We start from the raw sequence: 70786 nt of genomic DNA, 5'->3' as shown, positions 1-70786 counted from the left end.
TATTGCAAAAATGTGGGTGTTACCTACCAACATATCTTTCACAAGCTCAAAGCCAAAACAAAACAGCTCTGTGCTTGCCGCAACAACTGCAGTAAATATCTAAACAAAGATAAATACCCTTTACACCACTATTATTTACTGCATATTTAATATATGATATACATGCAAATATAGTGTTGTTGAGGCAACACTGCCCTGAACACTGCTGTCCTGATTGTTTGCAACTTTTCTCAGGTCACTCTCCTTCTCCCCCCTTTACTGGATGTCAATAGCTGCCTCCTGCATCCATGTCTAATCTCTGACACCGCTTGTACTGAAACTTCCATAATCACCACAGAAACACTCTCAGACCTGCAGCAAGAGCAGTTTACTTGAGGTCTGCTGTAGGGTTACCTTACAAGGAAGCTGCATTGGCAAGATCACGCGATCACTGCCAGGCTTCAAGTTGTTCGCCTTAGGCCCACAGTGGTTCAGACCAATCAGCGTCTTGTAAAGAACTACTGGCAGCTACAGCCGTGGTTTAGGTGTGACGACGTGGAGAAGTGAAGCTATTGTTCAAAAACAACAATGGTGGTGCCTAAGGAGGTTAGTTTGCCTTTTGTATTGTATGTGCCTGGTCTTTTCCAAATAGTTTCCAAGGACAACTTCTCAGATGGTTCTGTGTAACAAACCATCTGGCGCATCAGGTTAGCTGTGAGGTAATGATGCAGAAATTTTTGTTTTGAAAGAGCAAGGTGTGTGAGATTTTACTCTTCCTGAGTATATCTTGCTTATTTTCTCATTAAATGTGGGAAAATCATAATGTTTAAATTGGGATTACTCTTACTGTATATATGTAAAACCCATGAAATTTTAAGGCATATATTCATACACACCATTGACAGAATACCTGGGGTTGATGCTCCACTCACAAACCTCCGTTTATCGATTTATTTTTCTCCAACAGTCTGTGAAAAGCTCCTTTGTCTGATTATTTGGTGTCTTTGTGTCTTGTAGAGGACAGGGGTACCATTCTTCTTTAGTAATTAACGCTGGTCTGTCTACGCTTGTTGTCTTTGGCAGGCGGGGCTGTCCTCGTGAGCTTGTGCGTCAAGCTACCATCCAGGAGGTCAAGTAACAGCCCTCCTCAAACAAACAATTTCAGTGATGAGTGCCTTACAGATCTCTCACTCACACAGACTCACACGTGTTTTTCTCACTGATCAAAAGGATTTGTTGTTTGAATTCCCGTATAAATTATATTTTTCAGTGACAACAGTTTAAGATGTTCCAACATTTATGTGTTTTATAGGTTCAGTATAATGCGGATGTGGAAATACACAATATCTCCTGAGAGGCCGTGATTTACTTTATAGATAATAAATTATGGTAATCAACTGATCCTTTGGATGCTTTTGCACAGCAGAAGCTTAGAATAACGTACACTAAAAACATAATTAACTCAACATGATCTGCTAACTGAGTAGTGACAGCAGTTATGTTATTTTTAACAAGGCAAATGTTATATTCTTACATTGCAGGCTGCAAACAAAGCTTTATGTTACTGGTTTATCTGGTTTTAGCCGGCACCACAAGTTAGAAAAGACTGAACCGTTAGGCAACAGCACGGATAGTGGCAATGATAGCAAACAGAAATCCAAGAGTATATGATGTTAATAGTAGCCAACAGAGCCAGCCAGGTATATTTGTAATATATCTGTTGTCCACTAATGTCGCCCAAAACCAAGTCACTAAGCTGTTATTAGCAAAGTGTTTAAGCTTCGTTGTTATACGTGTAGTGCTCCGCAGTCAGGTTAGCAAGAATAAATATGTAACGTCAGGTTAGACTTTCAAGATAAAACTAGTGGTTAACGTTGTGAAACGTTGCAGTTTGGTTAGGTTTACGTACCTTACATAACATCATTAAAAGGGATCAATGTTGACTTTTTGTTTTACACGGGAAACAAACACCAGTCTCCTGGGTGAAAGTCTTTTTTTTCACCCCAACCACTTCCTTACTCTGACTTTTCTGTTATTTCGATGAATACTTTTAGCATTGAACACCGGCGCTAAAGGGCTTCCCCCAGTGCGTTGAGCTATGATACAAAAGGGCATCACAAAGCGTAGCTATTTGACTCTCTGGGAATGAAAGCAGGTTGGCCTCTTTGGTGAAAACGTTTAACCCTCGATGGTCTTCAGCAGTCTTTCCCAAACTTAGGGTTGTGACCCTACATGCCTCGCTGACTCATTTTTATTGGGTCACCAATAGACAGAGTACAATAACAATGCGTGTTTAACTCACATTCTGATCCAATTGGACATTGAAGTTGTTTCAGCTGAAGGCGTTCAGAGTGCTTCTGCAAACAAACAAGGAGCTCCAGGCTTTGAGGCGCCAAACAAAAGACTTATGTTAGCCTGTTACAAGTAGTGTTGGTCAAGTTATTTCCAACATGTAATGCATTATAGATTACTATTTACTCATTTGAGAGTAAGTAGTTATATTACAAATTGCTGTCTCAGAATTGTAATGCTTTACACAACTTTTGCATTACTTTTGTGTTACTCTCACTGCTATCTAATGAGTGCATTATTCAGATAGGAAGATGTACCTGCATAGGTGTGTTCTAGTGATGTGCAGATCGCAGTTATATCCGCCGATCGAGTGGATCTTTGTCATAAAAATTAACATTCTGATTAATAGCGAGTGGGTTGCAGATGGGTGAAATGGGATGAATCGTCTTCTGATCGTCTCCCCATTTACGATAGACGCTGTGCGCATTTACGCACAAGGTATAGCAGCTTAACTTCAGTACTTATTTAAATCAAATTATTGAATTATAGAATTATTAAATTGTTGAAATCTCCTAACACTCAAGATCAGTCAGGATGCAATGATGGCAGCCTCTCTAATCATGAAAGTAAATTGTTAAAGAAAACACATTTAGAAATCTATTTATGCATGATCCATGATGATAAAGATGCAGAAAAATAGAAATGCATGGCAAAAATGGAGAGTGGGACCCCCAAAGTTTCACAAATCATGGTTTCAGGGGAGCTACGGTCTTATGAAGTGGAGCCAAGCTCCCCTGGCTCTCCCGCATCCCACCTTCAATCTTAACAATTGAAATCCAGCAACAGGAAATAACGTTACTCTTTTCCTCACAGATTTCTTTTTCTGGTGCAGAAATTTTTCACTTTGTTGGTGAAAACACTACTTTATTTCAGGTCAAAATCCGTTGTAACGTGCACAACAGAGATTGTGACGGGTATAATATTACAGATTTTTTTTTTCAGTAATGGCAATACATTAACACGCGTTACTTCCAACACTGGTTACAAGTGTTAAGTACGATAACAGCTGGCTTGCTAGCACTGGCTACAGCAGGCTAGCTTTTCCCTGGTTTGTTGAAACATAAACCTATGTCAGGCAGGCTGAAACCATTTAAGTTTATACCTGTACCAAACTAAAACGGTTTCAGCATACCTGCTCTCAAACCCTGTAGTGCAACTGCAGCAACTTAACATTAGCTTGATAATGGCGGTATTAATGAATCGCTGTTGAATTGACTTCATGATGACTCAACCGAAACGAACAAACTCTTTCTACACTGTCAAATATTATTGTTAATAAGCAGCAGAAACTAACTTGAAAATCACAATTGAAGTTTGTCCATGCGGAACAAAGCATAACATTTATCATGGATTTTCTTATAAACACGACTTAGTTGGTGGATTATTTGCCAAATTTACTTCAACACTTTACAGTTTGATGAGAAGTATCCGGCTTCATGTTCCCAATTGATTTCAGTAACATGAGAGGCAAAAACAAAACTACCTAATATGAGGGAGAACTTGGCTGCTTACAGAGGTTGCTTTCATCCAAAAAGGGGTGGGGGCATGGCACAAGGGCAAAGTACCCGGATGTGCTGCATCCTCTATTAGATGAACGGTTGTAAGTGGCCTAACCCGGGCCAGGTCGGCTGAAAATTTGTCTGAGCGGAATGGGGACGCATCTGCCAGAGCAAATAAAACATACTTTCACAGATTCGTCTGGTTCCCAGGGTAGGGAAATAAAAATGACTCTCAAATTACACTCAAATTACAATCGAATTACTGCTGGACTCAATGCTTTTTTCCCCACTTGGCTGTTTATAATTATGTTCTGAACAATGTGACATGAAAGCTGCATTATCATCTGTAAATTGTGGGGGGGTTTTGGCTTAAAAGTAAACAGGTCACATAAACTCGAGACACAGGGAAACGTGAAAAGGGCTTCATATACAACACCTTTTAATAGCCCTGATACCTGGTGGCTTTAAAAAACACGTTTTTATGATCTCCTTTCATAACAGTAAACAAAAGGCTTTTCTGCTAAAGAATGCACAGTGTATTGTGCTATCAGCAGAGCCGCTGATACAATAATCCTGTGGTGTCAGTTAACTCAACATGTAAATACCCAACCACTGCCTGTATCTGCACACCATGCTACACAGAGCCTTTATGAATGCCTGTGTGCGCAAAAACCCCTCTGGAGACGGAGACATGTGCGTCATACCACGGATCAGCCTATTATCCAGGCCTGTGGGTGGCAGGGGTAGCGGATGTGGGGTACCCAGAAAGGTGATAGTAAGCTTGACAAGAGGAATGAAATGAAAAGTAGATAAAGCACAATGACAGATAGACTCAATGAGTGGATAAAATTTAGAAGATAAAAGACAAGGAATCAACAAAATCGCAAGAGCACAAGAGCATTAAACAAATGGGAGATGGCATGGAAAGGAGAGGCTAGAAAAACAGAGAGAGCAGCGAGGAAGACATTAGAAAGAGGTCAGTTTTGAGTGGGACAGGATAATGCACCTCTCATAGTGATTTAGTGATGTAATGCTCTTATTCGACTGCTCCAAAAACATGGAGATTGAATTAAACATTTTTTTAAAGTTCAGGTCACTTTTATTTGTCTGTCTTTCTCCAGTACACAGACACACACACACACAATCAGAGAGATCAGTGTGTCGCAAAAACACACAATCTGAACTAACAGGGGATTTACAGAATTGAGCTGCTCATGATGAAATGGATTTTAGATATGGGACAGTGGGAAATCAGTAGAAAGGCAGGACCTGTTTAAAATCACTTATAAAACAAATAAAGCCATCACAGCTCCACCAGACTGCAGGATGTAGGGGGATAAGGGGGTGGAACTATGAGAGTATTGGGGATTGCAAACAACTTCATGTGAACTCATGTGACTAAGGGCTAACATGCTGGTGTTTAGCAGCTATAATGTTTACCATAAATATATTCCAAACTTAATTACAGCTATCTGCATTAGGTTATGACTAGGCAAAATGACATTGCAGATAACTGTAGTTACATCAGAAGCTACAGCAAGTTGTGGGAGGCGGGAGCTACACTGTTTTTTTCTGGAGCTGATGATGGAAGTAGCTAACGAGTGAGCCATCTGGCCTCCTTCTCATTTCTGTTGAGAGATGTAAATTTCTGTTACAACTCTCTAGTGAGCAAAGCTCTTGTTCACTTCAAATTCCTTCAAGATAAGTTCTTTCTATTCCATGGCTTTCTATTCTAACTATCCTATCCACAACAGCAACCGCCATTGCTTCTGCTAATGTTCAAATGCTTTGCTGGACCAGTATCCAATGGGAAGCCCTAATATGAACAACGTCGTTCACAACAATTTGGACTAGTCAGAATGACATTAAAGATGAAGAAAAATTCTGACAAGTCACAATGTAATTACGACGAGTCTAAATGACGTTGTTGATATCTGTAATGTTAATTCCAGATGGTCAAAATTAGCTAATAATCTATGATGGCCTGCAGTGTGGCTATTCAACAACTATAGACAGTTTAGATTTACGATATTGTCGTACAGACTAGTTCTTATCTAGCATAACCCAACCCTAACATTTGCTAATTAGCACGAAACAGCTGAGGCTGAAGGGAATGTCATTCATTTTGCTTGTATTTGGTCAGAAAGAAAAGTCATGGTAAATGCAAAATGATTAAAAAATCATCCAGAGGGGAACATAAATGTCAAATTAATAAATTAATTAATTACATGCCACTACATCCACTAGTTGTTGATGTGTTGATTCACTTAAGCAAATGTCAACCTCATGGTGCTGCTAGACTGGGCTTTCAAGTATATTATAGGGCCACATTAATAGAAAGCTATGGCTTGGGGGCCGGACATTTCCCTGAGCTATTATTCTCATTATGTATGTTGACACACCACCACGTTTTTAAAACTTTTATTTTGCTACATAAACGTAAAGTTGCATAATTTTAAAATAAAAAAGATTTTAAAAAACAGATTTATTTAAGTAATAAGTCCGAGTGCTTAATATTCTTTGCAACACAAGCTGTGATAAATAATAAAAATAAACACATATTTGAAACAATCATGTCAGCCATTTGGTATATGATTTGGTCAAGTCTGATGTCACTTACTTATAACTACATCACGGCATTTCTTTCAGGTTTTCTGTCTATTTCTCCATCTTCAACAATTTCACTTATTTTATCAGCACACCTGCACCACATCCATTTAATATTCTCCAGTTGTCTTTAACTCTCACAAATCAGAAAACAGACAAGCCTAGCCTACACGCCTATGGGCTACTAATGAGATGTAAGAGAAGGCCAGTTCATATGAAGTGAGGGCAATCCCCAAACACTGATGCAAATATTTGTTTGTAAAGGAGGCAGGAGCATTAATTTTTATACCGTTCATGTGGTTTTGCTGGCGAAAACAGCAGCATGCATTCGACATCAGTAATGCATGTTTTGGATTGGCTGTTACTGACAGCACAGGAGAGCTCTGCTGGTCTGAAGGATTTATTGTGGTTCCAGATGAATAGGCCTGTGCTAGAGGAATAGTCAGGGCATCATCTTCTTCTGTTTGTACTTAAGTGGTGGACCACCTACCCAACATTGCCATGCTACTATCATGGTTAAAATAGATATACCACAAGCTGTCTCCAACATAATTTATTTACCCAGGAGATGAATAACAAGTATAACCTGAAAGTGGCATTGCAAGAGTCCAGATGGAAAGAAAGTTGCATGTTTTATCCCTCCAGGTGTTGCTGCATCTTGTGCTCTGATCTTGCTGCTCAATGTCCATATGGTCTCTAAGCTGGCCCCCTAAAGCCGGATAACAGTCCTTAACTCACCAGAGGAAGGAGAGGAAGGAAGTGTATAGACAGCTGGAAACACACATATGTATGTAAAGGGGGCTTCAGGTCACAGTTAGCAGATGATGGGTGTTAAAGGAAGCAACCATTTAGTGCTGATTAGTTCGAGAAAGAACAGGCCACAGTGTGCATATATAGGAGAAAATATTTTTTAATTACTTGTCCTTCCACATATTATTCCACCAAATCGACTTATCATTCCTTTGTTTACCCCTGTTTACTTGTCGCATCTTAACTCACTTTCCTCATTTCCTCATTTTCTTTGCATGATTTCTTCAGCCTGACCTCTAACTGCACAGCTGTCGCTTCAGAGCAGATTGGCAACAGGTTGAGTGAAACGTAATGTGTTTTTGATTTGGTGGTACAGAGTTTGAGAGAAGTCTGCTGGAGAAAAGAACAGCTAAGCATGGATTAAGAGACCTAAGCTGGGTGAAGGAGGGTGTTTGAGAGGCTGAAATCACACTCAGTCAGGACATCTGTGTGTTTGCCTGCTCCAGCCATGTGAGCGCTGGACTAGACGTAAGGAGGGGAGGGGATACTCTTCTGCATCAAAGCCAAAAAAGAGCAGGATAAGCAGGAGCTGGGGTCATGAGATCAGCCCTCACGATTTGTAGGATGAGTCTTAATATGACCTGTTCCTGAAAGTGTAGGTGGTGCAACAAAACAAGTTCTTCTAACTTAACTTTAAGTAACTTAAGTCTTTCGATTGTATGTTTAGGTTAATTTATTCTGTAGCACTTTTCGATAGATGAGACAGGTTGACAAAAAGTCATGTAAACATCACAAACCTTTCATCTTCAGCTTCTCCCTTATCTTGTGCAGAAAAGCACTTATGCACACACACACACACACACACACACACACACACACACACACACACACACACACACACACACACACGCGCGCGCGCAACCACAGCAAGTGCAGAACATATTGTTTATTTATTTTGTTCCTTCGTATGCCAGTGATTCTGTTGTGCCAGAACAATAAATCCAGAAAATGTGTTCCAGCTTCCTGCAGAGCCACAGGACTGTGGGATCATTCAGTCTCTGGTACAGTTTTTTTAAATCTCATTTTGCTGTGCTGAGTATGAAACTGCTACAGAGAACAAATAGGGAAGAACACAATGTACTAAAAACATCACCTTCACCCTTGATTGTGTGGAGTGTTTACACAGTTTACACTGTCACATTGTGACTACCTCCCTTTTGGGGACAAAAATCCCCAAAGTAACCAAAGTAAATCATTAAATTATAGTTAAGACGATTGGAAGTTAGCCATGGAGTTGATATGGTTAGGGTAAGGATGTTTCCAGGATATTAATGTAACTGTTTGTGTTCAGAGAGAGCACGAAGCAATTTATATTCCCAGCATGATTGCTTACACAGTTAATGGATAGCCACAATTTGACACGAATTTTTTATGAGGTGGTACAAACTGAAAAAATATTTGTTTAAAATCTTTCAACTTGAGCAAAAACATGTGCGCAAATCTCAGACTTTATGACTCAGCTTCATAAATGCACAAAGAGGAGAGAGACTGGAGGGAAATAACAGAAAGAAAGTGAGCTCATGGTGAGTTCTGAGTTCAGTCAGAGGCTGAACTGCTGCACAAACAGTACATTGTTAGCTAGCTTAAAGCCAACATCTGTACATTGACAGTTTGAGGTGAATAATTAGAGACTGCGTAAGCAGTGCAGCAGTCAAATTTGCAGAAAAGATTAAAAGGCAAATTTTGCTTTTCTTTTTGTCCAAACACACTGTGGCCCTCTGGAGTCTCAGCTGCTAGATACTCTCCTCTCCCTCTGGCCTGTTCAATTGTGCCTTGTTTGCTGCTATCTTGCAGGTCCGTGTAATCGTGAGGTGGGGCCATCCATGGGCTGACTGGTAGCACCTGGGCACAGTGCTCCCAGTTATAGACCACTGACTTTGCTGTCATCCACATCTCATCACTTTAGTAATTTAATTTATGTTTTTGTAAATAAATAGTTAGCTTAAATACATTCTTGGTGTCTCCCTTATTTTCCACGGCCCTTCAAGCCTGTCATGACAACACCTTAAGGCAATGCAATGTCCCCTTAAAATGAAAATGTGCCACCTTTTATGTTGATGTCCACTCAATTTCAATGGTAAATGTAGTCAATTGAAGCAAAAAATTCCTCAGCGCATGCTATATTGATGGAGATAGGAGAATTCTCCTGCTCGAGGAGCCATGCCGGCAGTGCCTACATATACCAGGTTGCGTTGCGTACAAGCTCCTGACGACCACGCTCACCCAGCGGGCCACTACAGCTCTGAGCAAGCTAGCTGTGGGGTGCTAATCAAAATGAAAGTTGATATGTCTGTCAAATCCACTCTTATTTTGGTTTGGAATATTTGGTGTTGGAAACGTATCTAGTTTGCAATAGAAGCAAAGAAAATAAGTTTGTTTTGTTTTTCAAAGGCATATAGAGCTATAACCTATCAACGTAGAGGTGGAAGCTAGAAACACAAAATTCAACTGCGTCACTGTCACGTCAAATGCTGGCGCTGGATGCAGGAAGAACTATTTAGTGTACTCAGCTTTCTTGACCAATATCACGCACTGAGGAATTTATTGCTTCAAACTACATTTACACTCTAAAAACGAATTCAGGGGACCTTTAGTCATTACTTACATATATATATTGTTGTTCTTAGATACTGTTAGGCTTTTTACTTGTAGTTGTTATTTTATTGAGCTTGGATGACACACAAATTATGCCTATTGAATCAATAGGCATAATTTGTGTGTCATCCATGACTTGTCAGAGTTTAACATTTTCAGTTAATCAAAAATTAATTAATTTTAAGTTCTGTTAATGTAAATTAGAATTTGTTGACGTTTAAACAGCCCACAGTTTCCCTCTCTTGCATGTGTGGACATGTTCAAGGCAGATGAGTGACCACAGGGCCACAGCTGAAACTCAGTGAAGCTAATGTGTTGAATGGTAAGTAATTTTATGCTTAATTACACATATTTGCATTCGCTCAGGATGATGTTGGTGATAGCCTACTGTAACCAAATACCGAAATCTGGAAGTCCATACTGAAATTTGAGCAGTGTTGATAGTACAGTCTGTGTGCCGAGGTAAAGTTAGCTAGTAGCTAGTAGTAGTATCCTGTCACTGATTGAGTAGGCTTAAATGCGGGAGTAATAGGTGGCCAGGTAGCCGGGGAAAACGTCTTGGCAAGCTAACTTAATATGGGATTACGCATTAGCCACTGCTCCGGTTAGCATGTAGGCTAGCTACGTTTATAAACTACAAGTAGCTACGTTAGCCAGTTAGCTGGCTATGATTCAGATGAGAGGAAATACTAAAGATAACTCGCTAACACACAACTTAACTCTTGCAAGGATCAACTTAATTATTAAGTTCAATTCAATTCAATTCAATTCAATTTTATTTATATAGCGCCAAATCACAACAACAGTTATCTCACAGCGCTTTTCATAAAAGAGCAGGTCTAGACCGTACTCTGTGATGATATTTACAGAAGCCCAACAGTTCCCACCAAGAGCAAGCACTAGGCTAGTTCATGTTACTTAGAAGTGTGTTTTATTGTGGCCAAAAAGCTTCTTCACCTAACTCAAAACATTATGTTGGATCAACTTACAATAACAATACTTGCATTCATGTTGACAATTATTAAGTTCATGTTACTTAGAAATGTGTTTTATTGTGGCCTAAAAGGTAATTCACCATAATCAAAACATTGCTTTGAATTAATTAATTAATGTTCTAGTGGAAAACGTTCACATATTTTTTTTTTGTTGACCCAATGTTTTATTTTTTAGTTTACCATCAACATTGATTGGACATCCTCATGCTGAATTTACCCTTTAAGTGATGGATGGAAACAGGTGTGTGTGTGTGTGTGTGTGTGTGTGTGTGTGTGTGTGTGTGTGTGTGTTACAGTTAAAGGTCTGAGAAATCTTAGTTTACATTTTGTTTATTTGCACATTCACTGTGACAGCTGTCTAATATGCTGCTGTCAGGCACTTGAACTGACAGGAGGCTTTGGAGCAGTCCCTTGTTTGAGCCACAGAGTGTTTTGCATTGTGTTTTTTGTTGCTAAGGCTGCTGTGATATAAAAGCAGACCACAGATAGTTTGACACAATTCCTCCTCTGTTCTTCATCCAACTTGACCCTGCTCTCTTCCATACCATCCACTGCTCAGTTTAATGATTAACCTCAGATTAACTGCAGCACAAAGGCCTCTGTTGTTTCCATCTCCTTTCACCCTCCCAACCCCCCGTTTTCTTCTCCAGTTTATCTCCCTCCACCACCTTTTCTGCAACTAGTAAATGTCAGCCACTTAGGGCAGGAAAATAAATATCCAAGAGATTGAAGCAGCCAGAGGAGTCACCTGCCACACTTCGCAGCAGCATCTGCACATCCAGCTTAAAGCACATGATCCACATTCAGACCATATACCATTTTAAGCAGCAGGGAGACAGCTGACAAACTCTTTCTTTCTTTTTTGTGTTCTTTGATCTCACAAAACTATTAAAAAAATGAAATGGCATAATTCTCTAATACACTTTTTCTCAGGATATATGACGTCAGCCTGATAATATCCAGCACATGCAGCTCTTAAGGAAATTTTCTTCTCTTTTTCATGATATCCATGCCTCCCACACTACGAGTCAAATATCGTTATCTCAGTATGATACTCTCTGCGTATAATTAATGTCAGGTGCATGGCGAGATTTCTGGAGCCTTAATGATATTCTGAAGGTGTGACGAAGAAGGTGGTGGGATTATTTCCTTGCAGGAGCGACAGTTAAATATCCTGATTGCATGTTAGGTCAGGTCAGGTGGGTGGCTGAATGCCACGTATATTATTTTTTAAATTAGCTACAGTGTGAATTCCTACCCCCACATATGTTTCTTCATATTCTTCAGCTGTGGTATAATTCATTTAATCTCCCTTCTTTCATCAATTCTCCTCTTTCATAGATATGAGACTCGCTGTCACTATTTTCCCTCCTTTTCTCTCCCTCTCCTGCTCCTCCTCCTCTATGGCAACGAGTAGTGAGCAGACTGCTTGGTCAAAAGGAGGTATGGGTAATGATGTCAGCAGCCTGTGCGTCAAAGTCTCAGGGACACATTTACAATCCCCTTAACTGAGCCTTCCATTGAGATCACTGCACACTAATCAAATCTGCACTGCCAGCGGTGCGTCTCTGGGTATGCACATCAATTTCCTCCTCCACTTCAATCCCTCAATTTCATAGAAAAGCAGAGAAGTGTGGCCACTCTGCAAATGTGCAGCACCTTCAACTAAATAGACACAGGCACACATACACTCATGTGCATGAAGAAGAAGGACAGACTCGCTCTCACATACACACAAAAAACGATGAGTAACCTTTGAAATAGCTTGTTACAGTTTTCTTTCTGGTTGATAAATGGAGGTGACTGAATCCCTTCTGAGGTGCACCAATCCATCATTGTCCCCGCTGTGGGTCTTGGCTTTTGCTGTGACAGAAAAAAACTTTCCTTATTACAGTTTGTCCGGAGAAGAGCAGTTCTAGTGCTTCCTGTTAGGTAAGGATTCTGTGTTCCTCACAACAGATAAAGAAGGATTGTTGTCCTGCTGAATGTTTGGGTTTCTAGTGAAATGAGTCAGCTGGACTGTGGTGTGCATTTATGCTTGACTGCATCATAGAGTGGCATAAACACTGACCTCAGTGCAAAGCGCACAGGTTTGGAGACAAGGGGTGGGGAGGAATACGTCAGCAGGTAAGTCAGAGGTTATTTTATGGTTAATTTTGTAATCAAGGATGTTTAAAAGGCAGGGTTCATTCCCTGTTTATGCAAATTACTTAACTCTAAATATAGGCTATAGAAATCGGCATTACAGCAAGGATGAGCAAGGAGGTGATGTTGAGCACCTTTATTCTTGTGCAGTGAGCTAGCATTACAGAGTGCACGGACTAATTCTTATTTACAGCAGTGTGGATGGGATTGAACCAGTATGACTGTATTGTATATCTGTAAGTGTATATCTGTATTGGCTTTGTAATTATATGGCAAAATGTGGTAGGTATATTTGAGATTTACTTAAAGTGGTTTGGTACTTATTCATATAGCATCTTCACTTAGCAATTTAAGTATTGAGCTTCCATAAAGTTAGGACTTGTGAGAGAGACATTTAAAAAAGAATTGTCAAAATTGAAGCAGCAAAGGCTGAGATATCCTGAATTTTAGTCCCTAGTAAGAACCTTCACAATTCTTCCCACAATGCAGTTTGTATCGCAGTCTTTCCTTTAACAAGAGTCTACAGACATGCTAACAGCTCTGTGAGGCTCTGGTTAGGCTTTGAGCTAAATGCTAACACCAGAAAATGCTACCATGCTGATGTTTGGAAATTAATACTTAATAGTTTACAGTGATTGCTAACTTAGTTTAGCATTTTAGCATGCTTACAGTTGCTAATTAGCTCTAAACCAAGGTAATGGACAAATTAAACCTTTTGACCTGATAGTGGCACAAGATGAAAGGTTAAGGGATTAACAAATCTATCATAATACATTATCTGGGAACCATGAATGTCTGACCAATTCTTTAAGTCAGTCCATGCAGTGCATGTTGTACATTTCACATGATAAATCATGTGTTAAAAAGAAATCTGGGTTGAACCAAGGCATAAGGATACATTGTCAGGTGACATTGAATGTCTGTAACAAAATTCATGGCAATCCATTCAGTAGTTGTTAAAATAATTCACTTTGGACCAAAATGGTGGAAAGCTCCTCCAAAGATAATTTACTATACAACTGTTTTCACACATGTACTACCCATAATTAATAAATTGATCTTCATTTGTAAAGTTGGCAAAGTACCCCATATTGACTGATGTAAATCTCAAGCTTATGTGCACACAGCAGCCTTAAATGGCACCATTAAAGACAGATGACAGTCTGATACCGTTTTCCACTCTGACTGTCAAAGGCCCCTTAGCATCTGCTCAGACTTGACTGTAACATCCATCTCAAGGTTCAGCAACACTGCATAAGTGAATTGGAGGCGAGAGGAAGGGAGTGTGAGGTAACCCATTAACTGGTTAGAGCTGTCAGAGGGGCTGTGACCGCACGAACAGAGCGCTTGTGCTGCATTTACGTCAGACAGCAGCTGTGTGCCACCAGCCCCCACCCCCCCACCCCCCCTACTATGAGAGTCAGCCAGACAGGCTTCAGGACCGGGAAAGAAAAACACTGCAAAGAGCTGTATGTTTGCTTTTTGCAGACTCGCCAATATGCCCTACAATGGGCACACACAATACACAGACACAAATGGGATTAAAGTGGTAGCCCATGGTATTTCCACAGAGGTGACAGGGAAAGATTCATACACGTACATTAAGCTTCCATAATCCATGACATGACATCTGCTATAATCCTCCTTGGCATTTAGCGCACACGGCTGAGCGATTATAACAGGTGTCGTCATGTCATGTTTAAGACAAGATTATGCTGGCTTTAGCCTGCATGTGTCCATGTGTCCAAAACGTAAGTATGCATAAGGGTTTCAAATCACCAGGCTGCAGACTCATAAATGGCGTTTATTGTTTCAGTTAGGGAGAGTGACGTCTGCTGTTTAGGGTTTTAACTTCCAACTCTTAATTATGCAAGAACTTCACAGGTGCTAGAAAGACGCGAAAAATACAGAAAGGGCTGGAAAAAAGAAAACAAAAATCACCAGGAGAAACTATGATTTGTAAGAAAGTGTACTTCAACTGTTTCTTCATATTTCTCTCCTCACAATTGTTCTCCTTTCCTCTCTCTGATTTCAAACTACAATCATGAAAGAGGAGCAAATACAGCATAGAGTGTTTGTTGTCAGTCACTGAGTGTGTGCAGGCATCTGTATGTGTGTGCGTGTGTGTGTGTGTGTCCTCGACAGGCAAAGCAAAAGCTGTTTACTAACTAGGTCAAACTCTCTGAGTGCAGTGTGTAGCTCTGCATGGTGCCAGCAGAAAACACTTATGCCCAGTTGTAGCTCTGTAAATGTGTATCTCTGACGTTACGTGATGTTTATCAGACAGTTTTAATCCAGAAAAGTTAGAGCAAATGTGCCACAGAATGACACAGGACTTTTAAGGATGTAGGTTTCTTTTATTATAAATATATTGAGAAGACCAAAACCAACAATCTTATTGTTAGTACCTCTCAACTTCCTGAACCAGTTTGTGGAACTCAGCCCCAATTTAGTTATTTTTTCTTAAGATCTGTCCTATTGTAATCACATAAAAAGGGTCACAAGTATACAGTTTGATTTTTAAAAAGGCTGGGTAATCTCCAAACACACCCAGGCAGTACAGTTTTTTAATAAATGTTACTCAACCAGGAGTAAATAGTGCTTTGTTGTTTTTTTGGGGACTATTTACAGCTGTGGATGCCACTACACTGTAGTGGCTTATTTATGTATTGTTAACAGTTAACAACGGAGGTCTGTGGCACAAAGGAATAAGCTTTACCATGCTTTGCCTCCACAGACTTTTCATGGGATTTACTGACAATAAAGAAACTACAGAATATCACTGGTCGTGTCTTTTAATGCTGAAGACAAACAACAATCATAATAGTTAGATACCTCTTCTAACTTTAGCTGCTGACCATCTTTGGGGTTGTGTAAAACTGTTACGCAGAGTACGGAGTTACTTTTTTGTCTTATTCCAATCAAAAATAGGTTTGAGAGAAAAACTATCCACACACACATTTGTGATAAAAAATGTTGCAAAAAGTTTTGTTTATTATTCCAAAAGTATTGTGAACCCAAAATGTTGAGCTGAAACCTCGTTGGGTGGGACCTACAAAAGACGTATCTCTATTGGCCAGTCTTGATTAGAGTGACAGCTTGGCAGCTTGACGAGAGAACATGTTGAAGTCCGTGGGAAAGGCAGAGCTGGAGCAAAGACAGTCAATGCTGTTTTAGTAATAGCAAGAATGCTGTGTTTGAACCACAGATTAGATTAGTAGATTGCTTTTAGCCGTCAGTTTGTGAAAACCCAGTCAAGCCAGCCGCCATTTGGATGGATCATTTTACATTTCATCCTGAGGGGAACATGTCAGGGGAATGTCTGTACCAACAAATTTATTTCATTTCAGCCAAAGGTAGATGCTAGAATGACTACAAACATAAAGCAAAAGAGATAATATAAAGATCTGTGCTTTTAATACCTTTTGTACATCCAAAGTTGTACAAAAGGTATTAAATCAGAGAAGAAACATGTAGACACAAATATTCATGCATATGGCTGATGACCTTTCATGGCATTCAAGCTCATTAAAATTAAAAGAGAAAACAACTCGTAAATAGACTTCAAGTAGACAAAGAAGGAAAGAAAAGAAAAGCTGTAAATCATAATCTCTCTGTGTAAGAGCTCATGCGGTGCTGGCGTCAGAAGCAACTGATGTCATCTCCAAAGCTGCACCCACCCCTCCTCCTTCTCTTTCTCCAGCATGCCCAGAATGACTGCATCGCTGCTGGGCCTGATGATCGCCTTGCTTCTCCCTGGAGAGCACTTGACTGAATGCCCAAGTGACTAATGACCTCCTCCTACAGGTATACCTCCATAGTCTTGCATTTTTGTGACGGAGACAGGTGCAGCGCTTGATGTATTGTGATCTAATGAGCATATGCTGCAGTCCCAGGTGCTCTACAGTCTATTGTAGACAAAGACTCATGTCATGCAGATATATAAACGATGTGGTTGAAAGAACAAAGAACAATTCACAGGCAAGGAGGATAAAGTAGGAAACAATGCAATATCCTTCTGGAGTAGGAGACAAAGCAGTATACAACAACATGCAAATATGAATACTACAACAACAGATGGTGTGTGTGTGTCTGACAATATAGCATACGTCCTCTCTGCAGTGACGCAATGAGTCAGACAGAACCACAAATGGCACCGTTCATTTACCTCAATCTCTTGCAATCCAATACATCTACGTATGAGGGACCAACGTGGGGGGAGGTAAAAAATCGTCAGAGAGAAGAGGAATCACTCTAACGCTCTGGGAACGTGTTATTGATTTGATTCTGTGTGTGCAACCCTGAGATAAGACAGTGAGGAGGAGAAAAGAAAAGGTTAAAATGATTAAGAAGAATCTCATATAATCATACTAGATTCAAGATATGTTAAACTTTAAAAGAAAAAGAATCACGTTGGAGTATTGTGCAATTACACTGAATGACGTATGTATAATGCTTCCAGGAGCCTACAAGACTCATTCATTATATTTAATGGCAGATATTTCTCTTCCTCCCATCAGAGTGTACTCGAAATAATGCTTTCTTAAAAAAAGTGGAAGTGTTTTCACTTTCAGTCAAGTTTTGTAAATTAATAGATGCAAATAATTTTCATGTTTTTTACACATTGTCAACACTGATAGGTAGACATCAACAGAATATATCTATCTAGTAGGGTTTAATAGCTTTGGATGATCACAGAACCAGTAAAATCTTCATACTGTAAATCTGTCAGCCATGCCTAGTGACTATCCTTTTCTAGTGTTGTTTTGGTCATCACCCCATTTAGCCTCAACTCGTCTTCCTCCAAGCATAAGTCATGGTCAAATTTGTATTTTAAGCTTTTATTTTCATCTCAGGGGATACTGTATAACATTAGTGGCCTACTATTAGTCTTGAATACTACTAATAATAATATACCCCCTACACCAGTTTAGGAATCGCATGATTTGTTGCAAAAAGCGCCTTTCAGATTACACAGTGCTGAACTTTGACCTACCTGCGCAGGTATAAATAACATAAATAGAGCCTGTTGGCATGTTTGAACCTCACTGTGACGGCACTGATGTGACTAATATGTGGATATGATGCTGTTTTAATGTTGTTTAAACTTAATTTCCCACCTCACCTGTGACATGACAGATTTACAGTAACTTGTGAGCTTGTGTGTGTAATGCTGATATGCATAATACTGGTTAATCTGAGGCTGAGAATACATTTACAATAGGAGGAAGCTGTAGTCTTAAGGGAAGGATTTTTACCTTTGACCTAGATAAAGAAAGCCAAGAAGAAGAAAATGCTTGGGAACTGGTCATTGCTGCACATGCTCTGCACATTACTCAGTGATAGTGCATGCTTTATTTATGTTGTAAGCTACTTGTGTAGCAATTAACAGGACAGGAGTTCTGTTACTGTGTACGTCAGAAATATAAATACACATAAACCCACTTAACAACACAATCATCTAGTGACATTTTATTTTCTGCAATTTGGCTACACACAAACAGGATGTATTTGAGATTTGCAGAAGAGAGTGAGAACCACAGCACATCCATCCATCCATCCATCATCAACTGCTTATCCTGCGTACAGGGTCGCGGGAGGCTGGAGCCAATCCCAGCTGACATCGGCAAGTTAAGATCATATTATTTCCAACAGGAACAGATATTCTATATTCAAAAATATTCATTATTCATATATTATCAGTTAACTGACACCCAGAAATCATGTTGATCTGAATGAATAAAGTTTCTTTTATAATATGTCCAACTCTTTTTGCTAAATAGTAATTGTTATAGATGATCAAGATAAGTTACAATCAGCGCTATCTTTATCCTTTTATGTGAAAAGGCGTCAGTATGCTTCGACTGAAACGCTTGTTGACTTGTTAAACAGTGGCAGAAACCTCTGACACTATAACTTCCATTTTAGCTTTCTAATGTCAGAATTGGCTAACCGAAAATTTGACAGTCATGCCCACTTCATGCAGTATGGCCAGTTGTACGGAAAGTAATCATGATTTGAATTTCTCTCTCAAGCTCTCTTTTTCATTCTTCAAACAACTACTGACGTCATTTTCCGTGTGCACAAATGACTGCAACACTGAATGCCTTTAACAAAAGATTGACCCAAAGTTACGTTAAAGTTAGCCCCATTTAAACAATTATCTTCCTCCTCTCTATAACAGCAGGACTTTCACTCTGTCTTCCAGTGTGGCTATTTTGAATAGCAAAAAACCTTAGGGCCTTCAGAAGTGGTCAATGTCATATGAACATGTTCATTTTGAGCATACCTCAGCCTCAACATTAATCTATCCAGGTGTAGGGCCCCAGAATCAAACACATCAGCCAATGCTTTTAATAGTAATGAAGTAGTTTTTTGTTTTAAAGACGTTTAACTGATGTAGCCCCCGTGAACCAGAACTTTTATTATTCTAAAATCAGATTTTGTATTGTAAGTATTTCCCCCCCAAAAAAGGTTGATGTTCTAAAAGAAAGAGCATAGGTCGCTACAGTTTATGGTCGCAACCAGAGTCTGCAATACATTTTAACAAAGAGAGACAAATGACACGTGTAAACAAACATCAGATCATGAGCTACAAAAGTTACGTTATGTTGAGATTGTGAAAGAGGTAGAACCCTGTGTTTTTTCCTGTGCTCACTCATTTTCATGGACATCCAAAATCTATAACCCACCAATCCCCCTGCTGTTTACCAAAGTGATACCTAACACCTTTGCGTCATTCCTCTTTGATCTGTGTGGAGTTGACTCAGTGCTGTATTATCATACGTCATCAAACAATCCTTTGTACTCCTGTAACACTGGTGAAGAAACATGAAACGGGAACACTGGGAAGACTGTGTCTGTGTCATGACGAATGGGATATGCTGTGCCTCTTAAATGGCAAAAAGAACACATAATCACTCTTTGAACTTGTCACATACACTGGAGAGCTGAGGCAGAGCGTCCCTCACCTCAGCAGGGGGATCAGTATCAATAAAAAGGCAGGACTAAATGGACTGAAGTGAGCTTGGAGACTGTGTTTCTGATCTGCTCAAACAGACAGTTGTGAGTTGGGATATTGAGCGAGGCTGATAAGCTATCAACTGACATTCCTGTGTAGATGTGTCATCAAGGTCTGCAACAGAGATCAACACACTGGAGCTGGCAGCAGGTCCATATTCACACTGGAGTGATAACTAATTATAATAACTTGACACTCAACAGAGTAGAAAGTGATTCACCCACAAAACACTGCTTTCACTACCCCCCCCCCCACCCCACCCCCCCACCCCCCATATAAAGCAGTCTCTCCCGACTTTTTAACTAATATCATATCGTAACAGCAGCAAGGAGTGTACCTAACGTTTCTTAACACCACCAGCTGAAATAGCCTGTTTATAAGAGCAGTAATCAGTAGTTACAAAACGTTGCGTTAACGCCACTCTCTCCCGAAGAGTCCAGCATCAGTGGCAGTAGCTGCCGGAGTTTCTTTCTGTAAGTTTCAAGTTGCTGTGCTGCTTCTGCAGATGCTTCAATAACTCAGATGTAGACATGTTCGCGGTTGAAAGCTTTTTGCTGGTCGCACAGAGTTTACAACAGACGACAATGTTCTTCTTATCTTAGACTGTGACACAATAATGACATTACAGCTGTGGACAGAACGCCTCTCCCTCATTCTTCCTTTAGTGTTTGGCTATCAGTGGACATGAACAACAAAGTCCGGTCCCGCTGAGCTGTCGCACAGTCATGGATTTACGTCAAGGATGTTGCGTTCAGTAATGAGTAATGCAGCGTTACTTACCTTAGTAACTACTAATAATATTACCGTTTTAGAAAAGTAATTAGTTACACACTTACTGGGACAAGTTATTCCAGTAACGCGTTACTAATAACTAGGGGGGGGGGTTCTGTCGATTTATGCTACCTATCGAGATGTGCTACTTAACGGTTCTGCGCATGCGTGTGACCCACAAGCGTGGTCTGTTTCCATGCCCATAAATCTGTGCAACCTTGCTTTTGGGCATGCCGTCGAGACAGTGACTGATCGTCAGCAATATCAAAAAATAAAATCATTATTACGGTAGTCTATCAGAATACGCTACCCCTGATATCTTAAATGAAGATGTCATAATATAGTATTTCAACACGGAGTGACTAGTGGTGCAATGTAAAAGGATTTTGTAGTGGGAGCATTATTTGATGGGAGATATTAGTCTATCAGAATATGCTACCCCTGAAATTATGTAATAATATAATCAAAAAACAGAAGACGTCATAATACTTAGAGAGTTATACCTGTATGGGAATGGAAAAGGGAACACATAAGTTAGCATTTTTCGATAGGGCAGAGCGACTCGGTAGTCTCTGGTATTGATCTGCGCTACGGTAGCATTTTTTGACAAGGCAGCATATCTCGTCAGAACACCGGTCCTAGGATTGTCCACTGGTCGGTGTGGTCGCTGCGACAAACGCTGAAGCTGCTAAGAAGGGTACCTTTGGTGTCAAATAACTACCTTTTGTCACTTTTTCTGAAAGCGTTGGTATTGGACGCCCTGGGATGAGAATGATGGATTAGTATGTAGTACATATTGTATAGAATTAGGATGCAGTATAGATTTGGGATACAGCTATAGTGTTGACAGCTAAAGCCAAAACTATTTATAATGGCTGGTTGCAGCTGGCTGCTGAATCACTATAGTTGAATCATTACATTAAGCTCCCAGCAAAGTAGCAGCATTGGATGTTACTGTGTCAAAGTTTTAGGCAGGTGTGGAAAAAATGCTGTAAAGTAAGAATTCTTTCAAATGACTTTCGCTGTAGGTTTGGGTCATTGTCACGCTGCAGAATAAATTTGGGGCCAATCCGATGCCGCTCTATTGGTATTGCATGATGAGTAAGTATCTGCTTGTACTTCTCAGCAATGGGGAGCCCATTAATTCTGACCAAACTGACAACTCCATTTGCAGAAATGCAATCCCAAACTTGCAAGGAACCTCTACCATGCTGCACTCTTCCCTGCAGACACTCATTCTTGAAGCACTTTGGAAACCAACTGCCTTCTACTACAGCCAAATATTTAAAATTTTGACCTATCAGTCCGGAGCATCAGCTGATATTTCTCTGTACCCCAATTCCTGTTTCAATGCATAGTTGATTCACTTGGTCTTGTTTCCTTGTCGGAAGTATGGCCTTTTGGCCGCAAGTCTTCCATGAAGACCACTTATGACTTCAGACCTCTCCGGGCAGTAAATGGGTGTACCAGGGTCCCTCAATTTTCTGCCAGCTCTGAGCTGATGGCACTGCTGGACATCTTCCAATTTCGAAATGAAGTAAACATGATGTGTCCTTTATCTTGGCCGACCTTTGTCGACCTTTGTGTCTACGGTCCTCACTGTTGCAGGTTTCTTTGTGCTTCTTCAAAAGAGCTTGGACAGCACATCTGGAAACCCCTGTCTGCCTTGAAATTTCTGCCTGGAAGAGACCTTGCTGATGCAGTATAACTACCTTGTGTCTTGTTCCTATTCTCAGTCTTGTCATGGTGTATGACTTTTGACAGTAAACTGTTTTCAGCAACTTCACCTTGTTAGCTGTTAGCTAGTTTGGCTGTTCCTCACCCAGTTGTATTCCCTCTACACAGTTTCTGTTTCACTTAATGATTGTGTTTCAACCTATATATGGAATACATTGCTAATTGTTTAATCATACACCTGACGATATGCCTACAAGATCCCAGACTTTGTGTAAGCGTACCTAGAATAATTGATGCTGTTTTGAAGGCAAACGGTGGTCACACCAAATATTGATTTGATTTTCTTCTGTTCACTCACTTTGCATTTTGTTAATTTATAAATATAATATTTTAACACGTCATTTGTTAAAGCATTCTTACTTTACTGCATTTTTCCACACCTGCCTGAATCGTTTATTGTCTTCATATCTGATTTTTTTATCTATATTCTTCAAAGTGTGTACGTGCATATGTGTTACGCACATTATTTCATATGATTAGGTGTGAAGACCATACAGTGTAAAGGAGAGTGGGAAACTTTCTGCTCCCTGCTCTTCAAACCATTTCTGCATATGTTGAAGATAGGTCAAAGAGGTGACTTGGGAAAACTGGGTGATGAAGTGCCTCCCAGATCATGTTAAACGGTTGACCAATGAAGTGGAAGTGAAGTGCATGACGTCATCACAGTGATATCAGTTTGACGCACTCCACTGAGGTTCATTAACATTCCCTTCATTCCAGTGCCTTTCTCATAACAGCAAACAGCTCTGGAGTTTACCCAGGGCAGGCTGAGACAGACTTTGGCCTACCGCAACTCCCCACAAGATAAACTGATTAAGAAAAATGCACGGGCAGGTGGTTGCTGTAACAAAGCAGGACAGGGGAAAATGTAAGCAGATTTATTATGACTACTACCACTGCTGTTGGTACTAATAATGATGATAATAATGACATAAAAAATATGGAAATTGCATGTCTTCATATATTATGTCAGAACTAAATCAAGACTGCTGCTGGTCTGCATTTAAACGATATTGATTGGTTATTGAACCCTGATTGGCTTCTAATGGCTCAAGCTGTAAATCAACACCAAGGTCAGCTACTGTGGTCAACATCTCCCTCTAGTGTACAAAAATAATACTTCACCATGAAAACGGTTAAGGCCACGCAAATTTTTGTCAATTCTGTACTAGATAGCTTAGGTCGAGTTTTAGGGCTTATTAAAGTAAAATGCATGTAAAAAAAAAAAAAAAAAACAACAACAAACAAGCATAATGATAATAACATTAAAAAAGCAAACGTTCAGGTACCACTACTTAGATAATCCTGTCGCTTTCTATGCTGGTCAGAGCCTTGCCTGTGGTTGTCCATTTCTTGTTGCATACTCCCATCTTGTGGCAAAGAAGAAACATTAATTCCTCATTGAGACTTCAGACAATGGTAAATATTTTTGTCGGTATCACTGGGTGAGTCTGACTGTGAGAGGAAAACCGTAAATGGATTATGGGCTGCAGATGATAAATGTAAGAGATGAGGGACACAATCCACAGTCCTTGCGTTGTGTAAAAATGACATAATGTTCAGCTGAAGCCAATATGTGTTTTAAGAAATCAGACAATTAAACGGTTAATCTCCCCACCTTGCAGTTTCTTTAGCATCAACTTTTCTCTTTTTAGTTTTCCCACAGTGTTTTCTCGTTGTGACAGAGATCAAATAAATACAACATGTAGTGTAAAAAAGACAAATTTTAGAATATAAAAACTTGTTGGTCAAACTTGATTAGCCTCAAATTAGCTTTGGTTGAAATTCAGAATTCATTTTTGCACAGAAATAGGCCAACATTACTTAGCCTACACTGAAATTGCTGAAATTGGATCTATTTGGGGCTATTATGGAGTGGAGGAACAATGTGGGAATAAAAAGTTTTAAAGTTTAAGCTTTTCAAGGTGACTGGGTAAACTGTAACAGTTGGATGTGATGTAATTCCCTTATTTCATGTGTTTTGGGACTTTGTCTTGGTAATTTTACCACAAAATCAAAAAATAAAATCATACAATCGTACACATCAACTTTCCACCTGTACATTTAAAGATTAATGCAATAATAATAATAATAGCCTTGAAATTAATATAATAAATTAATTTCCACCTTAATATGTTTAATTCATGTAAAAGTAGCATGACCACAAGAAATCAGAAACTGATCTGGCAGTTTACTGCTACTCTGCTAAGCCAAAGTTGGGCTAGTTTCCCTTGTAACAGGACTATTTTCGCTGTTTAGACCGGATTTAGCTTCTGCCTTATTTACTGTAGTTTGTTTTCTCACATAACGAAGGAATCATATAGTACTAACCTTAGCTGTGTAGTTGTGTTTTGTTGTAACTGCACATTTAACAGGCTGTTGTGGGATTATACAAACATACAGTCAGATTTTGATCTTAACATTTGAATTTACTGCATTTGGGTTTTGTACGGCATAATAGGGTAGAACGGTAATTCTGACCTACACTTCTGTCCAGAGGGTGGCAGTAATGCTACGAAAATCTCCAAAATCAGAAAGTGCAGTATATGGAAAGAATAATAATTTGTCAATAATAATGACTAGACTGAGGATATGCCACAGGTACCTGAATGGCACACGTCACAGTATAGGGAAGCAAGTATCTCATACTAAGGACAAGATTAGGGCTAACAGGAGCAGGAGTAAAGGACATAAAGGGCATATTACACTCCACAAAAATTACAAATGTTTACTTAAGTATCAAAATTAAAAAAGTAGCCTAGCCTAATGTTAACAATGGCATTCATAAAATACATAAAGTATACACACACACACACACACACACACACACACACACACACACACACACACACACACACACACACATAAATAAATTAGAAAGAGAGAGAGAGAAAGAATGATCAGCAAAATTTACTTAAAGTATTAAAAGTCAAAGTACTCATTGTAGAAGGAATAGGACAAGAATAATGTCCTGTGACTATTACACTGTTATGTATTATAGATTATTATTATTACTCATGCCTTGTAGGCCTAACTGTTGAGCTGGAGCTCATTTTTATAACAATTTTGGAGAGAACTAATGATTATTTTCAATATGGATTACTCTGCTGATTATTTTCTCCATTTATCGATTTTCAAAAGTCTGAAAATAGTGAGAAATGCCGTCACAATTACCCAGAGCCCAAAGTGACACATTCACAATTTCTCCCTCTGAGATGTAGAGCAGGGTGATTTGAGCCGGCGGGGAAGTTGAGACACCCTTTGTTTCTCGTCAACCATAGACAAAATTGGTCATGTGATCACACATTTTTGAAGAGTCATCCATTTTACTCACCCTGTGATGGAGAGAGGCCCATGGAATAAGTAATAAGCACATTTAAAATGTGTTTTTTTTTTGCTGATAAAAGTGATTTGTTAGGTTCAATGAGTTATAACTCTTGTGTCTTAATAATTACATGCAAGTATAAAAAAACTTTGTTGTGCTTTAGGAAGTTACAATATGAGGCTATAGGCCTACTGTACTGCATGCCATTACATCTATCTTGCTGGATGACACAAGTTTGTTAAAATGGCAGGGATGGGGTAATTTGTTGATAAAGACATGTGGGAAGTTGAGACAGCTATTTTACTGTAATTCTACATTGCATCACCAAAATGATGAATGACATTATGAATTTGAGCCAAGAGACCACTTTTTCGTAAAGTCATTTTATGAAAACTGTTTATTTTAGATCCAAAGTGATTATTCCCAGTGATGCACCACATTCTAAAAGGTATGTAAATATTTTAGTTGGACACATTACTGTCGTGTCATCACTTAAATAGCCTCGAGTAAAAACTGGCTTAACTCACCCCGCTCGTGGAGTAGAAGTAGAAAGTGGCATTAAAAATAACCTTTTTTTTTTTACTTAAGTATGTCTAAGGGCTTAAATGAATGTACTTAATTACTGTCCACCACTGTATACTTTCCTGACCCCTACCCAACCCCTAACCACAGGGGTTAAATAAGCTACCGGAAACACTATCTGAAGGGAAGCAGACAGATAGCACACCGCCACTAGGAGTAAGATAGCAGTAATGCAACAAACCAGCTGATGTTTAACCGCAAGGAAGAAGACGAGGAAGAACAGAAAACCAGGAACGTCAAATCCAGTCCACAGTTTACAGCGTACTCGGCGTTTCTCAAGTTTCACTTCGGCGCGTGCTCTGCCCAGTCTGCTTTGTGTTGTCAGGCAGAAAGAAAGACACACCAGTCAGGGTGGCGTGTGTCCTGATAAGGCAGGCACCCCATCGGCGACCAGAATAAAACAATAGCGGGTCATTTTGCTGTCTGCCCTGAAGTAGTTTGGTATCAAGTTTTGCTACAATGTCGGTGGGAGTGGAGTCTGGATTCTCGAGCGAAGAGGTCTTAAACAGCCGCTTCCCTCTCCATCGGGCATGCAGGGATGGAGATGTCGGTGCCTTGTGCTCCCTCCTTCAGTGCGCCTCAAACCCGGCTGACCTCACCGTGGAGGACACCTTCTACGGCTGGACGCCCATACACTGGGGCGCTCATTTCGGAAAGGTACCTCGCATGTTGGGTGTTTTGACGGACCAGCTTTTCATTTTATGAACATTTTGGTGCGCCACCGCAGATCCGACATGAGCCTCGTCGTCTCGGCCATTTCCTGATGTTGCCTTAACTGTTAGCCGATGAGAGTAAAAAGCAGACGTCGTGAACTGCAGGCAGACAATGGGCTGTAAACGTGAAATGACACTGCTCTACAGCTAACTGATTGTTTCAGAAATCGCATTACATTTTGGGTTCGTTTTGAATGTGTGCAAGGTTTTTGCGAGTAAGAAGCTTAACGTTGAGCGGGAAAAAGATAAACATTAACTTAATGGCCGTTGGACGAGACGCTGACAAAGAACGTGGGAATGTTACAAGAAAAATAACCGTTAGTTAGCTCAACTACCGCCTGTTAACTTAAACGGACATAACGTTACTGACATTACCAAGCACAAATTAATATAAAAACGGGTGCTTTCAGACCGGAAAACTGTAGTAGCGGTCAGTAATAACTTACTTTTCCTATTTACTTATGTAAAAAAAAAAATAAATCTAAAGCTTTTAACGTTAAATTGAAAACGGATAATTGTAAGCAACTTCCTTGTCAACTTTCAACGTTAATGGCTCGTTTTTAACAAACCGTGTATTCACCTCTCCTTAACACGCGCACACACTTGAGCCAAGATTTGTTTTACAGTAACTACACTTTGGGAAGGGCAGGCTTACATTTTGCACAGAAACTGGATGCATGCCCACAGCATGAGACTGGCCCATGCCACACAATGGTGTTGCATTTTTGCCTCTAACCAGCTGCTGCACTACACTTGTCTACACCTGCCCGGTGTTGTCTTTAAAAGCAATGAATGAATCACTGCGCATACCTTTTTAATGTTTCTATGCATTGCCCTTGTCTCTTCACAGTTGGAGTGTGTGATGCGCCTGGTTCAGGTGGGCTGTGGGGTGAATGCAGTGACCTCCAGGTTTGCACAGACGCCCACTCACATCGCTGCATTTGGGGGTCACCCTGAGTGCTTGTTATGGCTACTCCAAGCTGGTGCAGATATTAACAGACAGGTACAACATCAGATGCACACTCACAACACATGACTGCACACCAAGGAAAATCACCCATCTTCTCAACAGGTTTACAAGAATTTTCCTTGTTCACATTTCCTGGAGACATGCATGTAAAAGATTGCTGACTATGCTACAAGGAGAAGGGCACATTACAAAGGGACTGTAGACTTAATGTGATTTAACATTTAACAAATCACAAATCACTTATGTTAAAACCCCCTCAGATTTATACAGGCAGTGGGACTGCGAAAAAATAGAGCAGTGTGGGAGATTGCGCTCAGACTGATCCCATCAAGGAGGATCACTCTAAAGTGGGGTCACAACCCCTGCAGTGTTTGTCTACCACATTTTCTGAGAGTGCATTTGTCCTCAGACTGTTATGCACGTCTTTTCCACTTCGTGTATTTTCATGCACAGACTTCATGTACTGGGGCTATATTTAATGCTCCACTGCACCACTGCAAGAAATCAGATTAGTAGGTCACGATGACGCAACGTGTTGTAGTCATAATGAAACACATTTCTTTGAATTTGCTCAGCATATGTTGAACTAAAAATCTGGGGAAATCCTAGTATTTGTGACCTTCCCTCTCTTGCATTCATAATATTTTGACTTGGCTGGTGTTGGGACAGCAGAATAGCTCAGCATTTGAGCATGGCCCACATTACATTGTGGTTTGGGTCAGCCTTCTGATGTATGCACTCTTACTATCTGCAATTGTAAATCTGTGTGGGCGGTGGTAGTCTGAAGATTTCAGCCTCTGCCTTAACATTCCTGGAGTCTTTTTTTTATTTTTTATTTTTTTTAGAAGCGCTTAATATCTGAAAAGGACAAATGTTTTGGCTCCTACTTCTGCACAATATACAGTCACACTTTTTTGTGTGTAACAACAGTCTTTTGTCATCACTCAGGACTATGTGGGTGAGACGCCCATCCACAAGGCTGCTCGTGCGGGCAGCCTGGAGTGTATCAACGCTCTCTTGATTCAGGGAGCGAAAGCTGAGTAAGTCCTGTGATCAGATCTATGTCTTCATTTCTTTTCCTCTGTACTATCCAACATCTCAGTTACACCTTTACAAGGGATCGCCACCAAACTCAAATCGGAGCAGTAAAGAAATTTACATGCTAGATTTAAATGAGGTTTTTACAGTGTTGCAAATAAAGTCAGAGGATGTGCAAGTTAACTTTACAGGTCTGGACATAAGATTAAACAATGATCAGGTTGAGAAACAAATGCAAAAATATATATGTATATAAGAACTTTTTAAATAATTTGGAACATTACAGTTTTTGATACTATGGCTGTTCTAGACATACTTAGCCAGAAGGAAGCTGCTCTATTAAATGGTAACTTTGCACTAAATCACTTTAACCTGTGTACTGCATATAACTGTAATCAGTGCTGGACATCATATTGTTAGCATTTGAGCATAGCTTTAAAGAGAAGATCAAACTTGCTGCAGAAATGGTCTTTTAAAGACTCATACAATAAAACAATCCTCTTCCTTCAGCGACTTTTAAATAACGGTTGTGGTGCAGTTCATTAAATAGCAATGCATTTTAACCTAAGAGTGGATTTTTAGTTAGCTTGAAACTTTTTTTGTAACAAAATGCTAAAGTCTACAAGACAAAATACCCGACAACTCTTTAACCACTCCAGCTTAAAACAGTTTGAGAAAGCGTTGTTAAATAGTAATAGAATTGGTGGCGCTCCCTTGAAAACGTGACACATTTTGTTAATCCTTGAAATTGTTGTTATCATTGCAACAATTCGCATTAAGTTGCCCTCTGTGTGTAATAAAATTAGCAAAGACATATTGGGTTCTTAAAGAGTGATAATTTCATAAAAACATTTCATTTACCCGCAGCAAACATTTTAATATTAACTTTGTGATTTGAGGAAGAGCTGCAATTTAATAAAAGTAGTTCATTAACTTGGCATAGTGCCTTTGATATTAACTAACAGCTTCGTAAATCCAGCTCAATTATTACACGAACACTAGGACAACTTAATGTAAAGGTTGATAAACTGTTCTTAGCCTAGTAGGCCATATTGCATGATCTTTAAGTCTAGAGTGTGGTTTTCTTTGTTAACACTTGTTTTGGTTAGTGTCTTACATACACAGCTTTACTAGATGACCAAATGCACACTACCTCTTTTTCTGTAGCCTTCTTACTGTCTGTATGCAAAGGCTGTGTCTGTTGCATATAATGAAAATGCAGAGATCAGATTTCCTTAGAACACATGGGATTTGTGTTAAAGGATTCAAGGAATCCTCATTGCACTGACAAGATAAAACAAAATATAAAAAAGGATTATAAGATAATTAATTTTATGCTATGAATTTACTAGCCCTGGCAAGTTGATGAATGTACCTCAGTTGTAGTGCTTAGCCACACCGTTTTACTTGGCAGCTGCTTTTTATTCTTTTCCATTTATAGAATACATTATGTTATTGATGAGGCTCCTGAAGCATTCCTGTTTCTTACATTTAGATCCAAGACATGTAGGGACATAAAACAATTACAAATTATGTTTCTTTTGTTTTTGCCTTGGATGTCTCCATAGATCATGGTTATTATTTCCCAAAGGTCATGTAATGACCTAGTGAACCAAGCACTTAATTTACCTTCTGCCAGAATAATATTTTATACAAGTATGCAAGCTTTACTTTTTGAGCTGCTTGTTAGTCATGCTCTATCATTGTTTCATGAATCAGCTCATGTTTTATTTGGGTAGCGTAGCAAGTGCACTTAAGTCGGATTTTGTTGCAGAATATATGATACACTCGGAAGCTAAAAGTTGAAGCATATTTTAATGAAACATTCACATATTTCAATGAGAAATTCTAATGTTTTACTCTAATGCATTTTCATTTTTTGCAATACGCCGTATGCCTTTTTTCCTGATACCATTGATATACAGAGACCCAAAGCAACCAGGGAGTTTGTAGATGCACAGTTTATTGTGTGTAGCTGTTGCATGTTTTTTTTGTCTGTCTTCAGAGAACATTGTCATAATATGGTCTTATAAATCTGAGCTCAGCAAATAATGTCAGTGGAAAAAGTTAATCAGAGATTCCACTGTGAAACGTTGGCTCTATTTATTGTTAGAATAAGGAGAGAAAGATAAGGATAAGGCATTTGTATTTAACATTATTAAATGATGTTAGATACTAGTTCTGCTGACCTTGGGCCTCTAGTTACCTCTGGTTTCAGTAAGAAGTCAGTCTTGATTTTAAGGGTTGTTGAAACCCAAATGTATAACCTCTAATCTCTTTTTTATTTATTATTTTTTTTATTTATTATTATTGCCTACATTGCCCTAGTAAGTGAAAATAAAAGAATTGCGATGTTTTATGGGGGGTAATTGATCCTGACAGCTGAGACACATTGTTAGTCAGACTGTAAACCAAAGTGTTTTCTTTATACACTCTGTTAAACCTTAATTTCCCCTGGCATATGAAAACCCTGGTTGATTTGGTTTGTTTCAACAAATTAAATCCAATAAGTTCATGTCGACATGTTTAATAAATGCTTAATTTCTTGTTGAAGTCTTGTAATGTGCATTTGGTTATCAGCTGATGAGTAATATTTATGATGAAAATGATATGTGATTTTCTTCCCCTGCAGATCAGATATTACATTTAGTTTAGTTTATTATCAAGTTATTTTTATTTTATTTTTTTTTTACTTATGACGCAGAAATGTAGTGGGGCACAACTGGGAGGGAAACTAAGTCACACTAGGTGGGATTGAGGCTCATGACAAAATGACTTCAGAATAACTTCAAAATTAAGTTGGTGTCAAATGTCCGTTACCAATAAAGTTAAAATGTTTCACTTATATGTTGTTGACAATAATCTAAATAAGCGGTCTAGAAAGAAAATTGCCTAAAAGCATTTGACAGCAAAATAATCATTATGCTTGAATAAAATATCGAGTCTATGAATATATACAAACACAAGACACAGAATTGAACAGATGCACTTTTATATGCACAAATATCCTGTAAATCAATACGCCACTTGAATTAATATTTTATTACTTGCAGGATCTATAATGTGTTGTGCGGCATAGTATAAAATACTGTGGACTATTATTTTATAAAAATTTAGTGTGCAAATTGCTATATTAACAGTAACTTATAATCATAAATGCAGGTCTAATTACTATCCTGTTTTATTTATTTTTAGTAGTAGTGTAAGCGCAAGACAAATTCAGAATATGAGGTAGGTAATGGTGTATAAACTGGGCTGTAAAATGACCATTTGAAATATAACCCATTTTTTAATTACAGTAATATTTCAGCAAATCAACAGTATACATAATAAATTACAGTAAATATCTTTCTGCAAATAACCCAGTACCACAGCCATCACAATTTACATTGAACTTAAACTTTATTTTTAAGAGCTGTCCCCTTTTCTTGGTAACATGAAACTTTTAGTGAATACATTACGTGCTTCCCTCTGAGCTGCCGTCCACAGTAAAATTGACAATGTCTACAGTGACATCCACTGCAAAACACTGGGCCACCAATAAGACACTAATCAACATTAATATTCAGTTTTAAAATTAAAATGAATGCCTCCAAATACTTGGTACAACAAGCTTAGAAATATATCCTTGCATCTCATAAATTATTTGGGCACAGGACATTTTGTCAGTAGTATTTGAACCCTTGCCGTTTTCAAATATTTCTTCTGGAAGCCTTCTTTACAGCTCACCTTTTTGAGCTTGTTTGCAAAGATTCTTGGCCCCAGTCTTACGATCAAATGCTTTACCACCTCACATCTTCTGCTGCTCTTGAAAACACCTCAGACTATTACTGGCCAGCTGGCCTGTACCTTCATAAAGGGAGTCTGTCAGCAGTCTGTCTTCATAAATGGTCTTAACTGTATGCTTGGAGTATATTTTAGACCACTTTGCTGGTGTGACTTTTTCTGTTCTTCTTTGCACTGGCATTGTCGGCCTTGTTGCTTGTTGAAGAAAAAGAAGAGGCGGAAATAAACTTTGAGGAGAAACCATTCTCAATGGATCCATCTCTTGATTCATTAGGTAGATCTGCAGCTCTCTCACCATCTGCCCCCAACACTGATTCAACACATTAAGTTGGCCGAGCGGTTGCCAAAAGAGGCTGGTTGTGATTCTAGATGCAACAAAAACTACAGGCCACAGATGATCAACGATCCCCCAACAGCACCTGATGGCTGACTGTGGGTTTGAGTTGAGGGCAGATCGATATCTCTGATCTGTTTTTAGAAAATTTGAATGGATTTAATAGTCCAATATATGTACTAAAACTTTCACCCTCCGAGGCTTTATACCTTTTCATGAAACATTTGCAACGCACATCTGTATGAGGAGAACTTTTTTTTTTTTTTAAAACTATACCTGCGGGATCATAGTCTGATACCACTGGTGGGAATCCGTTACTGGGCTACATTTTCCCATTTCCTATGACCCAGTTCATCTGTTACCCCTACTTTATATCAACATTCACACACAGGGATGTTTCCTTGCACTGAAGAGCCCTTGTTCCGGACAAAGGGATAGATGTATTTTAATGAAAGAAGAGGGAAGTGTGCTCATTGTCAAGTCATGTTTATCTTTATCCCATTAAAAAGTCAGAAGAACTGTTCACTTGGACAGCAAGTACTACATCTTCATTGTTTCATTTCAATAAGACTGGAACAGACTTGTAATCTTACCTTAATGAAGAAACCAATCTCATTTGCCCTTTTCTATTATCGTCTTTCCATTTAATCCTAATTTAAGTGTTGCAACATGAGACTTTACATGCTTTAAATTAAAGGAGATTTTTTTTTTTCTAGATAAAACATTAAATAAATCATTAAATCCTTTCAACTCCATGGGACAAAGATTAGCTTAACTTTAGCTTGTGACATTAAGTTTTAAATCTCTCATATTAAAAAATGTCTAGAAATGTCTAAACAATGCTCTTGCACCTCTAAATTTAATCCTGATGGGTTTTAACAATCTTGGATATGAGAAACATCAAATAAATTACTATTGTTTCATTTACACAAAGGGGAAAAAAATAAATAAAACTGTTATTATTTGTCATGAGCCTCTAAGTGTTACGGTCCATTAGCAAGCTAGCAGCAGGTGGGAAAGTGTTTAGAGGCTGCCAGTGATGAGAGTAGAGCAGAGACAGGGACTTAGAGCAGCTGAGTGAGTTGGGTTAGATTTGCATAGCATCATGTACTGAACTGTGTAATGCTAACAATCATCCTGTTGCAATGGTTATTCACTGTCATTTCACTGTACCAGATATTTTACTTTTATACACAGAAATGTTTTATTTTGTGTGTCACAGTATTAACCCTATACAATATCGTAGTCTGTTTTGACATCTAATCTTTGTCACCTTTGCCTTTCATGAAAGTGACAATAAGTTACAGAAAAAAGTTTTCTATACTGTTAACAGAAACAGAACCGTACGTCTTAATGTTTTGCAGCCATTGAATTGGAAATGACTTGGTTTTTTCAAGTAATCCTAGAAAGGGGGAGAATAGACACTGCTGAGTCTGCCCCGTTCCCTGGGATAGCCGCACTGTTGTGGCATTGAGTGTTCTCACTATCGCTTCCTATCTACACACTGGCAAACTGTTGAGGTATTTCTTGCGGTGATTGGTTTTAATGCTAGGTTTTTATGAATCAAAACTAAAGTTTTAGACCTGCATGCTTTGCTTATTATCCATGATTGTTCCTGTATCTAGTCTTTTGTTTTTATTTTATGATTTGTCTTTTTATTTTGTGAACTAACCATAGGAGCCCTTTATATGGACAGGTTTAATCATGTGAGTCCCATGTCAACATATAGCATGATAATAGGCTGCCTCTGGAAGGTTAGACGATAGTTAGAGAAGATGCATATTGTGTGCTTAGGACGGAAAAGCAAAGCATACCAGGCATTTACTAAGAATTAACGCTTCCTTTTTTAAAGTCCTACACCAAACCTGGGTTAATAAGTGTACTCTGTTATCCATGTTTTTTTGAATCAGTGCTTACTGCAGATGTCTGGTCTCACTGAAGGAATACTGTGTTTAGGATACTGTAAAGGGATTATTGGCTTTATAATTATTAGGGGGTCATCTAATAATCCAAGGTGGAACGAGAAATAATGTTGGAAGTTAAGCTGCAGAATAGAATAAAGCTCAATGAGAAAACTGGGGGTTTATTCAAGAGTTTTAGTGAGCGCAAGGATAAATCTGCAATAGCGAGTTAGGGGGAAAAAAAGTAATTTATTGGTATTTCCGGATTTCCATCTAATTTGAGCAGAATTTGACTGCACCAGACAGATCGTCTAGTTTGTCTGTGTTTCCATGGTATTAATTTTTTTCCACATGTGCTGTTGTAACGCTACAGCACTGCAAACCGTCCTTGGTTCTTTTTGGTCCAGCCTTTAAACAAGGCTTGGATTGGCACAAATCTGTGGGAGTTTCTGTAACTGCTTTGTCAATAAAAATGGCAGATTTTATCCCTAAAATGATGGATGGACTTAACAGCCACCCTCAGTATAGAAGAGGAAGCCAGAGTGGAAGAGAGGACGGTTTGGTGGGATTTGATCTGAGACTTAACCACTGAACGTCCTCTGGACGTGTATGACAAGTAATTTAACATGGAAAAAATTGCAATAAATATAGTTGACAGGTTCCTAATTATTACTTAAAGGATAAAATAATTAAGTGAAATCCTTTATTGTATTTTGCTTATAGTAGTTTTTATTCCTTGCTGCCTCTCTAGTCCATATTGATTTGCTCAGAGAAGTGTTTTCTGTTAAGAGAGAAATTTGGTTTTTTTGTGTACTAAATTGTTGACTGAGAGTTTAAAAACAGCAGCTAATAACATTTAAATAGTAGAATTCCTTAGAGTGAGACCAATCCATTTATCTTACCACAAAATTGGTTTTTGATATAAATTTAATCTTTTGGAATAATCCTTTGGAAGCGTTAATTTTGAAGGGGACGGATAATGTGCAACAAATGTGATTGTTTTTTTTGTTTGTTTTTCAAACTTAAATTTTTTATAAAATGTTTTTCATGTGCACTAGCTCTTAAAATGTTTCTCTTTTGCACAACTGTTGAGATGAAAATGCAGAGAAAGAACAATTTTTGAAACATAATGAATGATCAAACAGTAGCAGTGTACTCAATTCTGCCTCATTATGTGGAAGTCAGTGTCACTTCATTTTAACTTAATAACAAATAGTTAAAAAAATAGAATCATGCTGTTCTTAGCAGCCACCAAGTTCAATAACAGTGGACATTACCTATTCTCTGGTGCGTTTATGTGTATATACAAAATAGCCAGAAAAAGGTATAATCTTTTCCATATTTCTGTCATATTTTTAAACAGTAAGTTCAAGCTTGAATGTGAGCCAGAGTTCCAGTTCTTTGACAAAGACATGGCTGTTTGCTTAGAGAACTCATTTTGCCTTGTGATGACATTTAAACAGTGCAGTATTGTTTTGTAATTGGCCAATGGAGAGGAGAGAAATTCTCATCATTAAGCTAAAAGGCCTCTATTGGTTTGGGGGGTAGCCTGGCAGAAATTTGTTCCCGCATGTTCATTTCACATCAGCAGGTGCAAATTGACTGTTATATCTGGTAATTTATTTAAAGTATTTATTTAAGTGCTTTGATAAGCCTAGTTATCTTTCCAGTGAAATTGCTTCCATACTCAAGTGCCATGTGCAATCTGAAAATTGAAAACATATGACACAGCACTGTTTGTTCATTCATTATTGCACTCAGGAAATCACCTTATTCCTGCTGCAACTAGACATGATTAACACAACTGTGCGTACTGCAAAGAAGACCGTATTTTGACTTGTGAATGGTTATACGAACGGCTCTTAGAGTAGTACAGCTGTTTCTCTCATTTTTATTGTTCATCCTTCTTGAAACAATAGCTTCACCATCCCAAGAAAAGACATCTGGATTTCTAATGGTTGAAGGTTGCCATTTGTTCTTGTTTCATTCTCCCTCCCAAACATCGATTCTGCAGAGTTTCCTCTGAAGATGCAACTCTGTTACATCCTGGCCTCCTTTGGATGATGAACTTCTGAATCTTGTACTTGTCACTGAAGTATTCTACAACAGTGCTTTGCCACTCTCTGTTGCACTTCTTCTCTTTTCAGGAATACAGCTTATATTCTATTTTTAGCTTAGCACTTTACACACACACCTACTATTATAAGCAGAGTACATTCAAGTGCTCCAGTTTTCCTTTTGCTGCTTAAATTTGGCATTTGGCTGCATCATTGGCTGGATTTCGAATGTGGCTTGCAGACATCCTTGAGCAGTATCACTGGTGGAAAATTAAGATGACGGCGGCCTTTCACTCTTTTCCAAAATCCTGAAGACAAGACTAAGCTCTTATGTCACCAGCAGAAAGTCTCCTTTGGATTCAGTGGATCATTTGATAGAAATATCTTAACCATCCTGTCCAGTTTGTCAAGATTATTTCAGGTTCTCATTAAAATAATAAACGGATGCACACCCTCAGTTGTCTTAATCCTGTCCGTTTGCAGCAGACGTTTCCCTAATTATTTGGAAACTCTGTCCAGATTTAAGTTCTATGGAAGGTGCAATGATCCAAAAGGATCAGTCGTCATCTCTCATGAAGATGACGAAGAAGATGTGAGAGGGTAGAGCAGCACAGGGTATTTCTATACATCTGTGTGTGTCTGTCTGTGCGTGCGAATACTTGTTTAGTTTGTGTGTGTGTGTGTGTGTGTGTGTGTGTGTGCGCGCGCGCTTGGGCGTGTCTTATATTTGTTCTTTTTGTAAATGAAACGTACAGTGAGTGTCTCTAACACTCATCCTTCCCGTTGTGCAGTATGAGGAATGCCAGTGGGCTGACTGCTGCTGACCTGGCCCACGCGCAGGGATTCCAGGAGTGCGCTGAGATTCTCTCCAATGCCCAGAACTTCCAACAAAACATGGCTCAGTCCCATAACGGGGCTTTTCTGAATGGCATGAGCCAGAATGGGGGCCACGCTCACCCCAGTATCCAGGGGCGCAGCTTCTCGAACGGCGTGCCCAACAGAAAGAGGTCGTTTGATGGCATGGAAGCGAACCCAGTGAAGAAGGCTAGACCTAACGGTAGGTCACTAAGCTTTAACTAACTTTTAGATTTAAATTATTAAATTTTTTATTTTATTTTATTTTTTTGTTGAAAGGAAGAATAGTTTCAGTTTGTTTCAGCTTACACTGCTGCACATGCAGTCATGAAGGGACAAAGTTACTGAACTTTGCTGCTTAAGATACATTCACAGCATATTTGAGCACTGACCGGACAGCTCCATGTGAGATCTGTGTTTGTATGATTTCATATAAAAAGATTATGGTGATATAAAATGTATGCAAACATATGTAGACTTAAAACATTCTGTTGGTACTTTGTACAACCCAACTTCCCACAACTTATTTTATTCTAGCAGCAGGTATCGACAGTTTATTTCATTGTGGAATGTTGTAATGTCGTGTTAAAGGAGGAAGGAGGTTCTGCTTACAAATTCTGAATGTAAGATTGATTGGGCTTGAAGCTCAGAAGTAAATGGATAACAAGAAACTTAGTAAGGGGATTTTTGGAGCTTTACATAGGTATGGTTATCTCATACTTAAAGACTTAGAAAATTGCAGCAGGGCAGATTTTCATTTTAGCCGGTGGAAATTAATGTGAAAATGTATATTTTTCCCAGTGTAGTGTTAATTTCTTGAAGCAGAAATGCCTTTTAAAATGGATGCAGGAACAGCAAGAGTTTTAAATGGAGCCTTAAGTCACTTTTCGACCAAAAGTACCAGGGACTTTTAAGTCCCCAGATCTCTTTTCAAGGAACTAAAAGGTTCCTTCAGCCCACTGTTTTGTGCGTTTCCACCGTGGTCTAAAGACCTGAGAAGAGAGGCAAATTAACCAGCTGACATAGGCTGTAGACCTATACGCCGTACAAAGGAATACACAGGCATCATTATTTGTAACTCTAGGCTTTGCTTGACCATTAAAGCAGCTTTTTTGTGTGGGAGTATAATAAAGACATGCAATAAATTTTGTTACACATTTAATAACAAACTGGATAAAACCATCAAGTTCTTAAAATAACTCCAGCACAGATAAAGAAACTCAAAAATAAAATTGCGACAGTTTGGAAGTTAATACAACATTTCCAGACCAGCTGCAGCACTCACGTCTGTGTCTGCCTAAGCGTCGGAAGAGCATGATGTTTAACAAGCTTTATTACCTGCTGTAACCAGCTATTCCGCTTGTTTTGGAGAGGAGGAGACCGACTTCGGCTCAGTGTAAAAACTTCCTGACTGATGAAAACTTAAAACAACAACTTCGGACCCAGTATTTAGCGTAACTCCATCAGCTGTTCGCTGTAAGCACACTGGCTGCTATTCCCGAGCAATACATTTAATGCCAACGTAAGAACTCAGGTGGATATCAGTGAGACTTGTGCGGATATCTGACTGTTGATTGTGATTTATTGGCTTGCAAACAACGGTGGAAAAGAGAGGAGCAGTAGTAGAAAATCACCTGACATTCTCCAGTTAAAGCCAGTAGCCTCTACTCACCCATTCAGAATTTCACTGCAAGGCAACAAGAAGTTATTTTTAAATATCATTCCCAGCTTTGTTTTTTGTATGCATCTTTTTTCCTCTTAGGTCTGAGCATGCCACCAGAGTTGCTGAATGGGAATGGGCCACTGGGTGGTGCTGGAGAGGCCCAGATGGAAAGCATGAGCATGGAGTTGGCAGCGACTGTAACCTCAGGTGGGCCAGGAACCTTTGCATTTGGGCTGAATGGGTTTGCACCACCACAAGGGCCAGGGCCCATCGATGAGTGTGAGAACCAGGGGGGACAGGAGAGGCTGAGCCCCGCAACTAAAGAGCTGGAGGTCATCACTGTGGCGTCAATGCAGACTCCTTGTCGCTGCACCAACTCTTATGCCTACCTGTAAAGGGCGTGTGTGTAGTTGCACACACTAATGTTCACATTTGTGCAGTATATGTATTTGGTATCATCTGGCTATATTTGTTTTTTTGTTTGTTTGGTTTTTTTTTTGCACATACATGCATAAAGGATCTGGTTATCTTGTTCTTGATCTTGTTATGATCTGGTGGTACGCTACATTTGAAAGATGTATAGCAGTGTGTGTGCTGTATTTTGTACTTTTCCATGTTCCCAGTTGTACTTGGATAGATCAAAGTATTCAGAGTTCTTTGTTATATAGTTATACTTAATGCATACGTCCAGTTATACAGATAATTATTGTGTAATCCCTAATTTTTTAGGTTTATAATAAAAGGATGAGTTTTGTTTTGCACAATTATACAGCAACATCCAAGATAAAACTATTGGCATTCCCCCGACCAGTGCAGTGGGTCACCAGTCCACATATAGGTCATATTGGCTTAATGGAAAAAATAAGTCTTGGTCACATTTCAAATCAGTCTTAATTATTGCTTGTCAAATTATGCGTTGTTGCATAATAGGAATGGGGGCCACTTCATTGGTCACCTGAAGACTACTGGTCCTGTGCTGGGAATGTTGGTGAATTTCAGTATGGAATAGGGAATGTGGTTATATGTTGAAAAGGTTTGATGTTTCTATACAGTTATATTAAGAGAAATGGCTAAAAATTTATTTGATTAGTATACATGTGAAATGGAATATCTAAAGTGGTGATTGGATGGTTTTCTTGGGAATGTTTTCCACCCAGTTGAGTTTGATAAATTGAATTAAATATTCTTTGAGCATTTAAATAATGCTCAATTGATGATGACATTTATGTAAAAACAATGAGTGCCTAAACACTCTTTTTAATCTACACTGATGTTAATTGCTACTACACATTAGCTGATGTTTTGTACTAAAGAATTACCTTATGCCAAAGCATATCCCAACATGAATGTAGCTGGTAAAGTATAAACAATTCACTGTGCAGCTTTAAAAAAAATTTGTTTTGTAGTTTATAAATAATCCTGTACTAAGACATAGTGGTCCATAGGTTTGGAATTTGGTTATTCCTCAGTTTTTTACTTTTGCGTTCATTTTGGCTGTGCGCTTATTTGAATCTCAAGTGTGGTAAATGTTTACTCTGTGTGTGTGTGTGTGTGTGTGTGTGTGTGTTAGCAAAATTTTCTTGGCAACTAGCAGGGCTTGCACATGTGTATGTTATATAATAATACCAGGTCTGATTTTGAAATTGGTAATTGGCCATTTTACAATCAGTAGTTAGTTATGAATAAACAGTACTGCTCAAGGAAATTTGCATGGATTTGCAAAAAGCCTTATTTCTTGAGCTGTACTGAGTAGTTGAACAATAACTTAATGTAGATTGTTTTCAACTTTTATATATAGTGGTAAGGGAAATTCTTTCTGTATTTTATAGAACTATTTCATGTTGCAGGAGGTTTCTGTTTATTTTGTTTGTCACGTCAGAAGATTTGAGTGCATAGTCATTCAGTTTGAAACATCCAATGCTTAGTACTGAGCAGGTGTAGCATTGTACTTGATTGTGTGAAATTATTAAATGTTGATCAATTTTATAAATGTGACTGTGGTGGACTTTTGTTTTCTTGATGTATTCTGATGCATCTGTCAAGTCCTGTCCCTATATCAATTTTTATTGGCCTGCAAAAAAGGTGGAATACACTTCATATTAATGCAAAGGAAGGATTATAAAAGTTTGACTAATTTTACTAGACTAAACTCTAATTACATCACATCTACTCATTATGTTGGTTTTGGATTATGGCATGCCAACACATCTGGAAGACTTAAGATTTTCTGCAGTATCTTAAATTACACCGTGGAGACAGAACTAGGTCACTGTCATACAGCAGTAAGACAAAGCAACCACAGATCAGAGTGTGGCCTATTTAGAAGATCTCAGGTCAAAACTTGTGAGGTTACATTTGGCTCTGGAATGTGTGTTGCAATTTATTGATCTACTCTGAGTAATCCAATGGAAAAGCCGAAAACAATTTTTCCTAGTGTGTTGAAATACCAAGCTTCTTTGTAGTTGGCTGTTCATAACAAGCCCCCTTTTTTAATAATTGTGCAAAACAAAATTCATTGTGTTTTGTTTTCCCGGTCTCTCTTGCTATATTCATAGAAGCAGGAATATGATCACAAATTCATTATGTATATGCCTTGACTATCTGTCTCATTTCCAGTGGCAGGTGAGAGAAACTGTGAGGATTTTTCCTCAAATGGTCACAGTCAACCACAGCTTCCATTTGGGTGTGACCCAGTAGCAGAAACTCTCCATGGCCAACTCCTCTACAGTGACTCCCCTGAGAACAACAGCACAACAGTGGAACACCAGAAGTCTGTGAAAGCAGCACAGTTGTATGACCATGCCCTCTTCAGTACCATGCTTCTTTATCATGGGTCCTAAAGTACAAAAGATCTAGCCGACAGGCCGTCCTTTTTTGCCTAAATGTCATATAAGCCTAAACAAGCATTTATTTGCCTTAAAGTCAGTGATTGGTCCAGTTATTCATTGACATTATTATTCATTTTCTGAAAGGGCCGGCCCATTGTTATGGATGAAGTTAAATTTGTAACTGATAAAGTGGATTACGAAGTGTTTGCTTGTGTTGTTAAAAAAGTGTTTTTGTTTGGCTTATTTAAGTTTGATTAAGCTTTGTTATGCAGTAATGTAAGCACCTGTATTGAACCACTGCCAATACTTGCACATAAATGCATTTATTTTCTGTTTCAAATAGAAGTGGGGTGATCCCTCACTCTTGATGTTAATAAAAACAATACAAGTACATCCCATTTTACTCATTAATAATAATAAAAAAAATAGTAAAAGTTTGATGATTCTGTTTATTTTTGAACTGCTTCGCATGTATTGATAACTTGTGGAATATTTTCAGACATCTGCTATTGTGTCCACTTTTTATAATATAAAAAGCCAAAGCATTTTTTTGTCTTAATGTGTATTTATGAGCTATCAGCATTCTTCAAAGTGGTGGTTACTCTGTTGTGTCCAGAAAACTGCTCTATAAACTGCAGCAGATAAGGCCGTAAATGGTTGGGCTACAGTCACTTGTCACCAGGAGCGACCTTCATCATCACTGCGCTGCACAAACACCACGTCACTCTGGCCACGCCCCGTGACAGACGACACCATCAAAGAGAAGGAGGGAGAAAATACAAGTCATGTTAAATAAAACAGGTCAATAGATACATGTATCTTACGGTTATATATCGCAGTGTATTCTCAAGTATATTTTATGAACGGCACAAGAGGCATATACTGTTTATCCAATGACACAAAATTCTGTTGAACTTGGCACTCTAAATTGTCCCCTCCTCTTTCCATGATGTGGTATCGTCCTATGAACCTAGGTGGGGAGGATTATCGAGTGTCAGGAAGCGTTGGGGTTGCGGTGAACGGGGTTACTGTGGAGGTGTCAAATAACTTTTAAATACAACCTTTTTTATTTTATAAAATAAGCTCCTATTAACGTGACGTGTTCCACAAGTTAAACTATGTCAACCCCGGCTAGAAGAAGACTTATGAGAGATTTTAAACGGTGAGTTGATGGACAGAAATTATACCGACGCCGATAATGTTAGTTAGCTATGATTCGTCAAAAACAGCTAACATTAGCCTAGCTTTCGATAGCTTAGCATAGCTAACCAGTATTTGTCTATATAACTAACCTATTGGTTCACCAATCTTCACAGACCGTACGAACGGAAAACAAACACGATGTGACGTTAAATATTCTTGTGTTCAGAAACTTTTCAGTGAAATATGGTTAATTTTGTAAAAGTACTTTCCTGGTAGCCAGAAGCTAACAGTGCTAGCTAATACATGCTAACAGGTTAATCGACTAATGTTAACGTTACTGTCACAGTTTACGGCTGCTAGCTAAATCTTTAAAATAGCAAGCATTTTACGTTAAATTTCAGTGACATGTGGCCGGTTGACCATTTTATTATTGGGGGGGGGCACACTTAATGCAACGGAACAACCGTTAGTGTCCCATGAATTTAAGCCTGTCGTTTCATTAAGTCAGTGTACCCTGCTTACCAACATTAGCTTAACGTTATCTTAAAATGAAAGTTGTTTGTCAAAGATGTTCGGGAAGTTATTGTGATTTAACGTTAGTCTTTATATACAGTCTGTTATTATCCAGAGATCCCCAACATGCATTGTGTTGAACGTGAGAAGCACAACATTAAGCCAAAGCAGTAGCCACAATGTTTAACATTACTCGGGCTGCGTTTTCTCAAGTCTGCATCATGCTGTCTTCTAACAGTAATAGAACACTTTGTCCACGAAAAATCTGCATCGGGTGCCAATATGAGTAAATGAAATCCCTCCATATCCCAATTTAGATTAACCTGGCTAATTAGGGGTCCTCAAACATGTTTTGATCTGACAGTAAATTTCAGCTGCTCCAGATCCTTTGATTGTCCCGAGTATTAGCTTTTGTCTTTTAAGTTCAGACAGGACTCCTTAACCTGCAGGGATTTGGACAGGTCTTTTCAGGTGATGGGAGTGGAGAACAGCTGTATAAAGGACTTCTGGTTAAAACACTGTGGGGACATGAAATGCTATTCAAAATTTGAAAATAATTTTAAAATGTTGAGGTTATGATAAATGTTTCTAATAAATACACATTACATAGCCACTCCTATGAATGTCAATGTTCCTCTCATTTATTGTGCCTTAATTAAAAGTTAGCGAGAACTTTAAGCTGCCACGGTGTTAGTCTCTGAACCACATTTAGGTTGATAACTAGTAAGTTCTGACATTAATGTTTATCTCAGCTGATAAAACCTTATGATGTTTCATTGTAGTTAATAAGAAATTACAATGCCCAAAACTTACGCAACTCACGGCACTGACTTGATTGGCAGTTGCTTGGTTGCTATCATGATATGTATATATTTTTTCAAAGCAGAAGGCGGACTTGCTTTCTTTAAAAATACGGAACACCAACCAGGGTTAAGTGTGCAAGTGGCACAAGAAAAGTGGGGAAGTTATCAATAATTTTGTAATGTGGCAACGGAGTCTGCTGTACCTGCCATCAGCCACGTTGGCAGATGGAGTTATATTTATTTAAAATATTAAATTGGTTGTGGCTTAATGTTGAAAGAGGAACAAGGCTATGTAATTCACTAGACTCTCACTTGAGTAGTCTGGCTGAATAAATCTATTTCCTTTCTCTTTTTTTTATGAAGACTACAAGAGGACCCTCCAGCTGGTGTCAGCGGTGCCCCATCTGAAAACAACATCATGGTGTGGAATGCAGTCATATTTGGGTAAAACAATGATGCACAGCCATACTTTCTATGGTCAGACAGACCAACTACAGATGTAAATGTACATTTGTGCATGAAGTATGAAATGAATGACAAATTTATTTATTTTTTCTTTAACCTGACAGCCCTGAAGGAACTCCCTTTGAGGACGGTAAGCATCTCACTGTGTTCATGACGTACCCTTTTGTGTAGTAACCCATATTGTCACTATATTGCATAGAAATCATATCTAGCATAGTAACTTGTCAGATTTAACTTAGTTTTTTGTGTCTTTGTACCAGGTACATTTAAACTCATTGTTGAGTTCACAGAAGAATACCCCAACAAACCCCCCACAGTACGATTTGTGTCAAAGATGTTTCATCCAAATGGTAGGAAAACTCTTATTTTCACCTTTTTATAGTGTTGATATTTGTTGGTCGTGTATAATTGTGTTTTTATCCACAGTCTATGCAGATGGCAGTATATGTTTGGACATTCTACAGAATCGGTGGAGTCCCACTTACGATGTCTCCTCTATTCTGACATCTATCCAGGTAGGAAGTAATCTCTATGAACAGGTCTCTGCACACAAATGTAGCCAAAGAAGATTTTGATATTTTCGGTTTGTAGTCCGAGTAGTGTCGACCAATCATGTTTGAGCAGGCTTTGTTGCATACTGTCCGTGTGGAGAACAGTGGCACCTCCGAACACATCGGCTGTTGCCTGATGACGTTTGAGCATTTTACCAATGTTGGAACCCTAGATATTAGCTTTTTATTAATTTATCTGCATTCAAATTGCTGTCAGATGATAGCCAGTCGGTTCCAAGATTGCTAATCTGACTGTAAACAATGTCTGGTGCACTGAAGAGGAAGTCTTGGCCTGGATATCTGTTGGTTATACCAGAACCCCCAAAACACTGGCCGTTGCCCCCAGAGGCTAAATCTCTTAGACGATAGCCGATGCGCTTCGAGATAGGATAGGAAGTGTCAATAAACAACAATACAATAATAGCTGTAAATGCATGTACCCTTATTTACTTCAAACATAAACTGAAAAAAAAGGCTGAGTTTAGTGATTTTTAAAAAAAAAACAAAAAACAAAAAAAAACATCTTTACTAGATAAAGATTCAGATCATTGTAAATCACAATTGTTACAAAATGTCCTGTTGTATACAATTGTACAAAATGAGTCCTCTGGGAAAAGGAAAATGCTGGGTACAAAATACAGTGAGATTTTTAAATTTAATGCAGGGCTGCTACTAACGATTATTTTGAGTATCGATTTTAATTTATTATTTTGATTATTTACTCAATTAATCGTTATAGTGAAGGTCCCTAGAGCCCAAGGTGATATCTTCAAATGTCTTGCTTCATCAGACTGACAGTCCAAAAGCCAAAGACATTCAGTTAAGGTTATAGAAGACTAAGGACACCAAAGGATAACATTTGAGAAGCTGGAACCAGAGAATTTTGGCTAATCGATTAATTAACCAATTATAGAACATTAATCACAGCTCTATTGTAAATAATTGTAGAGAGAGACTATTGAAAATAAATTGTTTATCCTTATTATATTGATAGTTTCATGCACTATTTTAGTGGTAACAATAATTCTAATACAGAATAAAAAATAAACTTGTTGCATAATAGTCAGATATTTTGGTCAAAGGTCAGATGACAAATTGAAAGATTCTGAAGTTGCTGCCGAAGCCCTGTTTAAAATGGATGTACCTGGAAACCGCTGTGAATGTGTGTGTGTGTAAGTAGATGAATGGGTTGACACATGTTTGTTAGTTGTCCACTAAAACTTTCTCACTTTCAGTATTTATCCTCTTTTACTCAGTCTCTGCTTGATGAACCAAACCCCAACAGTCCAGCCAACAGTCAGGCAGCTCAGCTGTACCAGGAGAACAAGCGGGAGTACGAGAAGCGTGTGTCTGCCATCGTAGAACAAAGCTGGAGAGACAGTTGACCTGACAATCCTGATAGCTGCTCTCTCCATTGTTAAGCTGTGTGTGCTGCAAGTTTTAGTGGAGTACCTCTTAATTTTTGGGCCCCCCACCACCACCTTTTCCGATTTTAAGCTTTTATGCACTTTACCTTCAATTACCCTTCATAGAATGTTTTTTTTTTTTCGTGCCCGCCAAGAGGGATTCATTTTTTCTAATCTATCCTTTTCCAGTCCGTCAGGGGAAATGTGCTGAATCTTGCCTTGATGTTTTGTCAATATGGACTCGTGGGCCATTACCCAAAAATTCTGGTGTTCTAACTCATTTAATAACTCCCCATGACTAATTATGTTAAATGTTTTGGAGGTGTATTAATGAAGGCATGGGTGCTCTTCTGTTATGCTCCTCATCTTTTCTGTCAGTTTTTCACAAGGCAGTTTGTCTGAGCTCCTATGAGATCCTACCTTTTCCCTGGGAGAATGAGCAGCATGAGCATCAGGGACTACTACCTAAATCAGACATCTACACCATGTCTTACTGTGTTGTGAACTGTTACATGCATGACAGAAGGAGTGTATTCACGTTCTTGTTCAGTACTCATGTATATAAGAAACCTGCAACTGAATTTATGTACAGATTTTGCACTGGTTGTCCCCCATGTCATGTTTTTTCAGCACTTGTAAATAAAAAAAAAGGCGAATCCATGTGTTTTGCGTGAAGCTTTTTATTGTAACTGCAAATTCTATATTATTTTCTTGCTTCGACAGGGGTTAATACTGATGCTGTGTCAAGTTTTGTGAGACCAGTATGTCAATTCAAGGCAATGCCAGTGAGGTAAACTGTGGTTTTGCATACAAATATAATCTAGTCCCTAAATAACATGGGAGTTATCATCGCTACATCAACATATTAAACATGCCATAAATGCCACTGTTAAAGTTGTATCATTTGAAATATACACTAGAGCAACAAAACTCATCACTTGAGTTATAAGTGAAACTTTCTAGTGTGATTGATGGCTTATTTACAACAGATTACAAATGTAGGCTGAAATCACTTCCTATTTAGTATGTAGTGTACTATATTTACACCTTTTTATTTGAATTGACTAAAATGTAAAGATTTTTTGTTCCTGTTCTCCATACTGGCCACAAAGAGATACCTCTTAAAGAAACTTAGTGATGGGCGACAAAATCTATAGTCCAGCGCATCTTAAAATTCCTTCTAAAGTTCAGCAAAAGCAAATGAGACTTCAGCAGTATCCAGTTACAGTCTCACTAAAACTCTGTAAAGCCAAAGGGGGCAGCAGATTCAGGTGATTATTCACTGTAGTTTCATTACTAAATGCCACCCCTTTCACATAGTCTTGATACATCGTTCAGAAATATCAATGATATAAGTATACTTTACTTCCTGCTAACAATCCCACAATGCGAAGTCACATTTTACAGAAAGTCTGTTGTGACACTTATGTGATGATTCAAAAAGATGCTCCACAATTGTCCAAAATCTCAGTTTACTGCTCACTACAGAATAAACTACTACAGTGTGTCTGTTAAATAGGAAGTAGTGCATGAGTGATTATGGACACAATAGTTTACTTAAGACAGGACACTGCACAATGACGTCACCTTCATTTTCTATGGATTCTTCACTTCACACTGAATGGATGTAAACATAACATTCTTCTTTTGTTTAGAAATGTTTTATTTGTTAATTGAGCATATGTGAAGGGAGGAGGTGATGTTGCATGCATGATGACAAGGGGATGTAGGACAGCTGGCTACATGCAGGTTGTACTGTACTATGCTCATTCTTTACAAATGATCCAAACCAGGAGGGAGCAATCTTGTGTCTCAGCTATGCAGCTACAGTTACAAAAATAACTATTTACAGGATCCCTCACAATTCAAAACTTTTCAAAACAGTTTTGACAGTAAAGGGAAACAAAGGACATAAAATTACATTTGCGCAATAGTGTTCATTGGGCCAGACAGAGCGAGCTACCTGTTGTACGCCCTCTCCTTCTTGGCCCTCTCCAAGGCCTTGTCCATGGTCTTCTCATTCTCACCCCTACACTTGGGGCAGTACCACTTGCCCTTGGGCTTATGATGGAGCCCAACACAGGAGAAATGAAACCACTCAATGGGACATTCATCGTTGTCGCAGCCAATCATTTCTCCGTAGGACACCTGCTCACACAGGCAGTATGTTGGCTCATCTGGATCAATGGGCAGGTCTGGGGGTGATACTTCTCTCTCAGACTTTCCTTTTGACCTTTTCTTCTTCTTTGAACTTGTTTTGGCCCTTTTTTCCCGGGATGCCCCCACTCCCACTTCCTCAGCGTGATCCAGACCTCCGTAACTTTCCCGTGGTTCTCCATTTTTCTGACGTCTCGAGCGTTTCCCTCCAGCCTTGTCTCCGCCGCCTGAGCCGGGGGTGACCTCGTCACGCTTCTTGTCATGGTGGCTAGTTTTGCCCGGCGTGATGGTGGCTGACGATGATGACGATGACGACATCATGGATGCTGCAGTGGTTGTCATGGTTGTTGCTGTGGGGACGTGGCTCTCTGGGACTTCTTGAGAGGAAAGGAGAAGTTCAGAATGCCAGTCCAGCTGTCGTGTTCGGTTCTCAACCAACTCCACCTGAAACAAACAAAGTACACGGTGACTGAAGCGCAATTTATACTTATATGCCCTAACCTACAGTGTAAGCAATGCACGTAGCCATGCATGTTATAATTGCCGGCCAAGCAGGCTAACTTCCAGTTTAGCCCTCCACTAACTTGAGTGGGGGTTAAAGGATATACGTGCAGCTCTTGTAGACTTTTCAAATGTTATCGACCGAATGGATCACATTCTGATAGTGACATTTCGCGTGGGTAGTGACACTCAAATATATTGATCCACCATTTTACAGCCACTGGATTAGCCGCTAGTAAAACTTACTTCAAACCACGAAGCACTACATGTGGGCTTGGAGGAAATTCAAGGCTACCCAGCCGACCAATTGCAGTTCTTACGGTCTGCCGTGACGCGACGTCTAGTTACATTTTTGGGAAGGTGCACGTCAGGCTACGGCATAGGTTACGGGGTTATGTGAAGGCTACAGCGTAGATTTGAAGCAGAAGTATAATCAAGCTTAAAACTTGTTTAGTTGGGTAGATGGTGTTGTAACCTGTAGTATGGCCTTCCTTGGATAAATCATACAGCTTTACAATGGTTTAACCTCTTCTCTAAGAATTAAAAATAAAAGCTGAAAGAGATGCATCCACTGCCAATGTGACATACCAAACATTTGTTGAAGTGGAAGATTCAATATGGTGTTGTTTATGATAACCCTCTAGTGTGGAATTATAAGAAGACGACTCAGTGTTTACTGCTGGAGTCCTGCAAATGTTCAAAGAAGTTGTTCCTGGTACTTATTCCAGTGAAATTCAAATCTGTGTAAAATGGAAAACCAGTTACACCCCAATACAAAAAGGCCTTTTAGCAGGCCTGTAAAACCTTTTTTACTTTGTATGTACTCAGGGTAGATTATTTCTGAGCACACATGTTCCAGGAGAGCACTTATCTATGCTCACACAGTTACACACACACTCTGACCTTGAAGTTTGCCAATTAGCAGCTCGACTGGAGCAGCTACAGGGTGTTCTTTACGTACCATTTGACCAGCAATCTGGATCTTCTCATCTCCGAGCTCTTGACTGCGAATCAGCGCCCTCTGAATAGATAACTGAAGCTTTCGCCTCTGAAAAGAGTCAGATTCCCGGCGATACCGTTCATAAGCATCATCAAGCTCCTTCAGAACATCTGCCAATAAATAAATCAATGGGGGGGGAACAAGTTGGAATAAGAATACTGAAATTCAACATATTCTCAAAATGTACAGACAAAAGAAATGTCAAACTTTCACCTAATTACATTTTGTAATAGATAATTTCTCCAATGCATGTGTGAAGGGTGTTGGTGAAAATTTTGTGAACAAACTGCACTATTTACTATATACCACTGTATGTCTGCCTAGTGTAGCAAGTACTTGTGGCTGTAATAAACTGTGTTACTGTTCTGTAACATCACTTAACTAAAACTAATGCTGTTTAATATGATAGCCAATAGATAGTGCCAAAATGGTTATAATGGTAATTTTGGAGAATGTAGTTTCTGTGAATTTCTACTAAGAGGTGTGATTATAATAAGTCTAACTAGGTGAAACAAATATGACCACACCTATATGTTAAGTTGTATACATTATTGCAGTGTTGTTGTATTAGATTGCATTTGCAAGTTGTACATAATAAACTGGCAACTGAGTGTAGTTTTTGGGTTCAGGTGTGTCACTTAACATGCACGGAATGAAATATTCAAGTACATTATAGTTTGTGATCTTATCTGGAGACAAATCTGTTAGTTTAGTCTGCTGTCAATGGACATGAAAGGTGCATCCTGTATGTTGAACAAGCATGCCATTTAAAGCAGGAGATGATACCGACTACTTCCGGGGAAGGTGATGAGACTGCTGAGTGGGCAAAGTGGTCGACTTTAGGCACAATCTAGTGAGAGAGGTTAAGAGCTATGGTTTCAGACATGCAGGTGCAATGTACTCTGTAGCTTTACATTATAGTTACATGTCTACAATGTGCTATGCAAAGTGTTTAGCAGGAACACCAGTACCTGCTCATTTACTTGTTTACAATGAAGTAAAACAGGAAATAGTTTAGAAGCTAATTGAGTGCAGTTGTTCTGACTTTATAAGTTGCTGTTGACAAAACATTCATATATAAATGTGAATTTACTCTCCACATTTGCTGAATTGTATGCCCATCTGAAATGCACACTACCACTGGACAATAAACCGCTGCTCACCTTGCCTGTTGACATCCTAATAACATATACTGTTTGCCTTTTTTTTTTAACTAAGGAAGCTGTAAAGTAAAATATTTAACTATGTTTATTGTTACAACCTGATTTCTGTAATGTCTTTAGTTTTGATTTATGTAGAAATATTTGAAAGGGATTTGTGTCCTTCACATCAGTGACTGCATGGTCTAGGTTCTTTACCTTGATACCTGGCATCAATTTCCTTCATGAGAGACACACTCCTCTGCAAATCAAAAGGTAATGACTCCACCAGGTCCAAATACTCCTCAACATAATTCACAACAATGTGGCTTGGGTCACCATTGGCCGGGTTCAGCATTGCGGCTCCGTCTTTACCCCTGGACGTCCCCGACACCTGTACCTGTTAACAACAAATCATTATTAAAATGTGTGTTGATGCTGTAAAGCCACAAGTTACTGCTCTTGCAGAATGAACGTTAATGCTCAAGTATTTAGAAATAGGTGTTTTCTTTGCAACCATTACTTCATTTAGTTGCATCAGACTTTCCTGCATTGCTTCTTGTTTTCCAGTATAAATGATCTGAAATCAGATCGGAAATATAAACGATAATGGTCAATAAGTGAAAGGCGGGGGGGGGGGGCAACTAATCTGGAGTCAGCCATCCTGAAACATGCAACGTGTACTATAAATCTGCCAACAGAGAGCTAACTAGTTTGTGACCGAAGAAAAATAACTCGACAAGAATATAAGTAACTATAAATAAGCGCCAGGTAACTTAATATAGATAACTACCCACTTGAAGTTGTTAGTGCGTGCACCTCATGGTGTCCTTTAAGGTCTTCTACGCACCAACTGAGACAGCAAAGACAACAACAGAAACATTAATGTTAGCTAGCTAGACTTCCCAATGAACTAGCCGTCACGCTAAAAATCGTTACTATGGGTGTCGATGAGTTATATTAATAAAAATAAATTCACTCCTGACCTTAAACATTTCCATCGACAACAGCTGAGTTCCAGCGTGTAATGTAAATGATAATTATCGCTAACTTCAGCTGTTCAACGTGTTTTACACTGCTGGCGAGTTTAACGTTCACGTCAAAGTAACGTTAACTTAAAAATAACCAACTTTCTCTTCTTTGCAACTTTGCCTTACTATTTTTCTACGCGATACGCACAACAAAATACGATTTTCCTCGTGACGTGCATTAACTTCAGTCGCTGGCTGACATCGCTGAAGGTTTAAACCAACGACGATTTACTCGATGCGTCAAACACAAAGATTATTAACGTCGCAACGCCAAGGGAAACGTTAAACAGCCACTTCATTCACCCAGGGGCAAACCCCACAACACTTTAGCTGATAAGCTAACGTTACAGAAACAAAGACAAAACACAATCGTTGTGACAGTTTAAGCGGTCTTATTTGTATCATATTTGCTTCAATGTAACGTTTTCTGTTAGCCAAATTAGCCTCTGTTAGCTTTTAACGCATAACGTTACTGAACGAGCCACGACACTAATAAACGCAAAAACAAACGCTCAACATAACTTTATTACACTCACGTAGCAGTTAGTAAGGCGGCTTACAGATGAACTTACCTGTGCGGATATCAGTAGTTTTTCTACAGCAAACGTTTAACACACTGTGATGCTGCTCTGACTCTCGGTGCTAACGCTACGTCGTGTACGGACTGCAGGTCCTACTACTGGCCCCCGACAGCAGCTAACGTTAGCTGTTAGCTGAAGTGCCTGAACAAATGTTTTCAGTTGTGCGCATGCTCTGCAGCCACAGATACAGGTTGAATGAATTAATCAAATATACAGTGGTGGATCAAGTATTCAGATGCTTTACTTAAGTAAAGGTACTAATAACTCACTGTAAAAATAGTCTGTGAGAAGTAAAAGTACTGCATTGAAAATGTTACTTGAGTAAGTATGGAAGTATAATCAGGAAAATGTACATAAAGTTTTAAAAGTACTCAATGTCCTGTGACTGTTATACTATATTATATATTATATTATTATTCCTCACGCATTAATGTAAAGCAGGATTTTATTGCTGTAGTTGGTTGATGTTGAACTATTTTGTATCAGACTGCAGCTAATGAGTATCTTCATTATGGAGTAATCTGCTTATTATTTTCTATATTAACCGATGGTAGACATTTTGAAATTAGTGAGAAATGTTGTCACAGTTGCCAAGAGCCCAAAGTGACGCCTTCACAATGCTTGTTTTATCAGTCAAAACCTCAAAATGATTAGAAATACATAAAATAATCAGAAGGAATCAAAATAGTTGCCAATTTATATTATATATATATATATATATTATAACAAAACATCATATTTTATAAACTCTTAATATGTTGTGTGTATAAATCTTACTTTGTAAAGTAACTAGTAACCGAAGATGTCAGATAAATGTAATTAATTAACAAGTACAATATCTCCCCCTGAGATGTAGGAGTATAAGTATAAAGTGGCATTAAAAGAAAATCCCTCTGATTTGTACTTTTTTTAACATTGTCATTTACATTTTAACTTTGTGATACTCAACCAGCACCTAAAATACCCTTCTTTCATCTCATTGACTGTGTAGTTAAACAGACATGACCATGTTACAAATCAATATTGCCACCCTGTGGCGATAAAAGCACGTTGCCATGATATTGGCTGCTTTTGAGAACTTGTTCAAAAGGTCTCTTGCACAAAATCTTATTTATTTTTAAAATTTAAAGAAGTTTCTGGTTTACTGTGCGCCCATTTATCTTACCACCTCAGTCTCTTTGGTGGGCTGTGAAGAATTCAGCTATTGCAACATGTTTGGTTGAATACATTCATGATACTACTTCAGAGATGGAAGACCACGTTTGTTGGTTTTCTTATAGGGTTCATTTAATACACCTCAAACAACAAGTCAGTGTATATTTTTGCACCAGATCGCCCTCACCTTCATTCAAATTCAGCTTGATGAGAACATTTTCCTCTAGTCCACCCATTTGCTATATCAACAGTTTCAGAGAATGTAAAATTGAGTATGTATGTATAGCTTTTTAAACAACAATTGTGATTTCAGTTGGCCGTTTTCAGCTTTCAAATATCTTTTTGAAGGCTGAGCCAATCTCCTGGATCATGTCTGATGTGGTGGTGGACCTGCCATGTCGCTGGAATGCTTGACTGTTGCACTGTCTTGTAAGACAGCAGGCCCCGAATGCTGCAACCACTGAAGGATTCACACTGGAGGACAAAAAAAAATTAGGAAATGGAGAGAAATAAATGGTGCTATACACACTAGTATTAACACACAATGCACAAACATGTCTTTACCTTTTGATCATCCCAACTGCAGAGGCAGCATGTGCCCAGTGTGCCAAAACTCCCATAGATCCGGATAGAAGATCACCCTGTCCACCACATCTTCTTCCACTGCCCTCAATACTGCATGAGATCACTGAAAACAAGAAGGCACAACTTGATATCACACTCATGAAAGAAGGAGATCCAAAGGTTCTCAGATCCGAGTAATGACTTACACAAATAGAAAAGGTGAAAGATTGGCTGGGAAAGTTTGTCTCATAAATATTATTTTTTTTCTGTGCATGGGCTTGATACTAACCCTTACTGCCGTCTGAAATGAAATCCTGTTCTCCTTTTAGCACCAAAGTGAGGTTGCCCATGGCTGCACTGAGCTGCATGACGCTGCGTTGATGATCACTGCTGTCCATGGGCTCATGGTGCTAAGGCAGGAACACACACACACACACACACACACACACACACACACACACACACACAGTTTAACAGACAGCATTGTATGTTTTATGCCATCAACTGGTGACTGACTCAACTCTGCAGAGACCCACCAGTGCCTCATACAGTCGGGTGAACTCCATGAAGTTAGGTGTAAGGATGCCCTTCTGGTACCCTTGAATAACAGATGGCTGCTGTGTTACTAGCCATAATCCGTCCTGTTGAAAACAAACAAATGACACACACACACACACACACACTCAGTGATTGTGTATGACTTTGTAAACACACATCCCATCTGATTGTGTATGACTTTGTAAATAATATCCCATCTGTTCAACAGCTGGAACTTACTGCATCAATGACTATAGGGATGTCTCTTGCTTTAGACTTCTCAATCACCTCCTAAAAGAGAGAAAACACATGTACTTGTTTCTTCAGATTAATCTTTAAACTGGATTAAAGTTCAGCTACAACTCCACAGTACAACTGTCCTATTTACCCTGACAGATATTCGAGTTTCAGGTGTATACATTTCTTTACCCACAAAAGGACAGATGGCTTAAAGTTCAGAGTCACAGTATCACAAGTATAACAGTCTCTCATTTCTTTGACATTCTCAGAAATATACATGCCATGTTTTCTGGGAAATGAAATTATAATTTTCACCGTTCTCACTCACAGGGAACCACAAACAAAGACTTGTGTTGTGCAGCTTTAATTCGTCACTAACAATTGTTAAATATGTGATTTTACTGAAGTGTTGTGGTTATGCACAAGCAGCTGGTCCAACAGACTGTTTGAGTGCAAGGAAGAGTGAACATATTCTACATGCCTTGGTTGTTTTCAGTAACAAGTCTTCTCTCCCTAGACCTGGTCCCACCACAAGGCCGTGCAGTCTTGGGAGCCATTTTTCTATCTCTTCCACTGCATTAGGACTGTCCCTTCACACACACACACACACACACACACACACACACACACACACACACACACACACACACACGTTAGATGTGTTCGAATGCACAAATGATCACAAATCTTACCCTTGTTAGGCTCTTATTCCCAAAAGCAATTTTTTTTTTTTATGCATTACACAGAAATAATCCCGGTTTTCATTGATAAAAACTCGTATGAATCAATTTACACACACCCGTTCATGCACGATGAAGACCAGTAGTTGAAAGGAAGGATGCGAACATGCCTCTGTGGCTCAAATTACCTCTATGTCCATTGCCAAAATTTTGAAGAGACCATATCTGCTTTATTGTTGCTGGGATATGCTATTTGCTCTCCACTACTCTTAACAATTTCGGCATGTTTCTTTGAAGCCTAAAGGTGTATATACAGTTGCTAGTTTATTAGGTACACCTAGTTAAAACTAATTCAGTCTAACACAAAAGTAAAAAAGCAATATATCCTCCCTTTATGAAGGTTATAATGTTCCATTTTTATTTAGAAAGTCGTTGATTCAACTCTACCATCATTTTGTAGGAGACAGGGGTGTTTCTGTTATTTAGCTCAGTGGTTCTCACGGTTATTTTCATTATTATTCCATCCATAAGTGACATAATGTATGACTATTTTAGTCATAGATTTCATATACTTTCTGTAATAAAACATCTAAAAGCAAAATTGCAATCAGATGGGAGACACTGGGACAGAATTATATCAAATGGTGGTCTGTTCTCTAATTTGTGTCAGTTAAGGGGTCCTTGATGTGAAAAACCAGTAAACCACTGATTTACCGCACACTAACGTTTCAACAAAAATGTCGAGGTCACGCATTTGTTTTAGCTCGGTGTACCTAACGAACAGGTAACTGACTGTAGCTGTTGTTAGATTCAGAAATGTCAGTTCACATGCACTTGATTAGCAAACACTTGGCATGTCATTGTCATTAATAACAACTACATTCCATTTAAGTGAGCTAGTTCCAGGCTCCTGGTATTGTGCATGCTGGCTCACTGGGACACTTTATGTAACTGAGCCATTGTTAACTAAATGTGTTTCACATGTGCTTTTCCTGCTATTGTAAGCTAAATGTCTGCTGTGAATAAGTCACTCTTGTCACTTTCACATGTCTTATATTGATTTTCACTGAAGGCACTTTGGCGATTCTGACACCAGAACCCACCCTCAAAGTAAAGCTCCCTGTCTACCTACAGTTACATCTTTGCTTACCTTAGGAAAACAAAGAGCTAATAGGCATTATGCCATAAACAGATTATCCACTCATCATGGTGAGAAAGCACCATGACGGCCAGAACAACTTGTAACCCTTCATCGAAAATGTGTAGACTAATTATAGGCAATTAGGAAAAAAGACCTTATACTGTGTTATAATTCTGCTATTAATCCCTAACAACAAGCATTACAAAAGGTTTACAACAGCTCTTATAATGTATTCTGAAAGTTTTACAATATGTTACGCAGGTATCGTCTGTACTACATTATAAATATGGGCTTCATAGAAATTGTTACTGCAGTTTTCTTTGATGGATTAGCCTAGTTTTTGTGATTTGTGAACTACAAACACACATACTGAATTATGGCCCATCAACAGGACATTCAGATCATAATTGGTCCAGGTGGAGCTTTACTTACAGAACAGGATGAACTATGAGCTCAGGGCTGTATGATTTGATTACAGGTGCAGCATCTTTGGTGCAGAACACATGAGACAAGTCAGCCCCCTGGACACAAGAAAAGGACACAGTCACAGCACCAGACTGGGTAGCATTAATGATAAATCTGTCAGAAGCATGATCAGAATTACCGCTTACCACTTTCAATGCAGAGATGGCAGCAAAGTATGGAGCTCCAGTATAGCTGTCAGGAGGTGGAGATGAAAAAAATTAAGGCAAAGAATAGCAAATTACACTTATGTTGGATGAATGGTGTTAATATGCAGGATGAGTGTGACATACTCTTGGCATCCTCCAACGATCCCAATACGTCCATCTTGTCCTTTGTGCTTTTTGGATGTCAGTGGAGGGACTATACTCTTTACCATATAGAGGATGTCATCATCCATGCCTCTGCGTGATGTAGACCCCAAACTGTAGTAGCGTTCAAACACTGAGGAAATAAACAAAGTGACCACTTTGAAGTTTAGCCTGAGTCAGTGTCTAATCTACATTTTTACCTTCCACACACACACACACTAAAACAGAGATAATAATGTGCTGTGAGTTAAATATATTAAACAAACAACCTAATTAAAGAAAAACAGTGAAATGGAGTAATGGCTCCCTCATTGTGCCTTGACATTACAGCTGATACGCCTTTCATTTCTGTTTTCTCTTCACACAAATCCACCTCAAGGCTGCACACGTGAAACCGAAGCTGATACCTAATGCCTGGGGATCTGGGTTCAACTGTTGACTTTGCTGGGTGAAACAGTCTGTCTGGGGTGAAGGGCGTCTGAGATAAACGGACTGGCCACGTGTGCATGACGGGGACGCACTGGAAAGCCCGGGAGCGTGGGCTGGAGGAGCCGTTTTGGAGGGAGTGTTTGCAGGGCCTGGTCTGGCGGAGGAGATGCTGGAGAACATCTGCCCGAGCATCTGAAGCATGTGCAGCTCCCTGCTGTGCTCGGCTTCTCTGCGACGGTCTTCCGCCTGCAAGCGCTGCTCCTCCATCCGGTAGAAGCTGTCCTCTGCCTGGGCGCTCTGCTCCAGAAACTGCTCCATTAGTTTCTCCATTGGGAAGTTAGCACGCCGCTTCCTTGGCCGCTTAGGTGCTCTGGCTGACAGCTTGCTGACTGACTGGCTGCTGTTGTTTGGTCTTACTGAGGTGCCTAGAGTAGAGAGGGGTGAGACATTATGTGATGAATCTTTGAGCATAAACAATCAAACTATCATGGTTTTAGAAATGACAAAAAAACAAAACATACTGCATCCATCTGACATAGAAGAGCCAATGAATGTGGACCAGGTGGAGCACTTACTGTTGTTGTTGCCCACTGTCACTTTAACTGGAATAGGGATGGGAACTGTTGGATATTCCAACTTCACTTCAGTCTCTGCAGGATAAGGACACTCTCCTGTACTCTCAGAGTATGCATCCTGAGCATCCTCTCCATCCTCCTCCAGGCCGTCCACGGCCTCCTCTCCTCCCGCCCCGCTGTCTGTGAACTCCTGAGGGTCAAGAGCGGGCCGGTTGCTCAAAATCATCTCCATGGTGTCATAAAACTTACAAATCTTGTGATACTGCCCGTTGTTCCGTAGGTTACCTTCCTTTGCTAGCAAGTACTGTCTCTTGAGGCTTTTGATCCGCACGCGGCATTGTTCAGGCGTCCTTTCAAACCCCATCGCACCCAGCCTCCGGGAAACGTCGCGGTACACGAAGCTGTTTCGGAAGTTTCCATCCAGCGCCACCTGGATGTCCTGCTCCCCCCAGATGTTCAACAATGTCCTCGTCTCTACGTCCGACCACAAGAACCCCCGCGTTGTGTTTGCTTGCATAGCGGATCCTTACAGAGTAACCTCCTCCACACGGAGTTGAACGGATATGTTGACACTGCGGATTATGATGGACGTCTGCTCTTTGCTCTTAGCTGCATCAAAGCCGCGGGGCGCCGCCGTCCAAAACAACGTCAACTGCGACAACTGGCCATTTAGGTAGCTTAGAAGGACTTGTGTGGATAATATATACTGTTTTCAACTTGGGAACCATTCCAATACCTTGTAAATATAAACTCTTTGTATGCTAGCCAAAGCCTAGCCGTCTATGTTTATCCTTTCACGTCGTTAGCAAAATACGTAACGTAGCGCTTTGAAATAAACTGACTGGGGATCGGTGTCCCGAACCCTTTTTACAACCTTTCCCTTCATAGGGGAAATCTAAAAACTGACCTCTGATCAGTCTCTGAGGGTAACTTCACCTTTCTCCGCCTGCTCCTCAGCATGCTAGGTGTCTGCGGGGTCCTAGAGACCCTGTGTACTCAAAAAGCTGTCAACTCCTCCACCAACATGTAAAGGCAAAGGTACCAACAAGATTTAGAGTCGTATAATTTAGCTAGCTAGTTACAGCTACCAGGACGTTAACATAAACACACTTTCATAATACTTCCTTCACGTTACCTTTCTCGTTCAAACAGACCAATGTGGCGACAATCGACAGCGCAACTGTGATAACGCAAAAGGCGAGCAAGTGAATCTGTTGAGGCATGTTTTCATTAACTGCAGCCACCGACATGAAGCTTTCCCCCTTTGTTGAACACAGTTCTTCTTACCTAAACTGGAACTGCGTGTCAACGCTGACAACTGTACACAAATGATCCTGATCATGAGGCGCCCTAACCCAGTGCTGCAGTACAGGAAGGAGAGGCTTATGATGCCTTTAAAGGCTGCTCGGACACTAAAGATCCCAGTAGGTTGAGATCTGTCAACAATCAAAGAGCAGCCAGCACAGTTGAGCAGCTGTTAAAGCGGAAGTACTTAAAGCTGCTCTTCTTCTAATAGTCGCTAGATGCTGATATGAACAGAGGGCACTGATATCCCCCCAAATATGTATTTAATCACCATAATATCAACTGCAATAAAATATTCTAAAATAAACGGTAGCTATTCTGGGCTGACTGATACAGGCTAAAGACATCTGGGATGACATGGAACCAAGACAAACACATCAAATATAGATAATAATAATGTAAGCACAAGGACAGTTCCTTTTAATTTTGTTCACTGTATTTTATTTCATTGCTTTCATTCATTTCATTCTGTCTCCTGTGCATTAGTTTGTTAAATGTGATACTGCCCCCTGGTGGGATTGAAGACATGAGAATAGAATACATTTGCAATTATGGTGCGCCTTGTGTTTGCAGGAGGGATCATAATGCTTCTCAATTCATAATAATGGATTCATAATATTGATAAATAATTAAAAAGCTGTGTCAGTAAGCACACTATTTTGCTGTTCTCAATATGCTTGTGACAGTATGGCGAGCGTACATCAAGCTTAATATGTTCAGGTACGCTGGTAAACAGGTGAACGTCTGCATATGCTTGGAGTATGCTCAATGTCAGGCCTGTACATTTGGCCTGTATATTTGTAGATGTTCCAACCTCAAGGTATAAACATGACTTGTTGCTCACTGCATTTGTCAGAAATAATAATACTTTTTAAAAAAAATTTTAAATCAGTTATCACATGTCTCACAATTTAAAAACTTTAAAAAGCAACAGGCTTTGAGAACAAAAATATACAAGCACACTTTTTACACGCAGTCCTGTATAACAACATTTCATTATGAAATGTAGAATACATTGAAACATATATAATATATAAACTTTTGTATTGCTGTATTTGTTGTTCCATGCTTAGCAGAGAGGGACAAACCATTGCACTCTCCCAACAAGTGTCATAAATATATATGACAGCACTTGAACGCAGCACATGAACCGATGACGCTGGAATTATTTTAAAATCTTAAGGGTAAACTTAAAATGAGAAGAATTTAAACAGTAAAATGTAGCCCGCTGTAATTATTCAGTAAGACAACGTTATTGCCTGAGCTTCATTTTGATAGTGGCTTCTCAAGTGAAAAGCTTCCCAAGAGACCCATTTCTTCTCCATCAAGTTTATTATTATTTTTTGATTAAAGAATCTGTATGTGTCATGGACATGGTCAAGTTTGAGTGCAAAAACGACCACCCGGTGATCCAGTAGCGCAAATCGGGCGTAGTACATAGGTTCTTTTATTGCCCTGAGTTTAGCCTTGAAGGTGAAAAAACACACAAATCCTTCATACTTGGCTGTATACAAATCCTTCTTCCTCACTTAAACTTGGTAGACCCAAGTAACAACCATGGCCCAACAGATTAAAGGCGCAAACATTTAAAAATGTGTTGAGGATAATTTTTTAGTGCATTTTGCTAAAATGTTTGATAATGATCCTTGTATTTCCCGTTGTGTGGTATAAACTATATAACATCTTTTCTTTCAATTTCATTTAAATCTTAGATGAATATAAACATACATAAAACCTGTATCTTGAGTTTTTTGTTAATAAAATTTTAAAAGTAAGCTGTTAATCCTATTTGTTTTTGCCTTACCCACTTGTTGCTTTATTTTTTCTCTTCACTCATATATTGTGCAAGATGTCTCAATCTTAAATAGCCTAGTTTACTCTTTAAACCTGTTGACCGTACCTGAAAGGCGCAGTCAGGGTTAAAAAAAAGCACCAGTATAAATTTTAGCCCCTCCTACTTCCTGTTTCACCTCAGTTACTTTTTGAAGTTCACAGTCAGAAAACAGATTGAGAATGAGCCAACGCTGGATATCACGCTGTCAACAAATTAACTTTCGCTCATAAAATGGCGTTTTTCAGAGGAATTCGCGACCCACCTGGATTTCATTCTACGAGCTAGACCGTGTTTTTTGTTCCCTACGGATAAAAAGGGAAACAAGCTCTCCTGTAGCGGGACTGGGACAACCATGCCCGAGATGTCGAAGATGAAGAAGCCCGACGTCAAGGTCGTTATCCTGGGAGACATGAACGTGGGGAAGACGTCGCTTCTCCACAGGTACACCGAGAGGAAGTTTAAAGACACCATCAGCACCGTTGGAGGGGCGTTTTTCCTCAAACAGTGGGGACCTTACAATATCTCCATATGGGACACTGCTGGTAATACCTCGTTTATGTTATCTCTTCAGCCTTCTCCCATTGTTTGTTTCAAACTCTTATCAAGCCTCATTCCTCCAGTTCATTAACTTGTGTTTACCTGATAACGCGTGACCCACCACCTGAAGCAATCACTGGCATGTGACCGCTGCACAGGCAGCACTTTGCAAACCTGCCCCTGCGCGCTATGTGAGTCTCACATGTAAAACATGACCGATTAAACTTCTCAGTACTAGTGCTAAAACATATAATATAAAAAATGCCATGTCATATAGAGCCCTGAACAATGAAGTTTTCAGGTCAAAACAGGGCATAAACGACCCGATAATCCAGGAAAACCAACCTTTAAAACAACTTCAAAATAAATATGTGCACAGTCCCACACTTTTTTTTTAAAATAATACCAGCTGCTTTATTTACTCATTTAATTTTAGGGGACATGCTGGTCAAACTATGTGAGAAAGTCCCTTTTTAACACATTTCTTTTGGCTTTGGGAATTTAAGGTAAATATTCGTTACACATCTTCATGATATGTAGAATACAATATAAATTCATTTCATTGGAGAGAATGATAGCTTTATTAATAATGAAAGCAATTGTTTGTTCTAGATTTATTTCGTTATCATATGGTAAGATGAATTTGAAGCCCTGTAAAGTTATTGCAAACACCAGCCTAACTCCTGAACTATTAATAAAGTGATTTTGAGTGGGCCAACAGAAAACCAGCTTACACTTAAAGGCCCTGTCTGTTATTGTGCATAGACCATATACTGTTTTATTAAAAATATATATCGTGCTACGTGTGATAAGTCACTTCACTCTGTTTCCTGCTTGCCTAACAGATGTTTCAAAAAATCATGGCATGCTTTGTCTTGTGCTATATTGCCTAATATTGGACTATTCTGACATAATCAAAGTCATTGTTGTCTGTGTGATCCTGGCCATGAACAGGAGCCTGAGATTAAGGCTTCAGAAATGCCAACCACTGCTAAAGATTTGACTAAAGATGGACAATTCCAAGTGGATTTAACTTCTTATCTCAAAGTGAAAAGCCTCTAAAACTACACTGTCTTCTAAAAAGTTGTGAGTTATATTAGTAGAAGAGCCTGTCTACATGTGTTGTGGCCACCATGACAACACAAACTGCAAAGGCCCTCATTCTGCCAGATAAATTAATCTTGAAATGCAAGGAGATCTGTTTTCAATTAGCCTCCGTCATTAATCATTTAACCTTTAGGTCTCAAATGTCAAGAACAATGATGACTGTGTATCACAAGTTGCTGTTGCGTTGCCTTAAAGTTGACCAATACTTGAAAAACCCAGAGGACTTTAAACAATGATGATATGAAACCGAGAGGAAAAGCACGTTTTATGTGAAACTATAACCAGCTAATGTTGAGTATTGTTTTTTTTTTTTTTACTGTCGGAAAGGACTAAAAGGGTAAATTATCACAATTGGTTTGTTGCTGTAAATTAAGTACAGGAATTGTACTCTTGAATTAAAAGGACTGATTCTACCAGTGAGTATGTAACCATCAGTGGTGAAAAATAATTGTCATTTATATCAGGCATGTTGGTCTGACCAATTATGCCTCCTTAGTAGGCTACGAAATAGAGAATACTGCTCATTTGAATGGAATGAATGTTATATACAGAAGCTGTTATTTCACTGTAATATTGACTACATATACAAACTCCTGTTTTTCTAGAACTACTGCCCCTAATTAACCTCAATGATCACATGCTGGTGGATTAAAATTCACTTTCTCTTTAGTTAACTAATTTGGTTATGACAGGAATAATTTGGTGATCCATCTCGTTACTGCTGATGAATAAGCTTAAAACCGCACCACTTTCCAGGATTGGGTAAACATGAATTACAGTAAACCCTGTTAGCCAAATAACACACTTGACTAAAGTAGAGTTGGTGAGCCATAAGGAGGAGATGAGGAAAGGGCGGACACATAACCAGAAAGCCATTTCCTGTCTGTGTTCCCCAACTCCATGACCTCTGACAGGAGGCTGTTGTCCATGTTTTATTTAGTCACTGTTGTAGAATAATGCCAGATCAGCACTGAGTCATTCAACCATAAAGCTTTGGAAGAGTGGCAGTTATAAGGGTTGTCCTAAAATCTGTCGGATGTGTGGCTCAGCACATTGGGGGGAAAAAAAGGCTCCCTGCTCCTTTTTAATCCTCCACTGATAATGACCTTTCCAGTTTGACGGTTTAGTGTCAAAGCCCCCTATGAAGGCGTTGAAGCTGCGTACCCTGTTCCTCTTAACAGTCACATGTCACGGCTATGACAGGAAGACTTGACACCCCGTGCTTCAACCTGTCTTTTCCAAACTTGCATACAGTAGTATTTTCCAGAAGCACAGTGAGGACATAGTTAGGGGCTTTTAGTTTTTGTCACTTCAGCTAACAATGTGTAAGAAAAGAAATATCTTCCTACCTCAGACCTTCAGTGTATTCTGATATATTCCAGAAGGTATTTGTGATTTAATGAATGTAATGAATACACTTCAGTAGCATTATAGCTGTCAATTAATCAGTTGAGTGACAGAAAAGAAATCAACAAGTGTTTTGATAATCTATTAATTGTTATACTTCAATCAAAGATGCCAAATGTTCTCTGGTAATGGATTTGCTGCTTGATGGTAAACAAAATATCTTTGGGTTTTGGACACAAAAAATATAGACAAACGGGTAAATGAGAAAATCATCAGCACATTAATCAACAATGAAACTATTTATCTGCAACCCTAGATATAGATGGGTAGAAAATGCAGTCTAATGCAACAGTTCTGCAATAAATCCTACTTTCATGAAGGTTATCTGTTTCTGTTGAAACTGAGAAGTGTTGATTTGAATGTCTGGTCATTTTGCAGGATGTAGATTATGTTACTGTGGAGTTATATTTTGTTATACTGAGAGATGTTTTTTTTTTTTTTTTTGTTTAATTAGCTCTCAGTGGGGTGGACAAAATATTAGAGCAGCCTCCAAAAAGACCTATAAAGTTGAATCAGTACCTCAACATTCATAACCTTCTTGAAGTCAGGAATCATTACATGACTGCATTCGTTTTAGCTAGGGCTGGGAGATATGGCCAAAAATGTTATCACGATAAAATATTTCATATCATTTAATATTGCTAATTGTCACAATAAATGTCATCAATAATTTTTTCGTAAAACTGTTTTGTTCCAGTTACATTTCAAGCAAAAAGAATAAAGCGTTTTCGAACACTGGTTGAATAAAACAAGGGATGTGAAGATGCCTACAACACAACTAATCAGATAATTTAAAAAATCATAGTTGGGGGTACCTAATATAGTGGTAATATTATCCAATGCCCCCAGTGGTATTCACGCACAATGTTCCCTTTCAAGAATCCTGCATATTTCAACAACAAAGGTTGTTTCTGTTTTCAAACTGCTGACTATCTTGCACAACTTCTCTCTGTGCTGTGTCCCTCCGCAGCGCTGCTCATAAAGTATGGCTGTTCGAAGTCTGTGTTCATGGTCTCCGACGTTGACGAGCTCTCTCTGTCTCCTCAGGTCGCGAACAGTTCCATGGGTTGGGCTCAATGTACTGTCGAGGTGCAGCCGCGGTAATCCTCACTTATGACGTCACCAACTGGCAGAGCCTAGCAGAGCTGGAGGAGCGCTTCCTGTCCCTGACTGATACTGCTAACCATGACTGCATTTACGCTGTAGTGGGCAACAAGGCTGATCTCACAGACCCTAAAGCTCAGCTATCCCTGGATTCAGATGTGGCGTCTGAGGACCGAATTGAGTATGAGGAGGAGAGGACAGAACCAGAGGTGCTGTCTGCTTGCCCCACACCCCCTGCCTCCCCTGTGTCCTTCTCTGGGATGATTCTACAGAAACAGGTTGCCCCCGAGGATGCAGTGGCTCTTTATGGGAGAATACTGCGCTACAAGGGCCTGGAGGAAAACAGCAGCCTGCCTGCAGAGAAGATGTGCTTTGAGACGAGCGCCAAGACAGGCTATAATGTGGACACGCTCTTTGAAACATTGTTCGATCTGGTGCTGCCTACAATCCTGAGGAAGAGAAATGAGAACCGAGAGTCTCCTACCGTGGACCTGGAGGATTGCAGAGAGTCCAGCAACAAGCGGAGATCCGCCTGCTGCTAGGATCTGGCAGAGGAAGGTGGAGAGGCCGCCACCAGCGGAGACTTGTTTTTAAACAAAGGACAATCAATGGGCTGGTCTGCGCACCAAATACATACTGTGATGGTACTACTTATTTGCCTTGACTGAGAGCCAATAGCATTAATGATCTACTGGTAATGCACACAAACACATTCTTGATTCTGTGAAGTCAGTAAAAGCAACTAGCGTTCATAGTGTTCACTGACATTCTGTCTGTAAGGAAGGGAAATGAGCGCGTGCTGCGTTATCACTCGATGTTTTGAAACCTTCCACCCCAATGACTGAACCTGCACTTGATGTCTGTGAGCAAACAACACACATAAGCAGTCAATAACTGCCATTTGTTAATGTTTTGGAATGATAGTGGCACAAATGCAACAGAGCTAATTGTTGGGTGGTTGGCACATTGCACTGTGTTTATTATAGGTGTTTTCTGTTTTGTTTTTACACAAACCACTTATTTTGTTTTATGCTCCTTTTACTAGCATTGTTTATATTGTATCAGCACATTTGGAACTTTTCAATGAGTCAATACCATGTAAATTTTTAATACGCAGTCATAATAAAGTTTTTTCATTTTGCAGTCCATCTGGTCTGTCAGATTAAGATAAGATTGAGAGTAAAATGACAGAAGTATAACAAAACAACATTTTATATTTGCAATCCAATGAAATCATCATGTTATGAAATTTACAATAATTACATTACAGTTAAACAAATGTTGGTTCATGGAAATGTTTATTTCTAAAGTGTGTATAGGTAAAGTAGAACATTTGACCTACTTTCTCAATTCTGTTAAAAAAACAACTAATCTAACTCAGGATCAGATTAGTGACCACAGCAAGGATTTGCTGCACTCAGACCTTTGATCCAAGCTGTTTACATTCTGTCCTGTTGGTAGTTTGGGGCAGTTCAATAATTAGCAGATTTGTAAAGGAATATTAATGTGACATGAGTAGTATTATATGATAGAGAGATATATATATATATATATTTAAACTCTAAGGGAAGGGGGGTCAAGTTCATTCAGCTGCTATAAATACTAAGGGAATCAGTGCACTGTGTGAATGAAAAATAAAGAGTTACAGACAATTTTGCAATAGTTGATAAATGCATAAAACAGATTAACGGCTTGAAACACTGTGATATTATAAAAATAGGGTTTGTAAGAGCAATGGAATAAAAGCAGGATAATACTGTCAATAGAATGAGCCAACAGACGCATTCTTCAGTTGGCTGAGAAGCAGTGTTAGTGGCTTTTTGGTGGGCTGTACACCCTAAACAATAAAAACGTCTAGATAAACTGAAGCAGTGCGAACACAAGGGCATCTTTGGTTCAGCTGTAGTGTACGGTCTCTGATCGTTAACATTGAGTCATAGTAGCTGAGGTAATAAGTTAAACAGTAAGCACCAACCCACATTTAACACAAAAATACTTGTTTTCCCATAATGCTGTTTACCTCATTATGGATCTCTCCTGTTTTATCTACAGTGGGACGTTTCACTCAAAGCATCACAGTCATTGCATATGTGACCTCTGTGGCTCAGCGAGAAAGTTTTCCCCATCGACATTGGTCTAGTCCTTTTGTTTGGTTTAGTACATGGCTAGAGAGACAACGTTAGACCACTGTCAATGGAACAACTTTCAGCGCTAATGTAGACTCTTTCACAAGTTCTTCATGCAGACCTGGCAGCGGCTGATGCGTGACAGGAGCTGGCCTGCTTTGAGCGTCTCTGATGACGGCTCAGTGTGGAAAGACTGGTCTATAGAGGTTAGCCAGAAGCTGTGCTTGTTAGCAAAGTAGTGGCATGTGCCTTTGGCTCCGTTACACTCAATGAATGGTGTTGTGCGGAAGTCCTCCAGGCAGGAGCCAGGCGATGACAAGGACTGACCACCGCCTTCATTTCCTGCCGCTGTGTGCTGTGAAGACAAAGGTGAGAGGGAATTAAATCAGGCAGGTGTGATGTCAAACGTGTCTAAAAGACCAAAACCAACGATGAATTGACCTACTAACAAATACTGTCTCTGAAGCAGAAGCCAGACATTGCTTATTCCTCTCTGGCATAAAAACAATTAAAAATACAAAAGTGAGTCATCGTCGTACTGGGCGACATGTTCCTTACAATGAACATGGTTAACTTTGAATAATACATCCTTCTCTCACCAGCACACCAAATCTGACGCTGAAAATACACAATTTACTCTGGTTTGAGAAATGTCAGGTTTTTTTTGTTTGTTTTTGTCATGGCAGATAATGTAGCCAAATGAATCAAAAACAGAAAACTAAATAAACGATGGACGGTAGGGGGAAAATGAGGTGACTTCCTTGTCTAGAGGCAATACTGTTAGGAGATCTGTAAACCTACATGATCTCCAACAAGTTAGTATTGTACTTCCACAAAGTTAGGGGATTATGAAAAAACAGATTGGCAAAAAAATGTGGTCAAAATTAAAGCAGCAGAGGGCTGAGATATAATGACTTTGTCAGCAACATGGGTCAAGCTTCAAAAACGCTGAATCCCACAATTTCCACACCACCACTTGACAGTGCCTGCTAATGAGAGCCTTTCTGACCGGTAGACACCCACATCTCTCAGCACCTTTCGATTTTATGACTCTTGATCTTTTCATTTAAACATATTTGGAAGGAAGACCAGGACCCACCATGAGATAGGAGTAGCCGATCCACATGCTGCGCCAGCCCACAGGACACTGTGGGATGGTGATGTCCTGACTGTGGACTGCGATAGCAACTGATGGAGCTTCGCATACTGAGCAGCGGCTGATATACGGTTTGATCTCTCTCTCTTCTACGGGCATCATAGGAAGAGGAGCAGTAGTTGACAACCAGTAGGACTTATCATTTCTACTTGCATAGTAACAAATGTCTCCAGGATTGCAGTACAAGAAGGGCATGGTGTTGAACCGCGGGAGGCAGGAGCCAGCCAAACCTGAGAAGGACAACAAACCAAATTATAGACGTT

General features: G+C 39.3%; 6 protein-coding genes across 15 annotated transcripts in view; 3 read left to right on the top strand and 3 right to left on the bottom strand.

Moving 5' to 3' along the window:
• Window positions 1–26612: 26612 nt before the first annotated feature.
• Window positions 26613–43001, top strand: ankrd10b (ankyrin repeat domain 10b). The gene is made up of 6 exons (XM_046053537.1): window positions 26613–27075; window positions 27982–28134; window positions 29050–29141; window positions 38009–38274; window positions 39835–39942; window positions 42352–43001. Exons 1-6 carry the CDS (start codon window positions 26878–26880, stop codon window positions 42573–42575), a joined length of 1041 nt encoding a protein of 346 aa, XP_045909493.1. The 5' UTR covers window positions 26613–26877; the 3' UTR covers window positions 42576–43001.
• Window positions 43002–43551: 550 nt separating this feature from the next.
• Window positions 43552–48104, top strand: ube2al (ubiquitin conjugating enzyme E2 A, like). Its single transcript, XM_046053553.1, has 6 exons — window positions 43552–43725; window positions 45386–45466; window positions 45592–45617; window positions 45748–45837; window positions 45914–46002; window positions 47295–48104. The coding sequence occupies exons 1-6, from the start codon at window positions 43682–43684 to the stop codon at window positions 47421–47423; spliced, it is 459 nt and encodes a 152-aa protein (XP_045909509.1). The 5' UTR covers window positions 43552–43681; the 3' UTR covers window positions 47424–48104.
• Window positions 48105–48108: 4 nt separating this feature from the next.
• Window positions 48109–54001, bottom strand: ing1 (inhibitor of growth family, member 1). Of its 8 annotated transcripts, none has more exons than XM_046053538.1 (6): window positions 53845–54001; window positions 53039–53094; window positions 52765–52821; window positions 52461–52641; window positions 51064–51212; window positions 48109–50045 (listed from the first exon to the last, which is right to left on the bottom strand). In XM_046053538.1, exons 3-6 carry the CDS (start codon window positions 52792–52794, stop codon window positions 49404–49406), a joined length of 1002 nt encoding a protein of 333 aa, XP_045909494.1. In that variant the 5' UTR covers window positions 52795–52821; window positions 53039–53094; window positions 53845–54001; the 3' UTR covers window positions 48109–49403. The 8 variants fall into 8 exon arrangements, with proteins under 8 accessions (XP_045909494.1, XP_045909496.1, XP_045909497.1 ...); XM_046053540.1 differs by having other exon boundaries at window positions 52789–52821; XM_046053541.1 differs by lacking the exon at window positions 53845–54001 and adding an exon at window positions 53228–53422 and having other exon boundaries at window positions 52789–52821.
• Window positions 54002–55118: 1117 nt separating this feature from the next.
• Window positions 55119–61390, bottom strand: naxd (NAD(P)HX dehydratase). Of its 3 annotated transcripts, XM_046053508.1 has the most exons (11): window positions 59948–61065; window positions 59351–59797; window positions 58926–59076; window positions 58782–58827; window positions 58603–58691; window positions 56831–56939; window positions 56350–56400; window positions 56109–56213; window positions 55862–55982; window positions 55573–55696; window positions 55119–55482 (listed from the first exon to the last, which is right to left on the bottom strand). In XM_046053508.1, the coding sequence occupies exons 1-11, from the start codon at window positions 60462–60464 to the stop codon at window positions 55332–55334; spliced, it is 1911 nt and encodes a 636-aa protein (XP_045909464.1). In that variant the 5' UTR covers window positions 60465–61065; the 3' UTR covers window positions 55119–55331. The 3 variants fall into 3 exon arrangements, with proteins under 3 accessions (XP_045909464.1, XP_045909466.1, XP_045909465.1); XM_046053510.1 differs by lacking the exons at window positions 59351–59797; window positions 59948–61065 and adding an exon at window positions 61235–61390; XM_046053509.1 differs by lacking the exons at window positions 59351–59797; window positions 59948–61065 and adding an exon at window positions 61083–61226.
• Window positions 61391–63219: 1829 nt separating this feature from the next.
• Window positions 63220–68384, top strand: rab20 (RAB20, member RAS oncogene family). The gene is made up of 2 exons (XM_046053550.1): window positions 63220–63628; window positions 67185–68384. The coding sequence occupies exons 1-2, from the start codon at window positions 63439–63441 to the stop codon at window positions 67781–67783; spliced, it is 789 nt and encodes a 262-aa protein (XP_045909506.1). The 5' UTR covers window positions 63220–63438; the 3' UTR covers window positions 67784–68384.
• col4a2 (collagen, type IV, alpha 2) overlaps window positions 68192–70786 on the bottom strand; it is a 105668-nt gene continuing 103073 nt past the window's right edge. The window contains exons 45-46 of the mRNA XM_046054527.1: window positions 70467–70753; window positions 68192–69722 (exon numbers count right to left, since the gene is read on the bottom strand). Coding sequence (XP_045910483.1) covers window positions 69468–69722; window positions 70467–70753 — 542 coding nt within the window. The 3' untranslated portion in view covers window positions 68192–69467. The remainder of the gene's footprint in view (window positions 69723–70466; window positions 70754–70786) is intronic.

This window comes from Micropterus dolomieu, linkage group LG07, assembly GCF_021292245.1.
Source record: "Micropterus dolomieu isolate WLL.071019.BEF.003 ecotype Adirondacks linkage group LG07, ASM2129224v1, whole genome shotgun sequence".
NCBI lineage: Eukaryota > Metazoa > Chordata > Actinopteri > Centrarchiformes > Centrarchidae > Micropterus > Micropterus dolomieu.
This window is presented reverse-complemented; position numbering and strand designations above follow the sequence as displayed.

What these genes read in the sequence shown, in the direction of transcription:
- ankrd10b (XM_046053537.1), top strand. Translation starts at nt 26,878, where the DNA reads ATGTCGGTGGGAGTGGAGTCTGGATTCTCGAGCGAAGAGGTCTTAAAC. An exon ending in GTGCAGATATTAACAGACAG is followed by an intron (nt 28,135 to 29,049) that starts GTACAACATCAG and finishes GTCATCACTCAG; the next exon opens with GACTATGTGGGTGAGACGCC. An exon ending in GAAGAAGGCTAGACCTAACG is followed by an intron (nt 38,275 to 39,834) that starts GTAGGTCACTAA and finishes TTTTCCTCTTAG; the next exon opens with GTCTGAGCATGCCACCAGAG.
- ing1 (XM_046053538.1), bottom strand. Translation starts at nt 52,794, where the DNA reads ATGCAGGAAAGTCTGATGCAACTAAATGAA. An exon ending in GTCTGATGCAACTAAATGAA is followed by an intron (nt 52,642 to 52,764) that starts GTAATGGTTGCA and finishes TGTTGTTAACAG; the next exon opens with GTACAGGTGTCGGGGACGTC. An exon ending in TCCAGATTGCTGGTCAAATG is followed by an intron (nt 50,046 to 51,063) that starts GTACGTAAAGAA and finishes TGTTTGTTTCAG; the next exon opens with GTGGAGTTGGTTGAGAACCG.
- rab20 (XM_046053550.1), top strand. Translation starts at nt 63,439, where the DNA reads ATGCCCGAGATGTCGAAGATGAAGAAGCCCGACGTCAAGGTCGTTATC. An exon ending in CTCCATATGGGACACTGCTG is followed by an intron (nt 63,629 to 67,184) that starts GTAATACCTCGT and finishes CTGTCTCCTCAG; the next exon opens with GTCGCGAACAGTTCCATGGG.
- ube2al (XM_046053553.1), top strand. Translation starts at nt 43,682, where the DNA reads ATGTCAACCCCGGCTAGAAGAAGACTTATGAGAGATTTTAAACG. An exon ending in CTTATGAGAGATTTTAAACG is followed by an intron (nt 43,726 to 45,385) that starts GTGAGTTGATGG and finishes TTTTTTATGAAG; the next exon opens with ACTACAAGAGGACCCTCCAG. An exon ending in AGGAACTCCCTTTGAGGACG is followed by an intron (nt 45,618 to 45,747) that starts GTAAGCATCTCA and finishes TCTTTGTACCAG; the next exon opens with GTACATTTAAACTCATTGTT.
- naxd (XM_046053508.1), bottom strand. Translation starts at nt 60,464, where the DNA reads ATGCAAGCAAACACAACGCGGGGGTTCTTGTGGTCGGACGTAGAGACG. An exon ending in TGTTACTGAAAACAACCAAG is followed by an intron (nt 56,401 to 56,830) that starts GCATGTAGAATA and finishes TCTCTCTTTTAG; the next exon opens with GAGGTGATTGAGAAGTCTAA. An exon ending in TCCCTATAGTCATTGATGCA is followed by an intron (nt 56,214 to 56,349) that starts GTAAGTTCCAGC and finishes TGTTTTCAACAG; the next exon opens with GACGGATTATGGCTAGTAAC.